The sequence below is a fragment of the Mytilus californianus genome, unplaced genomic scaffold (genome assembly GCF_021869535.1).
Source record: "Mytilus californianus isolate M0D057914Y unplaced genomic scaffold, xbMytCali1.0.p SCAF_5, whole genome shotgun sequence".
NCBI classification, from domain to species: Eukaryota; Metazoa; Mollusca; class Bivalvia; order Mytilida; family Mytilidae; genus Mytilus; species Mytilus californianus.
This window is the reverse complement of record NW_026262701.1, coordinates 72153535-72225623: the sequence shown is the minus strand read 5'-3', so window position 1 is coordinate 72225623 and position 72089 is coordinate 72153535. Positions and strand designations below refer to the sequence as shown.

At 32.8% G+C, this 72089-nt stretch overlaps 3 protein-coding genes and 1 long non-coding RNA gene across 9 annotated transcripts in view; all 4 read right to left on the bottom strand.

Moving 5' to 3' along the window:
• The window catches only part of LOC127703018 (uncharacterized), a 7459-nt gene extending 3897 nt beyond the window's left edge, over positions 1-3562 (bottom strand). The window contains exons 1-2 of one of the 2 annotated variants that reach the window (XM_052207397.1): positions 3453-3562; positions 1-32 (exon numbers count right to left, since the gene is read on the bottom strand). The exon at positions 1-32 is cut by the window's left edge and continues 1759 nt beyond it. The gene's annotated coding sequence lies outside the window, so the exon portion shown is untranslated. The remainder of the gene's footprint in view (positions 33-3452) is intronic. The other variant, XM_052207396.1, reaches the window with a different exon arrangement.
• A 2203-nt stretch (positions 3563-5765) lies between these two features.
• LOC127703017 (uncharacterized) lies at positions 5766-9033 on the bottom strand. 2 transcript variants are annotated; one of them, XM_052207394.1, is made up of 3 exons: positions 8954-9033; positions 8789-8865; positions 5766-7822 (listed from the first exon to the last, which is right to left on the bottom strand). In XM_052207394.1, the coding sequence occupies exon 3, from the start codon at positions 7786-7788 to the stop codon at positions 5989-5991; it is 1800 nt and encodes a 599-aa protein (XP_052063354.1). In that variant the 5' UTR covers positions 7789-7822; positions 8789-8865; positions 8954-9033; the 3' UTR covers positions 5766-5988. The 2 variants fall into 2 exon arrangements, with proteins under 2 accessions (XP_052063354.1, XP_052063355.1); XM_052207395.1 differs by lacking the exon at positions 8789-8865.
• Positions 9034-18678: 9645 nt separating this feature from the next.
• Positions 18679-40680, bottom strand: LOC127703016 (GA-binding protein alpha chain-like). 4 transcript variants are annotated; one of them, XM_052207389.1, is made up of 13 exons: positions 40614-40680; positions 37475-37566; positions 35444-35627; positions 32080-32254; positions 31681-31765; positions 30832-30903; positions 28796-28957; positions 28319-28531; positions 27270-27356; positions 26807-26890; positions 22819-23042; positions 22394-22538; positions 18679-22048 (listed from the first exon to the last, which is right to left on the bottom strand). In XM_052207389.1, the coding sequence occupies exons 2-13, from the start codon at positions 37551-37553 to the stop codon at positions 22023-22025; spliced, it is 1536 nt and encodes a 511-aa protein (XP_052063349.1). In that variant the 5' UTR covers positions 37554-37566; positions 40614-40680; the 3' UTR covers positions 18679-22022. The 4 variants fall into 4 exon arrangements, with proteins under 4 accessions (XP_052063349.1, XP_052063352.1, XP_052063350.1 ...); XM_052207392.1 differs by having other exon boundaries at positions 27288-27356; XM_052207390.1 differs by having other exon boundaries at positions 40487-40623.
• A 14319-nt stretch (positions 40681-54999) lies between these two features.
• On the bottom strand, positions 55000-57173 carry LOC127703015 (uncharacterized). The gene is made up of 2 exons (XR_007982638.1): positions 55810-57173; positions 55000-55136 (listed from the first exon to the last, which is right to left on the bottom strand). It is a non-coding gene; the product is annotated as an uncharacterized LOC127703015 (long non-coding RNA).
• Positions 57174-72089: the final 14916 nt, after the last annotated feature.

The following is a 72089-nucleotide window of genomic DNA, read 5'->3' as shown; positions in this document are numbered from 1 at the left end:
AAGACGTTGACATCTTTCGGGTACATCTAAGTCTGAAATAAAATAAAACTATAACTGCTATAATGCTGGTGCCAGTTTCGCGTAGAAAAAAAAGTATTAAACATAAAAAAGATATTCTGGTATACATATGTCAAGAAGTTTCTTTTTTTGTCTGATAACGATATATTTCATAGAATAGTAAACTGTACAACTGTATAAGAAGTTTAACCATTCAAGGTTCTGATCACAAGAGAAAACAAATATATAAAATTTGATTCAAAATAATTAAATTTTCATAATAAAAAGTAAGTTATTTATATACAAAGTGATCACAACCTAGAAATATTTTAAACTTCCAAGAGAAGATAGGCTTTGCAAACTATGTCATGTTCTTGAAAACGAGGAACGTTTCCTCTTGGAGTGTAATATAAATTAGAAATTAAGATAATAACTATTTAAAAGTTGGAAGATGAATTTATATAAGTGCTAGAGACAAATAAATATAAAATTATTGAATCCTGTATCAACAGAACATGTGAAAGTAGTCAGCTATATTTTATGCAATCGTTATTTATTTTAGAAGTGAGGACAGAAGCAGTTTAATTTTTCAATTTTATGTATTTATATATATATATATATGTTAGACTCAGATCGACGTCTAGTCTCTAATCGACGTCCGTTCCTCAAAACAACGTCCAAATCTGACGTCATTATGAGATTCCAAATCAACGGCCAATTATATGATCCTGTAATTGACGTCTTTTTGTCGTTCTCAAATCGACGTCCAATATTTGGCTTCTCTAATCGACGTCCTTCTTTTTACATTGTCATATTCCTGATTAGATAAAGGCATTTTCCGATTACAAATGGTTGGTTGAACCTCAAACTCAAAAAGTTGTTAAAAAGATCTTGCAGAGTCCAATTAATAATACTTTTCAACAATTGACTATAATTCTTTATTCTGTCTATTGTTTGAGACTGTATATTGCCCTTAGATGTCTTTTCTGTGATCTTTATATTGTGGTTGCTGTCTCATTATCTTATATCCACATGTCAACTATTTATATGCATATGAAAGGAATAAGACAACGTAGATCGAGTGGATTAACTTTTAGACCAATATATTAATATGCATGTACATGTTATATGATGTCGGTGATTGTCTTATTGTCATTAACTAATGCTTGTCCTTTTATGTTTATTTAGTTGATTATTATGGACGGGATGTTGGCTACTTTGATGTTCCTTCTTATTTACGTCAACGAAGTCATTATGATTTGTAAAGTGTATAAAGATATATGAAAACAATTAGTTTCTTTAAGCAGCTTTACATAAAGACTAAACGAAAAAGATCAAATAAAAAAGATCAAACTCAGAACAAATAACTAAATGATATATATGACATCGATGAGAGGAGACTCCAATCGATCGGACGTCGTTTTGGAAATACATGACGTCACATTGGACGTCAATTAGAGGGTATAAATATTGGACACTTATTTGAGAACGCAGCTTTAAATTGGACGTCGATTAGAGACCGGACGTCGATTTGAGTCTAACATATATATACATTTTTTATTGCACTTATGTGATTCATTTTCGCTTTATATTGCACTGTTATATATTTACCTGATTTCGTCACACACATTTCATTTGTATAATAAAACAACAATACATATTTTCATTATGATTTGAAAATATATGGAAACACATATACAACAATACATGAACAAAACATAGATCATGTACAAATATTTACGCTATCTCACTCATACCAATAAAAATTATCTTCAATTTAGCACGTGTATATGGTAAAAAAGAAAGAAAAAAAATCATTCACTTCTTTCCATAGGAAGTACGTGTATTTTGATTTCAAAATTTTATCTTTAACTTGGTTTTAACATTAAAGTTCTTCATCGCTAAATCGTGATGAATATAATGCATTTCACTCTATTTAAACTAATAGGTAAAAAAAAGATATAGGGACGCTGATTGATAACAATAAAACATTGAGTTATACTTCTTTGCATAAAGATTAAAGATTGATATTTTTTATCAATAATGACGTTGCCTTTTCTTAGTCAAGTAGTGACGTGTTTGTTTATTCATTTGGTTTTTGCCCGTCTTGGTTAAGTATATTTACAAAAAAAAAGTGGATGCAACATTTTTATCTCAAAGCTCCTTTAATAACGGTTGCTTAAGAAGTTATATACTGATGTCAATGAAAACATTGTAAGCCTGTGTATAAACAGACAGAAATAGGAGTGAAAATAGTCGGAATTTGATAAAATTCAAATCAAGTAGGACCAAGTACACTGACAAGATAGACATTTTCTGCTGTGCATAGATCAGCCGTCATAGTATTCCAAAAGTCATATGAGATAGCATGTTAAGGCAATGGTCGTGACAAAACCACGAATATCAATGTTAGATTAATAATAGATACATAAGTACGGATATAAATTAGTGCAATTGTAATATAGCTATTGCCGATGAACGTTTTCCTCATCACCTTGCTAGATCAGTTTTTTAATTGAGAGTATAAATGTGTAAGAGAAACTGATATAATGAAAATATCATATTAGCTGAGAGATATAAAAGCTATAGGACGTGGTAGAAATGTGTGACCGACTACTAAAAACGGAAAATTGACAAAAGGAAATTCGAATAAATGAAAATTATTACATTTTCCAAATCTTAAGTGTTGAGTCGTCTAGCAGCGACCAATTCAAGAAAGAATGGAATCAGTTCACTGGGACATATGAGATGTGAATAATTTCTGAAAAAATACTTCTGAGTAATAGTTCAGTGAAAGGACGCCATTAACATATTTGAAAGTGACAGTACAGGATTTTACTGGGTGTGTTTCATTTTGTCTATTGTATTGATTGTTATGCGTTTAGTTCACGCCTATTTCGGGAAAAGAGAAATATAATAACAAATCCAATAAATATTTTCTGCTAAGTTGGATGACCGGGATAAAGGACTGAAATTTCGACTGTAACTGGAAAATTGAGTGTACTTTGGATTGGAGCAGAAATTTTACCTTACAGCAGGTCCAAGAAGATTTCTTGCAAGACTTTTAAACGTGCAGAGAGCGTGACACTCTCTTAACACGTGGCACCAGATTCAAATTGAAACTGAAATCCTATTTTAGTTACGTCATTGAATATGAAAAACTAACTTCTTAACTTGGTTCTTCCTTCCAAGATTTTAACCAGGCCGGCTGACGTACGAGGTATATCATCAAAGCTACAAAACATTCACTTATCTGTACTTAGAACTATCAATTAATTAAGTTCATTCTATGAAAACAGTCTACAGAAAAATGCACTTGGAACTATCAATCAATCAAGTTCGTTCTAAATAACGACAGAAGGTCACATAAAACTTAATTGAAACCTGTTGATCTCGCGACGTTTGGTAAACACATATAATTTGTCTTTGAAAATATGCCTTTTTACTTTTCCTACCTTTTTGTGGCTTTTACGATTATTTTCTTTCAGTTTTGATACGACACGTATCCACTAAAAATATCAAAACCAGGCAATAGTTTTCCGATGATCAGATATCGTATTAGATAAAAGTTTAAATTTTAAGAATTATACTACCTGTTTTGTGTGGTGAGTATTCAAAATGGTTATTTAAATACACACGGAATAAGGATTTATATACATAGTGCATAGCATATATGTAGTATCTTTTGTAATCACTGTTTTTTTTATATTTGAATTTTGAACTTTTTATCCTTATACAGCTAGAAATCTGGACGCTAAAAAGTGATGGCATTGTAACATTACTTGTTTTCCGAACTAGTCAATTAGATTAAAGAACAGTTGCGGATAATTGCTCATTGCTAAGCGGTATATTACATTCATTCATGGGTATCTAGTTAAAAAAATATGTCCGATGACATCGCCTACCAACAAGACCGACATCTCTTAAAATAGAACATAGGGGTAAAATGCATGGTTTTTTTTCTTTTATCTAAAAGAACCGCTAAAGACAGAGAAAAACTGAGAGGGACAGACATAATGCAGAAAAACAAAGATAGAGATATTTATGAAATGTTTCCAAAAATAATTTTCGACATGAAAATACCAAAATTGTATAGAAAAAAAGAAAGACGTATATTCAAATTAAGAACTAGTTATTAAGCACTTAACAAACATCTGCTTTAAAAAGGCTCTTCTTAAACTAAACTATGTCAGCTTTGACAATATAAAGGATACAACAGGTACAGTTAAGTCTGCATCATATCTTGACGTTCATCTAGAAATTGACAATAAGGATCGGTTGAAAGATCACGACAAAAGAGATGATTTCAGCTTCCCAATTGAGAACTTTCCATTTCTATATATGTAGCAACGTTCCAGCAGCGCCTGCAGATGAAGTATATATTTCCCAGTTGGTACGATAATTCAGAGCTTGCATTTCTTATCATGATTTCCTTGATAGAGGATTGCAGCTGACAAGGAAGCTATTAAACCAAGAGTTCCAAGTGGTCAAGTTGAAATAATCCCTTCGAAAATTTTACCGAACGCCATCTCGAGTTGGTTGAACATTATGGAATATCTGTTTCACAGACGACTACAGATATGTTCCAATTATCGTAATAACAATCCAGCCCTCTTCACGAATGTGACCTACTGAATTAGATTAATCATCAGGTTAGTACTGACTGTACTTACATAAGCAATACGACGGATGTCAAAAGTGGAACAGGATTTGCTAACCCTTCCGGAGCACCTGAGAACACCCCCGGTTGTTTGATGGGGTTTGATTTGCTCAGTCTTTTATTTTCTTTGTTGTGTTTTGTAAACTGTCTTTCGACCGTTTTTCTTTTCTGGCCTCTTGAAGAAACATGAGAACATTTTTACTGAATTGCAAGAACTATGACACAAAAAGATCTGCTTTACTAGACAGCTTGAAAAAATACAAATACACAGTTTTCAGCTCAAACATATCCTTACAGGATATAATTCTTTACAAATCTATACATACGTAAAAGATCCGAATGTCTATAATGACGTAAACACTTATTATTAGTATTTGATTAGCAAATAAGCTAAAACTTGTTACTTTTTCTATGAGATCTATGAGATAAACCTATATTAGGAAGAACTCCTTGAGTTTTGTCCCACATAAAAAAATTGTTAATTATTCAAATGTTTGTCATAATTATTTTAGATTTCAATAGAAATAAAATGCAATATAAACAAGCTGCCTGCTGGTAGCACAAATTTGTATTACGCGACTGAAGTTTGACACAACATGCCTCACCGGCTACAAGACACCAATAGTAGGGTTCGACCCATAGGAATAAAGTAGTTTTTTGAAGTCACGATGATAATAATTGAGTACAGTTGATAATTGCATACCATATTGTGTATCTGGTTGTCCCATGGACAGTGAGGGAGATCGTGGTCAATAATCAGCACCACAGCAATTTTCACTGAACAAAAATGAATACAACAATTTATTAATTGTATACGTTCGACGCGCTTTTCTGAGTTTACTTTCATCAGGAACGCTAAAAGCCAAATATTTGAAAGCCGAGGATGTAAAAGTTTTGAAATATGGTAAGAGCTTTATTATCAAATGGAACCTTGAAAAAACAAAGGGCTACAACTGAAACTGGTCTCTTTGTATTTTCTTGGAATCTTAAATAAATTAGGTTTGCTAAACCCGATAATGATGATTGTGGACCATTCAACGTGCGTCAAAACCTAAACAATCAGTAAATTTAGCCGAAGAGTATTTTAAAGTTAAGTCAACAACCAAACTACCAACAATACATTTCTATTTCATATGAAACGGCGAAATATATATCTACCAAACAAATGCTGTATTATTTGATTCTTTGATTATTTTCTAGCATTCTAATTTATTTCGAATTGCAAATATAAATGTCATAGCTTTTACAGTTCATTTCCGTTGTAAGAGATAAATAGAATAAAACAAAGAATCGAAAATAGTATTTTCAAAAGAAGTGTTAAACATGTTACATTAGGTCTTGTGTTCGATATAAGTTTCATATCTATCATTGTAATTTATCACTCGAATATGTTCGTTGTCAAACCCGACCCACAAATTATCATACATATCAACAGCCAAACAGATTGGCTGATCATGATATAGGTCTATTTGTAAATTTTTTCCTCCTCTATCTATAAGGTGCTGACAGCGTTTTGTTCGATCTAATATTGTTATTGTCCCATCATTTAGAAATCCAGACACAATAAAAGAGTTCGTCTCGGTCTCCTTATTTGCCGTTTGATTTTTTGAGGGGTATCTCATTTTATACTTTCCATTCTTGTCTAAAAGTAAAATCCATGATGACAAGTTTTTCGGTGAACACGTTATGCATATGTCGCCATCGATCCGATTTTCGCAAATGTGAATAGGATTTCTTATTTCGATATCATCTGACGAAATTACAATATCTTTTGTCTTTTGCTTCTCTGTGGAATACCACTCAATCACAAATTTCTCACACGTAGGACTGAAGAATTTGCTTTCTGACATTGGGTCATCTCTAAGGCATATAACTATGTCAGAACCCTTTATTGAAGATGTGCATATTGCAGCTACATTGTTTGGATCGTCCATTCTTGAAGCTGTGCTTACTTTAGCTAAATTATTGGAATCGACGTAAATGTAGGAAATTAGTTTGTAATTTTTAGCTTTGCTAAATATTGAAGAAGACACTTGTAAATTTCTAAGTGTCTTTTTATTTTCCATCCCTATCAATAATCCATGTGCATTGCTTCTACATGCCGTTAACACATTTCCATCTAAGGATGATATTCGTAATGCGCACGTTGGTGACTCAGTATTTAAATTAAGATCACTTATACCGGAGCCTATTAACCATGCATTTCGGCATTCCTTCTTTGGAATAATGTGGAATACCTTTTGTTTGTGTTTGAATGAAATAATTACTTCGAACTTTTTACGTTTCGGTATTAAACCGTAAAAGTCGCTTCCTTTCTCCTCACTATATATCACTTTTCCATCAGCAACATTGGACGATGTTGTTTGGAATGAATCTGATCGTTGTATTTCTATATTTTTTCTTGATGAGTTTTCTATAGTTAAATCTTCTTTGTCGTTTTCTCTTTTCGATGGTAGTTTGTATACATCAGTATTGGAAAGTGTTTCGATAGGAGAAGGTAAATCATATTCTCCATAATCTAAGATCCCTAATATATGTCGAAGATTTTCCTTTATTTCATACTCTTTGTGAAAACAGTGCTTTGGAATTTCAATTTTTAGACTGGTTTCCACAAACTGGTTATCGTTCAGAAGTTCATTCAGTTTTGAATCGTAAATGGCAATATCAGTTGTCGATAAATTAGAACCCTTCTGTTCAATTTCGTCGACAGTTTCTTGTATGTTATCTTTTCTTTGAGTATGTTCCTGTGTAATCTTATCAAATGTATCATTTGCAGTTTTACATGCGTCTTCGAAGCTTTTAATCAATTCTACTTTGATTTCATTGAATATCTTTATAATGTTTTCTGTCTTTGAGCAAACAGATGCTATTTCTTTGTCTACTGAACTATTGAAAGATTGTTTAGCATTTTTTACTTGTTCTAATATTCTGTTGATTTTTGGTACTTCGATTTCTGAGGCGGTTTCAGTGGTTTCCTGTAAGGCTCGTTTCTGTCTTTGACCATATTCACTTATTTTGGTTTTGATGCAAATGGAATGGTCTCCTACTACACAATCATCACATATAAGTTCTTTACATTCCTCACAGAAGAATCGGACCTCCTCTGTCTCGTGCTTTTTACAAGTGGTCATTCCTTTAATTTTTCTTCTATTGTTCAAACTTAAACTAGAAAGAAAAAAAATATACTTACATATGAATTGGGGTCCATGTTTGAAAACACTTCCAGCGGACATCTTTCGCTCTTTATAACACTAATGGTACCAATTTTACTGCACAAGATGCACATGGCGACAATAATTGTCATTTCAGTGATGCTTAAGGCCAAAATGTTTGAAAATATTCAAAACCTTACCTGTTTTTGTGTTTTGTTTTTTGGCAAACAGTTGATTTTAAACAGTTTGTTCAAAACATTGTGGGAAAGCATTGGGTTATTGTTTCACTTAAATGTTGGCAACACTTTTGTATTTGATTATTTTCGGCGATTTTGACGAATAGTAATGTTATTACGCCATTCTAATATCACAATAGAACAATTATGGAAATTATTGTTATCTTAAATGTTTGCCGCTTCCAACAATGATAACAATTTGTTTTAGTTTATAGATATTATAAAACAGGTTAAAACATGGAAAATACTCATTTAAGATAGCATAGTTTATGCAGGGTGCATCCTTAAAACCTAACATAAATTATGCTATTTAATTATTTACATTTTTCATGATTTTACCTAGACTTTGACGATTTTAGTTTTTCTTTATACATATCTGTCTTTTGTTCCCCAACGATTATCAAAATGCCTGTTGCCTTTATGTGTCAATTATTTCCTGTGTCCATGACGTATATTCGATATTCCTTTTTTATTGAGATATATACAAACATGAATGTTAATAATGAATTAATTCTTTTTTCAGCTTTCATGTATTCATGCACTTTGCAACTGAACTCATTAAATTAATTTGAGCTAATTGCTGTCATTTTACTTCGAAATTACATAGAAGTTACTTTAGAAGTCTTTGATAAGTGAACGATTAATAACTTCACCATCTGTAAGATGTTTTTATGCGTGGATCTACTGTATGTATTGTCTTTTGTGTTTAACAGTTAAAGACGTTTAGAGAATCAGAGGCTTACCAGAACGGTCGCTAATATTTGGTAATATCCAGTATCTGAAGGACTTAAACTGATTCTTAAACATCTTATACTAGGGCCTAAAATGAAAACAAATTATAAAAGAGACATTTTCAGACAAATAATTATATATTCATCTTCAAATACATGAAAAACAATTACGATTACCTTTTTCAGACAACCGGATGTTTATAAAAGGAATGTCCTTAAGATATTTAAATTCAAGTGTTGACTGACTAGTGTTTTGTACAGGTGATTTTAAAACATCCTAAACATGACGTAACAAATGTAACCTTATTATTAACTATTTAATCTTATTCTTCACCTTCTTACATGTTTATTTGTTAGAGAAATGTGAAAAATTTGATGTACGGAAGGTGTTCTATGATCATGGTTAGGATTAATCACCAGTAGATGTTTAATTAACAAGAAACAAGACCTTCTATTGCGTATTAGATTTATTCTGTTCTAAACAAACATTATCTGACCTCTAACCTTTGTATCATATATATATATATATATATATATTGCATTCAGTTCAAAGTTCTAGCTAACATTATCACTACAGTTATTTGGAAAAGGAAGTCAATTATCAGTTTGCGCCCGTTCACTTTTTTAAAACAGATTTTTCGAGATATAATATGTATCTTATACATAAGTATTTTGAATAATTCATCATTAAGGTCATGAAGTCGGTTCTTTTTCATTCTTGTGCGAGATAAAATTCAAGTTTGGTGGGATTCGTGCTGCCCAGTCAATAATGCCCATGTTGTGTTTTTTTTTCTTTTGATCATTTTCGTTTTTTGTCATGGCCCCTTCTAGTTTGTCAGAATTTATCTAGACTCGGAGTTGAACTAATGTTATATTGAAGATTGAATGTTGACCTCTTCTTGTTTTCTTTTTTTGGGTGTATGTGTTGCTGTCTGTTGCTGTCTCTCGGACGTTTTGCGCACATCTATTTTTACTCTTTTCGTACATTTTGCCGCACTTTTGAGCAATCCAATATGACTTATTGAATGCTTAATCCTTATATTCATATACACCTAATGGGTTTTAACTATCTTTTCATTCGGTGGTTATTTTAGGAAACTTCATGTTTCATAAACGTAACATAACATATACGTTTTGGAGGCAAGTCATCAATATTAACGGAATGTTAGGATATCGTATTGTGACATTATTTCATTCAAAAAAGGTTCACTGTAATTTAAGATTTTTTTATGCATGCATACCAAATATACACAGAGCTGAAAAGTGCGTTAACAAACAACGTTGTTTGTGTTTTTAATTACACATCGACCTCGTACTTAAAAGGTAAAAATAAAATTGAGAACGGAAATGGGGAATGTGTCATAGAGACAACAATCGTGCTTAAAAGGATATATTTACCCTTCGTATTCATGCATAAAGGAAGTTATCATTTTAAACGATTTGAATTCAGCATTTTCTATAAACTAGCATAGGGTATTGGTCCATTTGTATAATTGTAAATAGTAAAAGTCGAAATAATTTTGGAAACGTAAAATTATTAAGTCACAGAAATTTTTCAGCCTGAAGTTGTTCAGGATTCACCTATCAAACAGAAAATCTAAAATTAATATAATATGTTTCGCGTTTGATATTTATGTTACATACAGGTGGAAAGCTATAGTATTTTTACTCCCGAATTCATCACAAAAATTGTGCTGAATTAACTAAGGCGACAGCAGTTTATCGATGTTCATTCCCGTAAATCGATTAAAAAGAGACAAATCAAGATAAAACTGATGGAATCGTATGAACTCAAAAAGGAGCGATATCGGGTGCATCGACAGGGTAGGCGTCTCCTTCTATGCATGCATCACCTGCATTAATTTGATTTGATTTTTTGTTGTTTTAACGCCACTTTTAAGCACCGCTTTTGGGCTATTCCGTGGCGGCCAGTTTTTATTGGTGGAGGAAGCCGGAGTGCCCGGATAAAACCACCGACCTTCGATAGGAAAACTGACAATCCTAGTCAATTAAGATTGGAGTCAAGTGCACCCGCACGAGCGGGGTTCGAACACACAACCTCAGTGTTGACTGGCTAGTGATTACAGTAGTAACTACTTAGACCACTCGGCCACCGAGGCCCCTGTATCGCCCGCATTGCGAATTCACACTCAGTCAATATGTCAAAAACAGCAATTTGAAACCATTGGTTAAATTGCATACCATACGACTTTTTTCACTGGTATCTAAAGATCTAAGACAGCGAAAACATGTCGCCATTGAATTGAGATACCGACATATCGTATCTGGTAACCAATTCATGATAGTGACCGTGAAACTTATGCAATTATAACTAGAGGCTCTAAAGAGCCTGTGTCGCTCACCTTGGTCTATGTGCATATTAAACAAAGGACACAGATGGATTCATGACAAAATTGTGTTTTGGTGATGGTGATGTGTTTGTAGATCTTACTTTACTGAACATTCTTGCTCCTTACTTTTATCTCTATCTATAATGAACTTGGCCCAGTAGTTACAGTGGAAAATATTTTGCAAAAATTTACAAAAATTTACAAAATTTATGAAAATTGTAAAAAATTGACTATAAAGGGCAATAACTCCTTAAGGGGTCAATTGACAATTTTGGTCATGATGACTTATTTGTAGATCTTACTTTGCTGTACATTATTGTTGTTTACAGTTTATCTCTATCTATAATAATATTCAAGATAATAACCAAAAGCTGCAAAATTTTCTTAAAATTACCAATTCAAGGGCAGCAACCCAACAACGTGTTGCCTGATTGGTCTGAAAATTTCAGGGCAGATAGATCTTGACCTAATGAACAATTTTATCCTTTTCAGATTTGCTCTCAATGCTTTGGTTTCAGAGATATTAGCCAAAAACTGCTTTTTACCCTATGTACTATTTTTTAGCCATGTCGGCCATCTTGGTTTGCGGGCGGGGTCATCGGACACTTTTTTTAAACTAGATACCCTAATGATGATTGTGGACAAGTTTGGTTAAATTTGTCTTAGTAGTTTCAGAGGAGAAGATTTTTGTAAAAGATTACAAAAATTTACGAAAAATGATTAAAAATTGACTATAAAGGGCAATAACTCCTTAAGGGATCAACTGACCATTTTGGTCAAGTTGACTTATTTGTAGATCTTACTTTGCTGAACATTATTGCTGTTTACAGTTTATCTCTATCTATAATAATATTCAAGATAATAACCAAAAACGGCAAAATTTCCTTAAAATTACCAATTCAGGGGCAGCAACCCAACAACGGGTTGTCCGATTCATCTGAAAATTTCAGGGCAGATAGATCTTGACCTGATAAACAATTTTACTCCATGTCAGATTTGCTCTAAATGCTTTGGTTTCAGAGATATAAGCCAAAATCTACATTTTACCCCTATGTTCTATTTTTAGCCATGGCGGCCATCTTGGTTGGTTGGCCGGGTCACCGGACACATTTTTTAAACTAGATACTTGAATGATGATTGTGTTTAAGTTTGGGTGCATTTGGCCCAGTAGTTTCAGAGGAGAAGTTTTTTGTAAAAGTTTACGGACGACGGACGACGGACGCAGGACGACGGACGACGGACGCAAAGTGATGAGAAAAGCTCACTTGACCTTTCAGGTCAGGTGAGCTAAAAAAGAAGATGTGGTATGATTGCAAATGAGACAACTCTTCACAAGAGACCAAATGACACAGAAATTAACAACTATAGGTCACCGTACGGCCTTCAACAATGAGCAAAGCCCATACCGCATAGTCAGCTATAAAAGGTCCCGAAATGATGTCGATTTCATTCGTTCTCCCTGACAACTCTGGTGGAGTAGTTTTGTGTAAGGAGCACACCCCTGTAAATGAAGTCTGCATAGTGTGACCTTCTATTTCATGACAGCAAGAGCGTGTCGTATTAACTAACATATTTAAACGCCATGCGGTGGAGCAGAGGTTATTGTACTGTTGAGAAATTGGAAATTGAGAAATGGTTAGTTGAAATCATCACGTTTGTCATAGATTCTAGTTTGGAGTCGTCCATCTCGTCTCAATATCGAGGAACAGATCAAGATATGAAGCAGACCTTCCACTTTTGTAATATCCTTAAATTCAAGTTCACTGGGATATATGAGATGTTAGCACGCATTGAATGGTGGGTTATTGAGTGACAGAATGTATAGTGAAATAAAAAAAAACTTTGCAAGATGCTTTTACCTTTTGACTTTGAAAAGATTTTACACAAATAAACACAAAAATGACAATGACAACATAGGGGCTTTTTCAATAGGCGGGATTATATATACTCAGACCATATATGAAAGAATGTTGTGCATTATTTGTTTATAATTACCAGTACAGTTAATTGAATTTTGCAAAGTTGCTTACAATTGGTGTCCACATATACCTTTTCCAAAGCCTTTTTAATGAATCTACAAATGATTTGCCGTGAATTCAAGCGGTCTGGAAAAAACCTTGATTGGTGCATCATTTAGCCCGATAATTGTCCATCATTTGGTTCTGTTGCTGTTGAATTTATAATTCTTAGAATAAGTGCCACGACGGTAAATCTTAAGAAAGCAATCAAACATTGGGATCTGAATTTTCTTGTCACATTAGTAGGAAAGGAATGCATGATTTGAACATCTTACAGGTTTAATTTTACCAATACTTATGTTGTTTAATTCATGGGGAAATGAAGGTTTGATGCATCTGTCAATTGTAATAAATGGTGAAAGACGTGTTTTAGTTGCATCGGAAGGGTATGTTTGAATTCATATGCTTTCAATTTGATGAATAAACATGCGCAGAAGTTGTTTCTTTTAAAAATCTCGTTTTAGACTATGAAATGTCTGTTTATTTGCCGATATTGATAAAAAAATTAACCCTGAAAATAACATTAACTACATTAATCAAATGGACTCCGAAGTTGGGTTTTAACCTTTCAACTGTGCCACTGATGAGTCTTGTGTGGACGAATCGCGCGTCTGTCGTATTAAATTTTAATCGTGGTTTCTTTGTTGTTTTTTATACACAATATCGATTTAAAATTGTTTTACAATGCCATTTCGTTGAAATTGCGGTTTATCTATGTTAGTGGTATAAGGGGTATCTATATGTTTATGGTAACCAGATTATCGGGATTAAATTATGAATAAATACACTGTTAACAATGTTTCCTATAAATATGTTATAAAGGTAATAGAAATAAGGAAAATTTAAATGTATGATTGTATACTGGGATGAAGAAAATGTCTAGCCTAAAACAATAATTTGGTTTTAATGCATAATATTTTGGTTTTAAGTTGTACAGATTTGTGTTATTCGTGATTGATCATGCATGTTTCGCTCAAATGTTTACTGTATATTTTCCCTTGTTTTACTGCCATTACAACCGTAGGAAGGAAAACAAAAACATGAAAAATAAACATAATACAACAACATTATAATGGCAAAACAAACTTATACTAGTTACACCCTAATATTCAAGGAATCCGTCAAAATATACCATATTTAAATTGTTGTCATTCTAATTGGAACCAGTTTTTCTATAAAGTTACGCGTTTTAATTTTTATTTCTCCAGCGTGTTATTTATGTTCGTAAAAATAACATATGAACAATTTACTTTTGAGGAATTAATTAAACCAATGCTACTCGCATATCGATAGCGATAGTATTTTGGTGATACTATTTCATATCTGACAGTATATATATTCTATGGATTTCATAATCTATTTTTATGCATCCATTAAATATAAAATATGTTATGCATACTCTGGTTGAAATCATCTGTTTGTCTTTAAATATATTAACGATTTTTACATATGTTTTGAATGAAATGTGAAACCCTTTGAAGATATTCCAACGAATGATTCTTTTGTATTCGTTGAAATTGATTTCTATCGATCGCAAGAATGAACCAATTGTACAAAACGACCGGAAGTTTTTAATAAACAAAATTCTTACTAATTTGAGTTTATTAATTTTACCTTAAATGTAAGTATAGTTTGTAAATATGGGTTTTTTTTTTTTTTTTTTATCTCCCATGACTTTAATAGTTTGTTAGGCTACATGCACGCTTAATTGGGGAAATGATTTCAGGTTGATTCACATTGATTAGACTGATGACTGATTTGTTTTTAGTTTCTATTAGAATATATTACAAGAATGGGACAAAACCCTAAAATTTGAGGTTGAAGGTCGATAACATAGTTTTCAAATTTAACATAATATCCTCTTATTGTGTACTTTAAACCAGAATAATAAGTGTGATGGGTATAAATTCTTTAAAAAAGAAACCACTAACTACATATCAGAAAACTAATATTGGAATGTGTGATCATTGGTGCTCTCAAAAAACTGCTATGGATAATAATGTTCATCTCTTTCAGATTTATTAAAAATGTGAAAAGAAAAAAAACATGGAAATAATACAAGTTGACGGAGTAAACGATAATTTGATTAGCCGGGTAATGGAATTTTATAGACGGAGGGCCAACAATTACAAAGACATGATTTCTATGCAGAGAATGCTTTCCGGTATAGTTGATTACATAATTGCTAAAAACGACCCATACGTTTTAGCTAATTCAGAAATTCTAGTCAGGGACACTGATCATAGTTATTTGTGTATTTATTGTGGTCGTGGGGACAGACAATTTATAGTGTACGAAACTTGTCCACATTATGGAAAAGTCGAAATAGTGGAAACAATTTATATGAAATTCATCGATGATATTATAAATGCTCCTGAAATAACGAAAGATATAATAGAAAACGCAGTCATGCGTTACTGCGGCGTTTCAGGAACCAAAGGAGGAAAGAAAAAAGAATCTCTTCGTAAGCATCTCAATGCTGCCAAGGAAACATTAGAAATTGCTCCTGATAAAAGTTGTTGGAAAAATGCAACGTTGAAAGTAACTGATGCTTATGTCAATACAGTCACATTTTTGAGTGGGACAGGAAAATATAAATTTTCTGTAAATGATGTAGATGGAGAAACTAATATAGTGTATGATGTGTCTAACGAAACTTTGGTACATACCAAGGACAAAGATAAAGCTTGTCCTTGGGTATGTCATATAATGTAATTAAAAAACAATTTAGGTCTTTAAAAATTGTTCTTATTTTTATAGACAAGAAGACATTGAAACCGAGGTTGTTAAATCCGACGTCGCGTGTAGGGAGAGTGACAAAGTCCCTGCACGTTAAAGAACCCTTGCAACAACTCCATGAGGAGTCCGTAGATGGCCTGGTACAAAGCAAACTGCCTGCCCCTATCCCCTTTTCAAACATCCTCATTTTCCAGTGGTAGCCCAAACTTCCAGTGCAGAACCTATCTTTTGTGTTAATCTTTAATTTGTTCCAGTCCTAAATATCCATGAGATATTTGCCACTTTACGTTAAGCAAGCAACAACCAATCATGCAATATTAGGCCAATGTCAGAAAGAAAAAAAAACTTAGAAACTTGGGGAGGACGAAGTTTACCAAAGTCCATTCAAGTCGACCAACTTTGCGAAAACTTTACCTATTGTATTAATTGTTAATTTGTTCTATTCCTGAACATGCACGAAATACTTGCCACTGAACGTTAATGGTGCAACAATCAATCGTACATTATTAGGTCAACTTCACAAACTATCAAATATATTTGTATGAAACTTAGAAACTGGGGAGGGGCCAGGATTTCAGAGTCCTTCGACAGTTTCTAGCCTAATACGTCAATTAAAAAGACATTTTTTCTGACATTTTTCTATTGTAACTAAATATGTTTGTGTTATTTTGAAACTTATAGTTTCGTCAATTTTCTTTTCTAAATTGTTTTTGTGCACACATTTTCTTTGGGTATTACAAGAGGTCGTGCGAATAGAAGTTAATATAAAAATCTATCTGGAGGTATATCAGCTGATGTTGGAGATTTAAAAAGGCATACCTCCAGTATAAATAAAGAACTCCAAGCTAATATAGTATTTTGCTTCATGTCGATGCCTTTTTAGATTGATTGTTATGTGTATCTTTGCTTTTTTTTGTAATTTCACATATCAAACTAGTTTCAACCTGCAATATGTAAATGTGCTTGTCCCATGCCAATGTGTATTGTTATAAAATCTTTTTTTTTTTAATTTGAGAATTTCATTTTGATGCAAGATCTGTGGTAGTTTGATTCCAGCTATTTAAAACTTTGCATAATGTATGGAAACTTGGGCATTGATAACCCACTGGTATTTTGTTTTTGTTTTTGCTGGGTTGCCGTCTCATTGACTTGACCCAATATCTCTTTACTGCACAACAAATATCATTGACTTGACTTGCAATTAGTGGTTCTCCTTATACTGACCCAATCATAACCTTTTAAAATGTAGAAAAGGCAATGTTTTAAGTCAATAGACCATTTTTGAGGTCTCAGGGTCAATGAAACTCCTGGAAAGAGATGTGCTCATGTTAATACAAGTATCATTGACTTTCCATTAGTGCTTTCCCTAAAACTGACCTAATCACAAACATTAACAGGCAAAACTATGCTCAAGTTTAAAAGTCAATAGACCATGTCTGTTTGTGACATTAATAAAAATCCTGTCCAACAATTTTCCAATTGTGAATTTAAGTTGTTAAATATTCATTATTTGTAAATTGTATTGTTTTTTGTTATATTGTTTATTGATACAAAAATAGACATTATTTGAGGAAGTGGATGGGCCAAAATAATCTCCATGGAAATGAGATGTGCCATTGATAAAACAATTGCATTACTAACATAATTTTCTTACCATTTGTGGTACCTCTTAAACTGAACTGTTAACTATCCTAAAGTTTCAAAGTCAATAGACCATGACTGAAGGAACAGGCAAAATAATCACCATGAAAATTAGATGTGCTAATGCTATACATACAACTGCACAGCAAGTATCATTTACTTACTATTAGGGGTTCCCTAGATGTCCAGATGCTGATCAAGGATTTTGAAAAAGAGGGGTCCCCCAAACTGAGCAACATTAGAAGAACATGTAATAAAATGCTCTGCTGGGCGCAGCTAGATACGACCGCAGAGGTCGAACCCTGAACAGTAGGGGCAAGTATTGACACAACATTCAAGCTTGATACAGCACTGAATTTGGATTGTGATTAAATATTTGACACAGCATAGGTTTCTGAAACAGAATGAATGTGGTCTAAGAACTTAAAAAATTTTTAATTTACCTATTCAAACCATATCATTATTATTTGCTTTTATATATAAATCAGAAATAACCAATTTAAAATGGAATATTTTAAAGAAAAAAAAATCCCTCCCCCAAATGTTTTGAACCACCTTATGATTCATTACCCCCAAAAATCAATCCCAGCCTTCCCTTTGTGGTATGGTACCTTGCAGTACAATTTCAGAGAGATCTATACACTTGAACACAAGTTATTGTCTGGAAACTAGAAAAATGCTTGTTTTTTGCCACTTTTTTACCCCTAATTCCTAAAATTCTGAGGCAATTACCCCCAAAATCAATCCCAGCATTCCCTTTGTGATATGGAACCTTGTGGTACAATGTTAGAGAAATACATACACTAACACACAAGTTATGTCTGGAAGTTACAAAAATGCTTATTTTTGGCCCCTAATTCCTTAACTGTTGGTACCATAACCCCCAAAATCAATCCCAACTTTCCTTTTATGGTATTGAACCTTATGGTAAAATTTCATAGAGATCCATTCACTTAAACTAAAGCTAGAGTGCAATAAACCAATGTGTCTTCCGACGACGACGACGATGCCAATGTCATACCAATATACGACCGCAAAATTTTTTTTTGCGGTCGTATAAATAGGTCTATGCATTGACCATATATGTAGCTCCATAAGGGGCCTACCCCCCTGCCCCCTTAAAGGCACCTCATGATTTCCAAACAACACAATGTATGTACAAGATTTTTTAATTTATAAAGGTTTTCACTATATACAAGTCAACAAGTGTATAAACAATGCATAATCAAATGTGGTCTTTGACATTATTTACAATAAGGTAATAAATGCACATTATAACTCAACATAAAATGTAACAAATTAATAAAAAGTCTTCTATATATAATGAATAACAGGACTAGGACATATCTACAAATTTTTCAGTTCACTATTTTTAATCAGAAATATGCTCTGTACAAGTTATTTTTCTTTATTACAGTGCTATATTCGGTTAAAAAAAAAACTTCTGATAGTAATAGATTAATGGCATTTTATGTTTGCCTTAAAAGAGACAAATATTTACATATTTAAGATTTTCAATGAAAAAATAAATCAAATGCATCCGAAGCACTTTTCTGGATTTACCTTTGTCTGGAACGCTAAAAGCTAAAAATTTGAAAGATATAATAGCTCATTCTGCTTCAATCAAAACAATTATAATTATAATAATTCAATTTGCTCTATTTCATATTTACATATATTATGGAAATTAGAAAAAAAGGTGGTATGAATGTCTATGTGAGAAATATAACAATTATGGATTTCTAACAATGAGCCTCAATGCCAACAAAGGCCTGAGTCCTCAAAACATAGATCTTGATGACATTACAACACAACTATGTTGCACTATATAGAAAGACCATGCCGAGGGTAAAATATGATTTCACTTGTGCAGTCAATATAATACACTGTATACATTAAATGTACTTTGGATGAAAAAACAAGCATACAATTGTTTGATGGCATATGAAAGAAAATAACATGCAATATTTAATGTAATGGCTTAGATTAATATCATTGGTTCTAATATTACTCTTGACAGGATCAGTTCTTCATTGAACAATACATTTCTTCACGATTTAACACTTGCTGCTTTCAAAGCAACTATGGATTTGTATTTCACTAAAGTCTACTTATATTCATGTTTTACCATTGCTAACAACAACCTCAGCACTTATTATTGTAGACAATGACAGATCCATCAAAATGAAGTTTTGGGTGGATCCATTTTTAAAGATTTTTTTTATTAGTCTATGAAATGGCAGTCTGTACCCCTCAAAATGTTTTGGCCCATTACTGCCATATTATTGAATACACAGTATTTGGTAATATCAATTTAAGGATGAAGGGGAAAAAAGGTTTTGTTAGGTTGAGTCCACTTTTGTTTTTTTATAATGGGTCAAGATCACTGTTTATTCAGTTATAACATCAACAAGATAACACATTTGCATAGATTCCACAAATAGTTGTTACTGAATCATATTTTCCAAATGTGCAAATTCTTTTTTTTCTTGTTATGTTTTTTGCAATTATTGAGAAAAAAATGTATATTCGGGGAATAAAACCACAACATTACAACTTGAAGAACATTACATTTTCTTTTACAAATATTGTTAAAATTGAGGTTCACACAAACTTAACTACATTTAACAAACAGAATGTTTTGATTTGAGATACTGACCTATGCATCAATGACATATTTACAAAATGATTGAAAAGTATGGAAATTTTGTTTAAAAAAAAGGAGATCTTGAACAATTCTGAGATTTTCATATTTCAAAACAGATAATAATACCCTGTTGAACTGAAGACTGACTTCTCTACTGTTCCAACAGTCTACCACAAATAGTATTTTTTTTCGATAACATGGAACAAATAATCTATTAATTTACATACATATACAATGATGTATACAACTTCTAGAAATGTGCACATATGAATATATTAAGGCAATGGTTGTTTCAATTATAAATATAGATACTGTACAAGCATTAAAAAAATACTCGAAAACAGGAATATCAATTCACAAATACTTACATCTTTGTACATTATTAAAAAATCAATGCCATCTTTTTCATTTTTTTTATCACCTTCAATTTTCCTTATACGTTAGAATTCTTCTTATAGATTACTACTAATAAAGGGGTGTTTAACGACCTTGACTACCCATGAGGGTATCACACCTTTTTTTTTTTTTAACCTTATTGCCTAAAGATCAAGATGTAAAAATTGTTCACCAAAGCCCCATTATTTCAATAATTAATAAAATTATTTAAAATATTGATACATTTAATTTATTTCACCATCTTCTCCAGATGTAAACAATCTCCAATATATATGGAACTTGAAGAATTCAAACATTGGTACTGTTTTCCTTTAAATCCAGTTCCAATTGACAGAATAACTAAAAATATTCATGTTTATATTTGAAAGCATAAACAACTATATACAAAATGCATCCATCAGTCAGAGGCATGTAAGTGCGTCTGGGAGGCAATTAGTGTTTCAGGAGGATAATTTTTGATATCTCATGGGAAAAATAACCAGATGTCTGCGATGATTAGTTTAAGCTAGTAAAATCTAAATGAATGGACACCTATCTAAATTAAATTTACAAAAGTCACTCATAAAAATAATAATTTAAAAGAGAAGCCTTGTTCTCAACATAACTTGTGTAGATAATTTTGAAAGTTACTTGTTTAAGTAATGCCCCTGACCGTCTATTGCTATTTTATTTTACAAACAAAATTGTTTTGCCAAAGACAAAATTCTCATCATTTCATTTCATTTCAATATTTACAATACATATATTAGTTCAGACCCTGAGCACTAACATTTTATTCCTGATTCAGGATATATGTACATATGACCAGCACAATGCATATAAAATCAAATATTTAAGCTGCACTTTAGATCACAAGACATAGCATTTTACTTGCATACATTTCCAGCAAATTAAAACCTTCAGACAGAATTTTTCCTCAAAATAAGTTAAGAATTTTATGTTCAAAAGTTAAAAATTCAATTGAATCTTTTTTCACAATATTTTAAAGTTCATTGAATCTGCAAGATATTATCAATACCGGAACCTCATTTCTTTTAAATGTTGTACAGAAAATGTCTTATTTTAAAAAGTAAATAATACCATAAGATAACAATTTTGTATTCAACATTTTGACATTTTCAATCTGGAAACAGCTTTTTCGCTAAAGGAATCAATTTCAAAAAGAAAAATATTCAACTAACATTTTTGAAAACAAATGTTGTTGGAACAAGAATCTAATAATAAAAGTTATAAAGCCCAAAATTAAACTTGCATACTAAAAATAGCTTTTTCAGTTGTAGTTGAGTTCCCAGACAGTTCTTTAATTTTTAAATAGTTAACAAGTTTCAACTAAAACAACCTGACAGGCAAGAAAATAATATTTCTGCACATATCTATACAAAATATTATAAATACTGTACAGACAAATGGTCCAACATTTGAACAGGAGGATAATCACAGAATCTGTTTTACTATCATGATGTTGTCATTGCTATTTGTACTGAAATGAAAAAATATATATATTTCCAATGAATTTGATATGTTAAATTAAAAATCATATAATAATATTGAAACAACCTATTAGTTTTTCTCATCTACAGCATGATACTTTCAAATTCTTTCATGAGTAAAATATCCTCATTTGTATTTTTGTATTGGTTGAAAAGAATGTATTCCATATGAACTTCTTAATTCATCATAGAGTGTAGCAAACGCTAACATACTAACATGTTATAAGAACAGGTATGAAAGCCCTTGTCTTAGCATATTTTATTAGTAATTGCTGAGTTATGTACATACACCTTTTATCCCTTTCATCTATACTTATATTTAATTTAAAACTTACATGTGCCTGGTCGCAAAGATTCTCTTACTCTCTGCAACTTCCTTTCGGCACAAAAAGTAACAAGTCTATTGAGTTCTCCTGCAGTATATCCTAACAGCATTTTCAGATCACACACAAACTTGTATACAAATCTTTTTCCATGTACCTGTCAAAATTCATTACGAAAATTTGAATTTTACAGTTTTAAATCATTCTAATAGAGACATATATATAGAAATAAATCTATTAAAATTAACATATTCAAATATCACTGAAAATGGGAGACAACTCTTATCGGATATTCCATGATGTGGGACAAAGTAAATAAATCTGACAGCCGATTTTCAGTTTTCCTGAAATTTGAGGATATAGCAAATTACAACAGCTGGCCACTTGATTTATTATTGCAGATATCAATAGTATTTGATCATCTAAAAATAACTGACCTTTGCAATCATATCCCCATCATAGTAATATCTAAGTGCTCTACTAAGTTTCTCATAGTTCATAGTTGGTTTATTTTTCCTCTGACCCCACAACTGGGCCACCATTTCTGGGTTATTCAATTTAAATTCTCCTTCATCACCGACCCATTGAATCACTTCCCTACAGTCTTTATCTGTCAGTAGTTCTAATAAAAACTGCCACAGCTGAATCTGTCCATTGTTTCCTACAAAATCAAAGAAATATTAAGTTGAATGTCCCAATAATCAGTCAGGAGACTTACTTAAATGAGTGATTTTTTAAATCACTGATTCAAGTAACATTATGTCCATAAAGGTTGGAAGTAAGAGTTGTCTTTCTTTAATAATCACCTATTTAAGTACTGTGGATTCATTTATTTTCGTTGGTACCAATTTTCGTGGATTAAGGAAAACTTGCATGTTCGTGGAGATTTAATTTCGTGGTTTTGCCGAGGTCAGCATTGAAGCCCTTAGAAAATTTGTTATTCGTTGAACATTTAATTTCGTGGTTAACCTGTATCCACGAAATCCACGAAAATTGGTATCCAACGAATAATAATGAATCCACAGTAGTACAAATTAATCACTAGACTAAGTGATTTAATTTTATTGTAGCTTTAAATATAGAATACTAATGATCCAGGGACTAATTATGTTGCTAAAATTATCAGAACCAACATCTGTGTTGATAGGATGACCGGGTCATGTCAGGTGATGACCTTGTACTAAATCTAGGATAATGACATAAAAATCACTTTTTAAGTATCATACCTCAATTTCCTTCCAAAAAAATAACTTCTTTAAGTATCATTATTTTAATAACCCCCACTAATTTCAACACCTCCGAACAGTGAAATTTTGATAGCGAACAGTAGAATTAAATTACATAATCTATAAGATGAAACCTTAAATTTTACAGGAAAAATACTCCCACTGCTGGGAAAAATCTGTTAAGAAAGTAACAGTTCATTATGGAAAGCCATTTTTATAGCATTTTTTCAACTAAAATAGAATTTGCAGCTAAATGATTTCATCAAAGGCACAAACCTTGCTGCTTAAAAGAAGCAAAAAGTTAATTTTTTCCAATTTTACTAATGAAAAGATATTATCTAAACCTATGTGTTTAAAATTTTGGTAAAACTACAAAATCACAATTTGTGACAAAACTTTGAATTTGCTACTTAAATAAGTGATTTAAAAATCACTTATTTCAATAAGTCCCCTGACTGATAATCACTTTAAACCTACAAATACAGAAATGCTATCAATATAAACAAGAATGTGTCCATAGTACACGGATGACCCACTTGCACTATCACTTATCTATGTTCAGTGGACCGTGAAATTGGGGTCAAAACTCTAATTTGGCATTAAAATTAGAAAGATCATATCATAGGAAACATGTGTACTAAGTTTCAAGTTGATTGGACTTCCAACTTCATCAAAAACTACCTTGACCAAAAACTTTAACCTGAAGCAGGACAGACGGACGGACCCACAGACCGAAAACATAATGCCCCTAAGTGAGGCATAAAAAATAAAAAGATGTGGTATGATTGCCAATTGCCAATGCCAACTCTCCGCCAAAGACAAAATGACATAAACATGTTTAACTCCACCAAATACTTTAAATGCCTGTCCCACACCATCAGCCTTTAATTTAAGTGTGTTGTTCTTTGCTGTCTGCCATAATCGGTTTTTGGCTGAATGGTATTTTCTTAAATCAGGTAATTTTCCTCTTTTGATTTGTTTCACATTTGTAACTCCAGGGCCTTTTATAGCTTACTATACAGTTATATGTTTTGCTCACTGTTGAAAGCTGTACCTGCAATTGCTTACAGCCTTGTCCTTTAGCCTTCTGGTGGATAGTTGTCTTAATAGAAATCATTCCACATCTCCTCATTTTTTTGGAAATACAGAAATGTTTTTATTCCAAATGTTTTGAGTTAAGACCAGGGGAAGCATTGTAAAAAAGAAACCGAATCAGAATATGCTGTGGTGCATTATGATGAACCATTTTCCAACAAGCTACATTGTTTTTTTTTACATCTGTCTTAAACTGCTAATAAATCATACTAAAGTTATCATAATATTATAATCATATTTTCATATACATATATGTTGTTGTCTTTTTACATTTTATCCTAACACAGAAATTAAGCAATTCAACTGTTTTCATTCTCAAATTTTTCTAATAAATTCCACTCTGAACTATATAGCAATAATCAAGAGATTACTTTTGTTAATTGGAAAAAAATAAACCTGTAGTTAAAAGTCAGAGGCAGCTGCCTCACAATACATTGAACACAAGCAGAAATAAAATGCTCCGCTGGGGCGCAGCTTGATACGACCGCAGAGGTCGAACCCTGAACAGTTGGGGCAAGTATGGACACAACATTCAAGCTTGATACAGCACTGAATTTGGATTGTAATTAAATATTTGACACAGCATAGGTTTCTGACACAGAATGAAAGAACTTAAAAAATTTTAATTTACCTATTCAAACCATATCATTATTATTTGCTTTCATATATAAATCAGAAATAACCAATTCAAAATGGAAAATTTTAAAGAAAAAAAAGGAAAAAAAAAATCCCCCCCCAAAATTTTTTGAACCCCCTTATGATTCATCACCCCCAAACTCAATCCCCGCTTTCCCTTTGTGGTATGGTACCTTGCAGTACAATTTCAGAGAGATCCATTCACTTGAACACAAGTTATTGTCTGGAAACAAGAAAAATGCTTATTTTTGGCCCCTTTATGGCCCCAAATTCCTAAACATTTATGGCAATTACCCCCAAACTCAAACCCAGCTTTCCCTTTGTGATATGGAACCTTTCAGTACAATTTCATAAAGATCCATACACTTACACACAAGTTATTGTCCTGAAACTAGAAAAATGCTTGTTTTTTTGCCCTTTTATGGCCCCTAATTACTATAATTTTGAGGGAATTACCCCCAAAATCAATCCCAGCCTTTCCTTTGTGGTATGGTACCTTGCAGTACAATTTCAGAGAGATCCATACACTTGAACACAAGTTTTTGTCTGGAAACTAGAAAAATGCTTATTTTTTGCCCCTTTTTTGCCCCAAATTCCTAAACGTTTAGGGCAATTACCCCCAAACTCAATTCCAGCTTTCCCTTTGTGATATGGAACCTTGTAGTACAATTTCGTAAAGATCCATACACTTACACACAAGTTATTGTCATGAAACTAGAAAAATGCTTGTTTTTTGCCCCTTTTTGGCCCCTAATTCCTAAAATTTGGAGGCAATTACCCCCAAAATCAATCCCAGCGTTCCCTTTGTGATATGGAACCTTGTGATACAATGTCAGAGAGATTCATACACTTACACACAAGTTATTGTCATGAAACTAGAAAAATGCTTGTTTTTTGCCCCTTTTTGGCCCCTAATTCCTAAAAATTGGAGGCAATTACCCCCAAAATCAATCCCAGCATTCCCTTTGTGATATGGAACCTTGTGGTACAATGTCAGAGAGATCCATACACTTACACACAAGTTATGTCTGGAAGTTACAAAAATGCTTATGTTTGGCCCCTTTTTGGCCCCTAATTCCTTAACTGTTGGTACCATAACCCCCAAAATCAATCCCAACCTTCCTTTTGTGGTATTGAACCTTATGGTAAAATTTCATTGAGATCCATTCACTTAAACTAAAGTTAGAGTGCGAAAACTAATGTGTCTTCGGACGACGACGCCAACGTCATACCAATATACGACCACAAAATTTTTTTTGCGGTCGTATAAAAATAATGACATCAAAAGTTCACAACATAGTTTGACAAGATGGACCAATGTTTACATCATATGGCACAATCAACAAAACGCTTTAGGAGTAGCGAAATATACATGTAATGGTCTCAAGCTGGGGATTGGCTAACCAAAAATGACACAGAACAGTTTGAAGGCCATGATAAGTGGAGCAAGACATATTTATTTCTTTACCTGTTCTGTTGCCATGAGACAATCTTTCATCACCAGTAATTCTTGGAGATCTTGGTCTGTGTTGTTTTAAATGTTTAAGTCTTCCTACAACATACAAAAAAGTGAATTGTAGTCATTATTCTCATTTACATTTTGACTTAATGAAGATTTGTCAGATTCTTTAAAAAAAAATTCAAGATAATCCATATAGTTGATCTAATGTTCTGAAGAATAAAACAGTGCTAATAAACTGTAACCCAGAAATATTAAACTCATGTAAAGCATTTTGCACAACAAATACTAAAAAACCCAAAATACTATCAAAAGTGCAAATAAAAGATCTTTAAAATGGCAATTTGGAATAAATTATCGTTTTATGTCCAGTCAAGCAGGGATCTAAAGATTTGTGCACAATAATGAAAGAAAACAATACACTATGTTTTTCATGAAAATGTCACATCAACTTTTTATTTCTATTTTTCACCTGTCAGATTCAACATACCATCCTGTTGTCCAGATGTTGACACTGTAATTGTTGTAATAGCATGTGGTGTTGGTGTCTGCATAACAGCTGGAACAACAACAAAAAATAATGTCAAAATATAATATGTAAATAGATTTGCAAAGTAGTTTCAATTATTTTCGAAAATATGTATACACCAGTCAGCATACGGTAATGTGAAAGTTACCAAACAACACAAAAAAAACCCCAAAAGACATGTAATGTTTCAGTTTTTCTGATGAATTTTAATCCAGAAAAGCGCTTCAGAAACACTAAATAAATAAAGTGTTATTTACATCTTCAGCATCTAAAATTGTTTTACGTTTGGTTTTAATACAGATTACAACTTTTTTTATTATTTTCTTTAAAAATTCCAACATAAACTGTTGACACAGAGATAACTAGAGTAATAACAATAAGAAGTTGTGAGAAATAAAAACAGAAATATAATGTTCACAGTGTAATTAAATAAAACTATTATTAAATACAACAAGCATTTTGAGAGTATTGCATGGCAATACATAGTCCCCTACTGGTTAAAAATGCATTGTACTGGAACAAAATGCTAACTTGAACAATAACTTGTCATGGTGTAAACTATATAAGAAATATCAAATCAATATTTTCAACTTGACAAGCATGACGAAAAAAAGTGAGGAAAACTGATTATTTGCATGAATTTTCTTAGTCTGAGGACCATAACTTTGCACAAAATCATCAGACCGGAACAAAATTCAAATTTGATATGTAGCTGGTTATGATAAAACTATATACCAAATATCAAATTAATATCTTCACGCACGAAGAAAAAAGTGTGGAAAACTGATTTGCCGGACTGACAGATGGACAGGAAGACGGACAGAGTGCAAACCTATAGTCCCCTTAGATTTTGTTGGTAGGGGACTAATAAAAAGCAATTGTTTTGTATACACATAGAGATGATGTCATTTTAAAAGCTGTTAAGAAGATGAATTACTGACAAAAAACTAAATTTACATTGTTCAAACATTTCCTTGTAATAATTTTCTTACCAACAAATTTACACTTCCTTAACAACTCAAGATGTGTCCAAAAAATATCTCCTCTGTCAAAAGGTATCAATTTCACAAATTCTGGATGTGTCATTTCACATAACTGCCTGCCATTTATATGAAAGCTTTCTGCAGTTACTCCATCCAAATGGAATTCCTTGATAGCCCAGTCTATCCAATGTCTGACATGTAATTCACTCCACTGATTAGGATCTGAATAGATAAATCAAATTATGTCACAGAGGCAATGCAATAACCTTAAAAGCAGGCTATAATCTAAAACATTTCAATATACTTTGAATAAATCATTTAATAAAATATTAATAGTATTGTATTTAATAAAGTATTTATATCATTGTAACATTTGTAAACAGAATTTGAAAATAAAAAGCACTAAACATATTCTAAGAAAGACAACTCTTGAAAGGTTCAAATCATAAAAATTACTGTTATGGAAATAGTTAATAAATGTTTTACCAAATGGAATCTTTAATCTTTCCTGCTCCCGTCTAAAATTCTGGTCAACAATCCACCGTGTAACATTTTCTGACTCCTCTGGTAAGGGAATGACGACTTTCGTCTGTTGCTTCTTGTGTGGTGTTATTGTTTGTACTGGAGGTGGTGGCGGTGGTGGTGGTTCTGTGTAAACAAATTGTTGTTTTAAAAATTGCCTCCATAAGCATCAGTGTTCTCCATTTTTCACTTAGGTAAGGTGGGTGTTTTAAAAAAATCACTTGCAACCGGGTGTTTTTTTTTGTTTTAACATTTCCAAACCGGTTTTTTTTACTGTTGGAGGGGGTCACAAAATGAAGGACTAGTATGGTATTCACATTTAATAAAATTGAACTGTTCTTCTGCTATCACTGCTAGCCATTTATTTGACAAATTAGTTTTGTGGATCTCGGATAGCAGATATGGCTTTTGTAGGACTCCCTCCACCTGCATACATGGCATATGCATAGCTTATAGATCCAAGTTTCTGTCCTGTTCCTCGCTTTAGTGCTGTATTTTTGGAACACAGAGCAGTAATATCCTCCTTCTGTGATGATTAACCATTTAAAGTTCTGTTCATATTTATCAAATGAGGGGTAACCTCTCAATGTAATGACTATCTCTTTTATGAGGGGTACATTTAACAAGATACAAATGAGCACATATTTATTTTATTAACAGAAAATTTTCCCAAAGAACTATACATCTATTTGGTATTATATGGTCAAACCATGTCCAAGAATTTTGTAATATTCCTGGACTTATATCTTCTTTATCATTAAAAATAATGGGACCTTCTTTTAGAAAAGTTGGTCCGAATACAACGATTTTCCCCCTTTTAAGTTAAAAAATCTAAGTTTTTCTCTTTTCTTTTTTTCAACAGAATTAACATAACCTCTTGCCAGAGAGACAGTCCCTCATTTAAGGGATATCCCTCATTTGGGGGATTGTTCCCAACCTGTTTATCTTCGCGATCACTTGTGTGCCTTTTACGTTGATTTGATACCTTTTTTGTTTCCATTTCAACAATTTCAATACAACTATCCGTTTTAGTTGACTTATTTGGCCTAGAATTTTCCTTACCACCATCGTTATCTGCCTTTCTCTCCCCCCGATCAATAAAAGAAAACATTGAAATTTGACTATCCGCCATTTTTGTCAATGAAAACAATCAGCGAGGCGCGATTAGTATTTAATTTTTTACTGTGCGGAACCAAAATAAATCCGGAATTTGAAAAAAAAGCTGACCACCTCCTAAAATGGAAAGGTGGTCGGCTTTGAAAAGAAGGTGGTCGGCACACCCGGCTTAAATGCCGAATGGAAAACACTGAGCATTCTACTTGAAACTTCCAATTTCTATGTAATAATCTGGTAAGTTTTAATATTTTTCTTAAAACATTATATCTTTTTTTTACATATGGGTCTGTATTTTTTCATAAATCATTGTAAATATCAAACTGTTTAAGAAATAATTTTAAAAATACTTTTTATCATTAAAAGAAAACCAACAACATTGATGCAGAAATACTGTCATGATTTCAAAATTTCATAATTAAATAGACTAAAAATGTTCCCACAATGCAAACATTCAATGTAATTGAACAGCTGTTTTAAATTAGTCAAACCTCACTGATTTTTGTTGAAAAACTAAACATTTTAATGTAAGAGCATTCTTTTTTTAAATAAATGGACCCTCATATCTCATCTCTTTTTTTTTAAATGTTTTTTCTTATTTGGATAATAAGGTTTAATGGCAGATCTTTGATTGTGTTACATTTTTCACAAATTTTATAAATATGGGACAATTGTATTGACATCTGCCTATAGTTGAACACTGCATGTTGCCTCTTTATTATTTAGATGTCTTTTGGTCAATTTACTATTGGATTGCTCTCTCATTATATATAATTAACATATACCACACATCTCCATTTATTTATATTCTCATCTATTAGTATTTTGTATTCACAGCTTCATAAAAAGACTTATGTGTAACCCTGTATTTATACAACAATCCTTACCTTCTACAATCTGTGGCTCTACTTCATCAGCTGGTTTCAGTATGTCAACAATGTTTATTTTGGGTTTTACACCTGCAAAGTCAAATTACTTTTGATTATTATTTATTCTATAAATGAAGCATGGCATAATCCCCTCCTAATTTTGAGGGATCATATAATCCTCCAAAAATTTTCATCTGTAAAGAAAACTAGAAAAAGTGAGGCACATTTGATCAAAAGAACTTACAGTAACATTCTTAATGCTCTCTGTAATTGTCATTACAATTACAAATTTATTTAGATAATTAAAATATTGAAACAATAATCAATTTGTTGGTAGAAATAATCATGGTCAAAACCATCAACTAGAAAATCATAGTCAACAAAAAGTTATTTCCTTTACTAACATGTGGATCACAGCAACCTTATATATTGCATTGGTGTGCATGTAAAAAACTAGATAATTTTATATGTCAAGCTAATAATCTGACAAACACTTCTGCATTTTATGCCTTAATCTCCATCGCCTAGATATAGCCTTTTGTGCTGATGCAGCGTAAAGCAATCACCTTAATCTCCATCTGTATCTTTGGTAGGTAGAAAAATCTATGGCCTTTATAAAATAATCTATGAGTGGTTGGTTATCAATATTCTATTTTATTCCATTGGTTGCCGGTCTTCACCTAATATTAAATTCTGTAGGTGGTCCATTCTAGACTAATAACAATGCAATTACATATCATTTTTTTCTTCTACTGGTAAGAAATGCATAATCAAATAGCCTGTTAGAACAAAAACTAAACTGGAAATCAATGGTCTTGTTTTATATGATTTCTTATCAACAGTTTAACAACATAATGTAGACCTTACCTGGCTGTGATTTAATTTCTAAATTAATTTGTACCATGCCTTCTCCTTGTACACACTGGTCTACTAAACTTTTGGTTGTATCAAGCTGAAAATTAAGAATCATGTATGAGTTAACTATTTGAACCTTTATACCTTTAAAGAAAACAATGACACTTTAAGCATATAAACTATTGGGTTATTCCAGTATAACTGAATACTTTAATGTGATTTAGTTGAAAATCTCTTCATTCCTGACTTTCTATTGTGCAGAGTAATGCATGTATACACTTGCATGACACAAATTTATCATTGGCAATTTTTTGTTTATTTGCCCTGCAACCCAATGAAATTTTTCTATTACTTCACATACTGGTATTTACTGTTTAACGTTTAATTCTCAGTAGAAACACCACTCCTTACCTGTATGGCATCTTGGAGATAGAATTGATGGTCAGAAAGCGAACACTGTAATCTCATTTCAAGGAGAGTTTTGAGAGTAGCAAGAGGTTCAGCGATGTCCATATGTTGTATAATCAGGTTCTGGTATTGTGGAGCTGTTCCTTGATGTTGTATAACCTCTTCTTCATAAACAACTCTGAAAAGTCACAATTCTGATAAAGATATATGATATACGCATATTTCTCTAATTCTTAGCCGATTTATACTTTCTTCTGCCAGTTGATTGTTTTTTTCTTTTAGAAAGTACACATGTTTTTGCAGATCGCTGAAGCTAATATTTAAAATGCTTACATTTGTACCCAAGCTTCACCTTATGACCTTTTTTATTTGAAAATTCTACTGTTTGAGAGGAGAGATATCGTATCACACTCAATGCAGTGTCATATATAATTAGAATCTATTTATGTAATTATCCTAGTAAGCATAATTCAGAACCATCCTGCACTGCACCACTTACCACATATCAAACATTTGTACTAAATTGCATTCTCTTATGAAAATATCATATTGCCACCAATTGATCTTTGATTAATAATTGTAAGTTCATGAGGCCAAACTAAAAGAAACTTTTCTATCATGTAGCAAAAATGTCTTTGAGAGTTCATGTCTAGATCTAGAAAAGCCCACAAACCAGTAACTGCATTAAATCTGAGCATTTGTTCAGTTCTTACCCTAACTGTTCAAGTGAAAAAGAAAAAAAATAAATGTGGATAGTGTCCACATGTGGACACAGATGATGCCCCCTCTTGCATATCATATAGTTATAAAGGGACATAACTAGTACAAATGTTTGATATGTGGTAAGTGGTGCAGTGCAGGATGGTTCTGATTTAGGCTTGCTAGGATAATTACATAAATAGATTCTAATTATATATGACCCTTTATAACTATATGATATCCCGTTTGAATGGTTTTACACTAGTAATTTTTGGGGCCCTTTATAGCTTACTGTTCAGTGTGAGCCAAGGCTCCGTGTTGAAGACCGTACTGTGACCTTTAATGGTTTACTTTTATAAATTTTGACTTGGATGGAGAGTTGTCTCATTGGCCAGGCCTCTACAATAACTTTTTTTCCAACTTGCCCAATAGGACAAGTACATACCAAAACTTACTTGTCCGAATGGAATTATAACTTGTCCAAAAATAAACCTTTATATTAACCTTTTTTTGCATTTTAGGTTGATTCAATGAACAAAATGAATTAAAACAATAGAACAGAATTTGATTTATATCTCTTGATATCCTTTTTCAAAAATATGAATCCAGAAAAACTGAATCTAGTCAAGTCTAGTCACAGGACTTCAGTTCTATTTTTCATCAATGCCAAAGTCTCATCAGACTCTGCACATCAGGCACAGTCTGTTAGGCCTGTCAGTCTACACTCATTTGGTTTGTATCCTGGTCTTTTGGGTTGATAAAATATTGATTATTATGATTAATGCCTTACTACAATCAGTTTTGTTTTTAATATATTAAAATGTTTATTCAAACACAATCAAATATTGTTTTGTCTAAATATGATCAAATATGATTTTATAAATTTTATGATCAAAAAATTTATCATATATTTATTATAAAGCAACAGAATAAGTAGGAAAACGAGGTACTGGTTTGTCTTGGTCCCGAAATGTCTCCAACCGTGCCGAACTGTCTATTAAACATGGAGCCGATTCGTTTCCGTGACGGTGCCCAACTGTCTTGTTACCTTATCTACAAAGCCACATTCGGTAAGACGGGTTTCCGAGAATAGTATGCGTTTTATCTGTTATAAAGTATCTGACAAAGAACCAGTTTTAAATTATCGGTCGCAAGTAAACATGTCAAACAAATATCTTCTTTTCTTGTTTTTTTTTTATTACTTTGATCAATGTTGATCATCAAAGTTGGATTTAATTTATTTTCAAACAGAAGGATTTTTACTTGTCCCATCGGACAAACTTGATATGACTTTTACTTGTCCGACCCTTTTTTCCTCTGGTACCGAACAATTGGACAAGCGTTATTGTCGAGCCCTGTTGGCACTCATACCACATCTTCTTATATCTACATAACTGAAGAACAGTAAAAGTGACGCTACCCAAATTTGAACTTGATCCGAGTTTTGTGGTAATAAGCATTGTGTGTAAGTCTCATAACATTCGGTTGAGGCTAACTTAAGTAGAGAACAGAAACTGAAAATTCAGCAATTTTTCTATATGTAAACACACATAACTCTAGAATGGTTGTGTATAAGTTTTATAACATTTGGTTGAGACAAACTAAAGTTAGAGAACGGAAACGAAAAATTCAGCAATTTTTATGTTTATAAATGGACATAACTCAAGAATGGTAAAAGTGTCACCACCAAATTTCGTACTTAATCTGTATTATGTAGTAATAAGCATTGTGTATAAGTTTCATAACATTTGGTTGAGGCAAACTAAAGTTAGAAGACAGAAACAAAAAATTTGTACTTGATCTTAGTTTTGTGGTAATGAATATTGTGTATAGGTTTCATAATGTTTGGTTGGGGCAAACTTAAGTTACAGAATGGAACCTAAAAATTTGCAATCTTTAGATTTATAAAGGGGCATAACTCAAAAATGGTTATTAAAGTGACACTACCCAAATTCAACTTGATCTGTGTTTTATCAGTGGAAGTCAAAATTAAACATTGCATTGTATAAAGCATTTATGGTAGTTGATTCAACAATAATCATGGACAAAGGAAGATAACTCCAATTTTAAAAATTACTTGATATTTAGAAGAAAATAAAAATTTTGCAATTTTTCAATTTATAAAGGAGCATAACTCTCGAACGGTTAAAGTGACAGCACCAAAATTCAAACTTGATCTGTGTTTTGTGGTAATAAGCATTGTGTATAAGTTTCATAACATTTGGTTAAGGCAAACTTAAGTTAGAGAACGGAAAATAAAAATTCAGCAATTTTTCCATTTGTAAAGGGGTATAACTCTAGAACGTTTAAAGTGACGCCACCAAAATTCAAACTTGATCTGTGTTTTGTGGAAATAAGCATTGTGTATAAGTTCATAACATTTGGTTGAGGCAAACTCAAGTTAGAGAACGGATACCAATTTTGGGACGTACAGACGGACAAGGGTAAAACTTAATGCCCCCACCGCTATGGCGGGGGCATAAAAAAGTACAAGGTAGATTTTTATGTATATATCTTGTTCCTTTAATACCAGCATCTGACAAACAGTAGTTACTTGAGAAGGCTCAGCAGAAGGCAACCTACATGATGTAAGTTGCTCACAATTTAAATGTTAATGCTGGTATCTTTCACAACTGTAACAGAATTACATGTAAAACAAGAAGTTTACCCATCAGTTGTAATAATTTCTGCCTGTGGCTGTTCCTCTTGATGTATTGTTTCTTCCAGTTGTAATTCTTCTTGCCCAACCTGAACTTCAACAATATTTCCATCATTTTCGTCTAAGTGTAGCTGTTTGGTGACAGGTTCTTCTTCAATTGCATTCTCATCATCTTCATGTGGTCTTTTCATTGCTGAAAAAGGTCATTGTATAAAACCGATGTATATGTTGTTGGAAGGTTTTAGATTATATTTATTTAAAACTTTGTTAGAAGCTCAATTTGTAAATTCTCCTTAGCTTTAATTAGCAACAAGTGTGTTTTAACAGATCCTTTTAAATCATGAATAGTATATGTGACTCATTCGTGTAAAAGTGCAAATATCACATGCATATTTTTAGAATCACAAGTGGTTTCAGTGATAGGAGCATGTTTGCAGATCTTGTATTCCTGATCATTTTTGCAGATCTTGTATTTCTGATCATTTTTGCAGATCTTGTATTCCTGATCATTTTTGCTGTTTACAGTTAACACAAGGTTAATACTTATCTAGACTATTATAGATTTTTCAAAGATAATAGGCAAACTCGAAAAATAGTCAAAGAGGGTCATTAAAGGGCAATTACTCCTGTAAGTGGTCAACTTATAATTGTAGTGAATACAATGGAGGTATACAAAGATCTTGCATTTCTGAGCATTTTTCTTGTTTTCAAGATATTACACAATTACACAATATAAATGCATTTTACCCTTATGTTCTATCATAAGCCATGATGGCCATGTTGGTTTATTGGGGGGGGGGGGGGGGGGGGGAGGGCTGAACAAAAAAACAAACTTCATACTATATATACCCTAAGGACCGTTCAGTTAAAGTTTGGTTGAAATTGGTACAGTGGTTTTAGAGGAAAGATTATTGTAAACGTGTACCAGTCGTGGACAATGGACACCAAATGATAGCAAAAGCTCAGGGCAAGGTGAGCTAAAAATAAACTGCTTTGCGGAGCGCAGCTGGATACGCCTGCAGAGGTCCAACCCTGAACAGTTGGGGCAAAAATGGACACAATATTCAAGCTTGATACAGGTCTGAATTTGGATTGTAACTAAATATTTGACAAATTATAGGTTTCTGAATAATTGTAGTCAAAGAACTTGAAATTGGTTATATGAATTGAATTTATATTCAATTAAAGATTTCTTGCTGTTGTGCAATACACTGTGCTGTTGCGCAATACTTGGTAAATCTGTTCTCAGACTATAAACAAATAAAGTTCAATTATTTCTCAATGTCATATTAGAAATTTATGAAAATCAAAAGGCAGCTTACATCAACAGATATAAACAATTCACCAAAGTTTCAGGAGAATTGCTGACAGTATTTTTGAGTTATTGTCCGAAAACTGGAAAATCCCCCCTTTTATAATGAATAAAACCCCATAACTCAGAAATGTAAAATGTAAAATTTTATAAAATTCTAAAGGGAGCTTACATCAATAGATATAAACAATTCACCAAAGTTTCACAAGAACTGCTGAAAGCATTTTTGAGTTTTTGTCTGAAAACTGGAAAATCCCCCTTTTTTTATGAACAAAACCCTGCAACTCGGAAATGTAAAATCTAAAATTTATAAAAATTGAAAGGGAGCTCATGTCAATAGATATAAACAATTCACCTCAATTTTTTGCAAGTTGGTGAAAGCATTCTTGAGTTATTGTCTGAAAACTGGAAAATCCCACTTTTTTTAATGAATAAAATCCCATAACCATTGATACATTGTAACTCGGAAACGTAAAATCTAAAATTTATAAAAAGCGAAAGGGAGCTCACGTCAATAGATATAAACAATTCACCAAAGTTTTATGCAAATTGGTTAAAGCGTTTTTGAGTTAATGTCCGACATGTTGACGACAGACGGACAGACGGACAATGCTATACCATAATACATTGTACGTCCTGTAAACGGGCGTATAAAAATAGGCGGGAGATACCAAGGGGACACTCATAGAAGTTTTTTTTGTTGTACTGCAACATGGTAATTAACTTACACATTGATATATAACCATCATCTGTCATGGTGACAGTAATAGTATTATTGCCATTTTCTCCATCTCCATTCTCTTCCATCGTAAACTAACTCCTAAAATTAAAAAAAAGAACTATATATATATATTGTAATCTCTTATTGACTTCTAAAAAATTAATATGAACCATAAACATGATAAACTAAGAGTTCCCATTGGATTCCAATATAAAATATATCAGTATCTTCCCTGCTCCCAATGGTTATTTTGTTTGATTCAAAAGCATTCTTTTAACACGGTCATGGCAGTTTATTTGGGAGCCCTTTTTTTCTGCAACCAGATATGGTTCTCTCTAAGACTCTGTCCATATTTCAATGTCAATATGGTACACTCAGTATTGAATATATTATACTGCATGGGTCATTCATGTCATTGTTGTACATATAGGCCTTGTGGTGACCTATACATTAAGTTGATTAAATCCACGTCATTTGGACTCTGTTACATGTAGATAGTTGTCTCATTGACAATCATGCCACATCTCCATATTTTATATATGGTACTCACTGATTTCAATTAAAATTAACAAGTTTACAAAATGTACATGATGTAGGTACTAACAACATTTGAACAAAAGTAGGAATAAAAAATGAACTTGCAATGACTACAAAGGAATTGAAAACAGGAGAGTTCACTAAGAAAGAACGTTTTAAACAAAAATGTCTTTCATGTTTTTTTAATTACATTTAACAACACAGAACAAGAATACACCACAAAGCTGTTCTGAGGCATTTAAACAGCTGCCATGAATTAATAAATGGTGAAACATGCATGTCATGTGTATTACAAGAATCTTTCTCAGTCAACACACAAGGTTTCACTCCCTTTGCATGCTTTATTGGGTGCTTTTATTGGGGGAGATCTCCTCTTGGTGGTTTTGAAAGTTAAACCTAAGTAAACTGGAATTTAACAGCATGAGCAGTAAGATAAACTACATATGTACAAAATGTATGATGACATTTTGTTTCAAATGTGACAATAAACATATTTGCACTTTTGGGTATAATAGCTTCAAATTACTCTAGATCTACACCGAGCTCCAAATAAACTTACTGCAACAATAACTAATTTTGACATTAACACAGGCTTCTCAAAATTTTGCTGGAACTTCAGACTGGTGAGGCTATTATTCTGTTGGGTAGAAAAATATTGGCAACTTGCCAGTTCTTATGTCCAGTTAACAAAAAATGTATGATTCAAAATTTTGCTACCAATATCATATTAAAATTTAAATGTTTAGATATGGTTTTTCTTATCCCATTATTGCATTTACATCTTAAATATTGTACATGCTTACCAGTGATATTGTTTGCCTCAAATTACAGCCGAAATTCGGCTTTTTCCCCTAGAGAAAATTCCCAATTACTAATAAATATGGCTTAAAATTCCTCCCAAAAAGTTTTACATTTTCCCCAAACAGTGATGGCATTATATTGGTAGTAATGATTGTAAATATCGTATTCATGTTATTATTTTGATATTAGAAAGCACTTTTGAGATCCGGTTTTCTGATCAGAATCATCATGGTGTTTGTAACACATGTGGTTTTCAATGCATTAAGTACCATCATTGCTTCTGTTTCTTTCCCCTCTTAGAAAAGTACCTTTCAGGTTGAAAATGTCTGACAACCAAAATATACATGAAAAAACAGTGCAAAAAAGACTGCAAAGGTCGGCAAAAAATCGGAAATGTGTTTAGAATAAAATATACAAATTTCAATAAAAAATATGCATTTTTCCCAATAAAATACGGTAGAGGTAGTTTTGAAAAAAAAACAACAATATCACTGCTTACTTTTTTTTAATCAATTCAAGATTTATTATATAGAACACTGTGAAATTTTTCAAAACTTATCGACTTTGAGTATATTTTACTAAACATGCCCTTTATCATTTTGTTAATCATGTTAATACCGGATACGTAACTTAAATCACTACTAGTTTCAGGGAAAACCCGTAATTTGCTGGATTTTCCCAATAACAGATTTTCTTCAAAATTTTTGTAGTCTGTGGTTTTTGGCAAGTCTGATGAAGCATTGTCTTCTGTTAGAACAAATGTCTGATTTCTTTGATAAATTTCTGGAAGCCTGCAAACATTTTATATTGTAATGCAAAATTTTGTGGGAACTTGTGCGACTTCAACATGTTTAACTAATGGCAGATACATTTGTACATTTTCATGCAAGTAAAAATACAACAATGTATATCTACAAGGATGCTTCTACTATCAGACTTTATAATCTAGGGCTGCTTAGCGGCCCTAAAATCGGATGGCGGCTCCAAAAAAATTTATACAAACATAAATTCCCAATTCAGGAAAAAATTTAAAATTCCATATTTCCGGAAATTATTTGTTTCCGTCGCCTATTTAGGCAACTATAATTTTTCATAGTTCAGTAGTCGAAGCGTTTTAAAATCTTGATAAGAATGCTGTTATGGTAGCATTTTATTAACAACGAACATTCATGAAATAGAATGTCGACACCTTATGGAACTGTTTCAAAAGTGAAGATGATCCAATTAATATTATAATACAATGGTTCAATGCTTAAATTTCCTGTTTCTTAGAGTTACACCTAGGCAGTTCCTTCATAAAATTAAAATCTATATAATTAACAGATTGCACCATAAATTTCACCTGTATCAACTTCAGGATCTTCATAAATCAAGAATAACATCAGGTCGTATTTGAATAAAACTGTATATCAAGAGTCAATCCAACATTTTTAGATGTTGCACATGTGCCCTTTCGAAACCTACGCCGTTTGATGTTAAACATGGCGGACATCTTGAACAACATGATTTTAAATCTTTGGAAACGCAGTCGTTCTCAGATAAATTCATAAACTTTTTAAAATTCAAATCGGAAGAGGAAATGATTGTCTGCTACAGCGCAAACCATTAATTTAATCAAAACTTCCGGAAAGCCAGACCACGCTCAACATCCTGTTTGGTCAAGCATTGCTTTTACAGTTACCTTTTCTTTGACACGCTGTAAAACTGTAATCCTAAAACAAAATATTATAAATGTTGAGATAGAGTTGATGACTGGACTTCAGAATTTACTTTATAAAACATTTTAAGGAAGTCAAAAGTTGTTTTACCCAAAGTTTTTGACCGGAAATTTCACTCAAACGGAAATGGCAGACAAAGACAAGTCTTCCTCTTGTTCACGTGATCAAATTTTTGAATACGTAATCAAATGTCATACAATATTTCGGAATACTGTAAAACATTATGAAACGAAACAACAAGATATTTTTAAAGGGGCATTAGCTACGAGCTGTAAAAAATATTAAAATATGATTCGCTTTTAACAGCCAGTTTGGTTCAATTTGGTCAAAATAAGCTAATAAAAATCGATGATGAATTAATCACTTGCGAGTGAATAATTCGACCTCATTGAATCCGTATTCATGTGACCTTCAATTTAACCCCTTAGCTGGAGATGGGTTACGCATGAATTAGGCGAGCTCAGTTATTAAAAGGAAAAGAATGTCAAGACAACATTGAAAGTGAAACAAGGGTAAACCATTTGATTGACTGATTCGATCCACAAAAAAATCATTCTTTTACAGGTAAAAACGATGATTAATATATATTTACCTTATAATATGAAATCAAACTGACCTAGAAAAATCCAATTGCACGAGTTCGCTATCTATTTATATCTATATTTATGTTTATATCGGGTTATATGACCGTCGGCAGTCTTCGGAGGTCACCTCGATAGTAATTTAGATGTCGTCTAGACTAAAATACACACGAAATGTTGATACATATTATCGAGCCCATGCATTGTAAATCAAGTTGTTTATTTTAGACTTTTTATCATTTGGATATATGTTTTAGTATGTTATAAATCAAATATGAGAATTTGAGTCAAATCGGTGAACATGAATTTGACAGCTAATGCCCCTTTTAAAGATAAATTTTATTTCAAAGTCTGGATTGTAAAACATAATATGCAGTAGCGGCTTCAGGGGGGATAGGGCATACGCCTCACTTTGATTGGAAAATATATAATTTTTTAGCATACTGAAATCGTCCGAAATTTTCTTTCGATGATTCAAGTTTTCTTGATTTTTTCACTTTTATGGAATTACGCACCTTTCAAAAATCCTGGATCCGCCCTTGACAGGGTGCAGCATATCGAACAGATATTTTTTCTCTCCAAAAGTAGTTCTTCTTCTTCCGGTAAGCGGCCACCGTCAACTGGTTGACTATTCTGGCACATTTTTTGGAGTGAGCGCATGAATTATTAGTTGTTTTGATTAATAGGATTTCCAATAAATTTACTTATCTCAGTAAAAATTTACTTGCTGTTTGGTTTAATAGTGACAAGATCATTTCGACTTGAAGGAGCTAGGCCGTTTATGAATTGAAAAGACTCAAACGTCATCGTTCTTTATGCGTATAATTTCAAGGAATGGCATCTGAGTTACACCCAACAATGTATTATATTTTGAACAAGAATGTGTCCATAGTACACGGATGCCCCACTCGCACTATCATTTTCTATGTTCAGTGGACCGTGAAATTGGGGTCAAAACTCTAATTTGGCATTAAAATTAGAAAGATCATATCATAGGAAACATGACTTTTTGTGTACTAAGTTTCAAGTTGATTGGACTTTAATTTCATCAAAAACTACCTTGACCAAAAACTTTAACCTGAAGCGGGACAGACGGACGAACGGACGGACGAACGAACGGACGCACAGACCAGAAAACATAATGCCCCTACTACTATCGTAGGTGAGGCATAAAAATAATCGTGTATACAAATCGCAGAGCTCTCTCTGGAATATTTGACTACCTTATCTTCATTGAATTCACTACAAAAATGCCATGTAAGCGGACAAAACTTTAATTAATTAAAATTTGAAGGTAAAAAGTGTGAAAAATAGTTAATTTATTTAGTTGTGAGGGATTAAGAGATTTAGCCAAAAAAGCTAAGCAATTAAGCTCTTCTTTACTGAAATATTAAAAGTCACATGTGGCAGTTTTGGGGGCAATTTTCCTGTAATCTCTTTGATTCCCTCATTAAGCTAACACTGACATATAATGCAGAAATATCATACATGTTTACGATATCCTTCTTATTATAAAGCAAAACAGTAGGTTAAAATCCTAAAATAAAGATATTATAAATAATTTCGAACTCCAACATGACTCATTTTAAACTTGAAAGGTTCATGTTGGTTTCAGTAAATATATTCTAGGTACCAAAAATACATCGTCTAATTTAGAGGTTAAAGCTGAACTTGGTAGGCAGCCAATAGAAAAATATATAAAAACGCAAGCCATCGTTTAATTGGCTAGATTAGATACTGAAAACATAAAATCATTACTTGAAGAAAGTTATACATGTAAACACCTTATTTCACAAGGAATTTATACACTGTCCACTTTAATCTAGATATTACACAAGAAATGAATATTGATATACCAAAAAATATTTTGCTGTCCGAAAATATGAAAGAAGTCAAGATACATACATTGCAATAATGTGTAAGAATAAATAAGTATTCTATAAACAAGAAATTATTGAGTGATGAATCTGAAAATACATCACACGGTATAGCAGTTTGAACCAAAATTTCAGGATGCTGTCATGCTGGTTAGTTTTCGATAAATTATAAGGCAACAGTAGTTAATCGATGTACAAATCTCATAAATCGATTGGGGCAAATCAAGCTATAAGCAAAACTGAACGAATTGCAAGAACTCCAAAAAAATGCGAGACTGGGTGCATCGACAGGATAAGCGTCTCCTGCTATGCATACATAAGGGAGATACCATTTGATTTTTATTGGAGGGCTAGGATGAAATTTGAAAAAAGGCAGAACAGGAGTTTTGAGTAAAAAAAAAAAGACAGGATCAGCAACTTGGCAAAAAAAAAGGCAGGATGACAATTTATGTAAAATAAAGTCAGGATAAACTAATAAAAAAAGGCAGGACCGAATACAGTGAAAAATAAAAATGCAGGACAGAGATTATAACTAAAAAAAAATGCAGGACAACATTTTTCCTCCTAGTCTCCCCCCTAAAAATCAAATGGTAGTTCCCTAAGCAGGAAGTTGACAAGTGATGAATTTGAAAACGCATCACACAATATAGCATGCTCACATGAAGCTTCAATAAAATTGAGAATGGAATGACTACCAAATTTCAGAGAGCTCTGATATGAATATGACACACATTTTATCGGATGGACGGATGGACTGACGTTAACCAGTTTACCATCCGTCCTTTTGGAGAGGGGGCATACAAGATCATACTGTTAGAACCAGCAATCATAACTTACTTATAGAAAAGAGTAGATATCTCAATTTACCTCGGAATATCTGATAAACCAAACGATTATATTGCATCTACAAACGACAATTCGAATACAAATCAAGCAACGCAAACGCAGCTTACGAATTATGAACATAAACTGCACAAGCTTAATAAGCAACACCAAACATATAGAACTCCAAAATCTTATAGAAACACACAACCCAACTAAAATCCTAAGAATGTGAATCACATCATCTTGGATCACAAATTGCTAGTAGTGAGGTGTTTCCTAAAAACTACAGTAACCAGACCGTACAGGAAAGATCGGAGGCTAGGCGTGGGTGGAGTGTTCATAGCCACTATGAGTGACATAATTACCACATAAACATGAGATACATGAATTTTGGAGAGAAAAATATTTGAATTGAAATAAATTAAAAGAACTGGTTAAAAGCACATGAGCCTTGTAATTCTTTCTAAAATGGCTTGTTAATGAAGATAAAAGTAACGAAATTTACTTTTAAACCAAACGGTATCATATTGTATATTTGTTCATTTTCTGACAACGTCTGAATCTTCTGTGAATTTTACTCAGTTTCCTTTTGTTTAAAGCAATTCAATATCTGTTGAGATACGATATGTAGTTTGCAAACTGTCAGATCGGAATTATTGTCCTTAAATGATGAATTTTACCTTTTTTTCTTTTATAATTATCATCTTGAAAACTATAATAGAAACTTTAGATAGCAAAAACGATCAGCAAAACAATATCTACAAATAATTTAAATGGACGAAATAGTCAGACGACTTCTTATTAGGGTTACTGCTCTTTAATGACGATTTTTACCAATTTTTAGTGTTTTGCCTGTTATCTTGAAAACCATAATAGATGAATATATGCACAAATGATCAGCAAGACAAGATCTATAAATATGTCAACATGGTCGAAATCATTAGTCAACTTGACATTGGACTTCTTGCTCTTTAATAATGACGATATTTACCATTTTTTGGCGTTTTTGCTAATTATCTTGTAAACTTTAAAAGATTGATACAAACTTTAAATAACAAAAATGTTCTGCAAGCCACGATCTTCTTTCAAGTCAAATTTTGCCGTTATACCTTTTATAGGAGTGATTGCCCCCAAATTTTTACCAACTTTTGTGTTTTGGGCAAAAGCTAAAGACGATAGAGGGAAACTAAACAGAAAAAAAATATCAACAAGATCAACAAAACAGAGATTTTTGTCATGAATTCTGTTCTAGTCTAGAATATGCACATAGACCTAGGTGTGCGACATAGGCTCTAAATCTAGTTTATTATCTCTAAAGTCTTGGATATTTTGTCGATTGATTGTTTTACCCTCATCTCCTTTTAAACATATTCTACAGTAACTGGTTTGGATTTTTTTCTCTCTAAAACCAATGACCATTAGGATTCCAAATCAACACAATGAATAAATGAAACATAAAAAATAAACAAATTAGACTCAACAGTATGTTGCTATTGATGAGTTTAAATGACAGAAATGGTATCTCTTTCCTCGATTTCACAATCAGTATCGGGGGTGGTGTTTGGGAGGGGGGGGCTTCGTCCCCTCGAACTTCCTACCAGGTGGCCGTCTAGTCGTATGTCACGATGACATGCAAACACATCGCCTTGAGGTGATGCATGTTCATAGGTTTTCGGTGAGTTTGCTATTATTGTGTCATGGATTCGAAAATATTCTGGAGTAGAAATTTCCATGAATGCAACATAAATAAAATTATTTTTACGGCGACTTTTCTTTTAAAAGTTTTAGTACTTGCTTAAAAAAGCTTTGAAAAGTTGTCACGCAGTTGACATACATATTTCTACCAAATTGATCGGCTCTGAGTAGTCAAAACGTACAACGAACAGAACAAGAATTTGCAATGAACGATACGAAACAAACAAAGTATAAAGACAACGAACCATAACGAACTTCGGACTTTATTCTTTAAACATCTATGAATGAAATATGACAACAGGTTTCTCATTAGTTGTGACTATTTCAAATGGACATGTGTATGCATTACTGTAAACATATGCCGTTAGTTTTCTCGTTTGAGTTGTTTTACACTTGTCATTTCGGGGCCTTTTTTTTTGCTGACTATGCGATATGGGGTTTGCTATTGTTGAAGGCCATACGGTGAACTATAATGGTTGTTATAACTTCTATGTCATTTGGCCTCTGGTGGAGAGTTGTCCAATTTGCAATCATACCACATCTTCTTATTTTTATATCGCGAAACAAAGACTCTGTGCAACACAAACTTAATTAAACTACACATGTATAAATAAAAGCATGTTACTTTCGGAATCAAACTGTACGATGTTTATACCTGCGATATAGAACCATTAAAACATGTAACAAAAGACTGTTCTCAATATGTCTTTGTAATTTCAAAATTACGTATTTGCTTATTTGAAACAACAATATACAAGACATTCAAACATAGCTTAAGGTGACTCATTTTTTTGCTCGTATACGTTCTTTCTTGTATGTATGCACCGTTAAAGATTCACACAGCATACATTATCCAGTCATGATACTTCTGTGCCCACAGAACCTAGCCAATTGATTAAATATTAAATATTAATATGTTATCGTCTTAAATATGGCTGCAATGTTTGACACTCTACGTGAGTAAGCAACTACAAGTTTTTTTTTTAGTAGTTGCAGTGCGATGGAAATCTGTATGATTTATTTTCATGCTATATTGTGTTCATCCGAGTAAACAGTACGTCAGTACTTTGATTTGTAATGTCAACATATTATGTCCCATTTAGAAATAAGACTGGTTTATTGTATAAAAACCCCTGAACTGCAAAATTTATTAATATAATTATAATTATAGGCATCCCAAATTTTTTTAGAACCAATAAAATTTGTTCAGCAAAATCTGTTATCCATTGAGTTGAAATGAACCCAGAAGTAAGATAAACATACGTTGGTTGTACTATAAAAATGACAATATAACAGGATATAGAAAAAGACTTAACTGTATCCCGGAACATTGTTGAATTTCGTAGAAAAAGAAACACAAAATGATCATAAAATTTTAAAGATGTCAAAATTTTCGATTGTTGCTGTCAGTCCGTTCTTAGTGTAGCGAACATGATTGTAATTGTTGTTATCGTTTCATATATCAACTTTTTAATGACTGAAATAATACTGTCGCACATCAGTCCTAAATGATTTAATGAGTGTCTAGGACGTAAAAGACAACTCGAACTGTGTGTCGGACTGGAGAGAAGTTCGACCTTCAATAAGTCAACTCGGACCGTCTATAATGCCCACCCAGACAAAGTATGAACGGAGAGTTTTGACGCCCGTTTTAACTATATGAATGGTTAAACGAATGTCTACGACGAAAAAGACAACTCAGGCCGTCTATGCTGGAAAGTCGGACCGTCTATATAGACAATTCAAGATTGTACTCATATGACTATTTAGAGGTTGACATTTTGTGTAGACATGCATCTGTTTATTGTTGAAGATTGTATGACGCTCCCTGGAGTTTTATTATAAATTAATAAAGATAAGCAGAAATTTGGATTCATATTAAACAAATTATTTTGATATTAATTTTTTGCAAATTTAGCAACATGTAAACATGATAAATGACACTTTCATGTAAAATATAACATTCACTGTAATCATTTATAATCATTTAAATAGTTCCAAACCTCTTTTAATACTTGTCTGGGTTGTCATTATAGACGTCGGGCACTAGATACCCGAGGGAATATTATTTTTCAAAGCTAAGCGTAAATATCGGAATCCGATATACTTGAACAATAAGTTTTTGTTTCTTACCTTTCTTACATTGGGGGGGGGGGGGGGGGGGGGATCTTTCATGTGACAACCCTATGATGGAATATATCAAGTTCAAATAATTCTTTTAACTGTTTTATCTTTATGAGACTTCTTTCTTGTGATTTTTTTGGTGTTGCTGCGGACAGAATATATTATTTCTTCCTGATATAAAAAAAAACTGTTTGACTAATCTTTTTTTTATCAGAAGATGGAGTATGCTGGAACATAATAGGTTAGATGAATTATTCCCAGGAGGAGGCAACTGAATGCATGCCTCTTTCGTCTCTATGTAAGTTACGGTCACAATTTAAATCGGTAACTCAGAAGCCCAAATAAAATTAACTGAAAACTAATAAATACTAATGAAAAAAAAACTCTGTCTTTTCTTTTTCAAGGCCTTTAATTTTTCGCCTAAAAATTCACACATAAACAAAAGCTGGCGTAATTTATGATACGCGAAGCACTCTTCAATATCTTTTAGAAATGTTAATCTTGTGATTTGGATCATAGGGACTTGACTACAGGTCAGATATATATCCCGTTAATCAGGGGCGGGTCCAGGTAAGGGCGTAATGGGCGTACGCCCCCCCCCTTTCAAAAAAAAAAAAAAAAAAAAAACTATCGTTATCTGCTTATATTGTATTGAATATGGCATTTTATCATATTCATTAATTAAACACATACTCTGATTTCTTTTATACTGATTCTCCCATCCGATGGGTGACTTGGACACCTTTTTTAAACAACCAAAGCGGTAAGTAAATCTATACATGAAATGGTTGTTTTGTGTGACACTTCCCCAATGGCCATTCTACATCTACCCGGGGATACTCGCTATATATATGATACCGGGTATGTTCCGATAAACGGGTTTGCATTTTCAGCTAAATTGTCTGAAATGGGGTTATGTTTTTTTTCGCCTTGCATTGGAAGGGGTCAGATTTGACTATCTAGAACGGGGTATTATAAATACAATGTTACACTATTGTTTCAGATAAGGGTGAATGTTTGGTACCATTAAAACGTTTAAACCCGCTGCAACTGTTTGCACCTGTCCTAAGTCAGGAATCTGATGTTTAGTAGTTGTCGTTTGTTGATGTGGTTCATAAGTGTTTCTTATATAAATTAGACCGTTGGTTTTCCCGTTTGAATGGTTTAACACTAGTAATTTTTGGGGCCCTTTATAGCTTGCTGTTAGGTGTGAGCCAAGGCTCCGTGTTGAAGACCGTACTTTGACCTATAATGGTTTACTTTTATAAACTGTGACTTGGATGGAGAGTTGTCTCATTGGCACTCATACCACATCTTTTTATATCTACTAAATTGAAAACAACGTTCAAACCTATGATTGCGTTGGATAAAAACCGCAATTTTTATACGTGTGCACGCAAAACAAATTTCTTGGTAAAGGGGTCTAAATACAGCACAAACAACATTTTCCAAAAGACCAAAACAGTGAAAAGGTATATTTTAAAAAAACAGGTATATATATATATATCAATAGTTCAGAAAAAACTATCGTTAAAGATTTATTTTCCATTTTTCATGCCCATTTCATATAACCTTTTAACTGAATTTATAACTTCTTCCAAAGATTTGATATCCACATGTTAATCAATACATAATTTGAATGATCCGAAGGCAGACTATTTTCACCAATTTGTCTATCATGGAGTCTGTTATAATACTTCATAATTTGATGCTAAATTGTTGAACTCCAGGAGCTTCTGACCTTCCCCATGAACCCTATACCAGGGCAACCGGAATTACGCCTCCTGTTCATAAAATCCTGGCCTAGGACTATTGAAATGTAAAGTAACGCCCTATACCCTAGAATTTGGAATTTCTCGTTATTGGTCTACTGCTGTTAAGATCCATCCAATCATTTTAATATACCATAGACAATTAGTGGAGAGAATTTGGCATAAAAAATATCAAACCCTGACACTTTAACTATAAAATATACATGCTCCAAGTCAAAGAACCGTTATATTAGTGCATTTCACAATTATTTTATGTTTTTTAGCCCAAAAAAGGTAAAAAAAAATTTGTATTCTACGCCCCCTCTTTCAAATATCCTGGAAACGCCCCTGATTAATCGTCCACGTGCATTTAAAAATCGTATGCCCCTACGGTGTTGGATAGTAGCTAGGGGCATACGGTTTTTTTTAATGCCCGTAGACGATTAACCGGCAATATATCTGACCCAAAGGAGCTCGACTCGATGTATAGTGTGGATACCAATTTTCGTGGATTGAGGAAAATTAAAGTTTCATGATTTTAACAAAATTTGCATACAAACCTATGGTAAATGTGTACTTCATTGAACATTTACATTCTTTGTTTACCTATACCCACGAAATCTACGAAAATTGATAATTAATCCAAAGTAGTTGTAAGAATTCTCAGTAGGAAAAAATAGTTTTTGTGTAAATAATACCTGAATCAAGTAAGAAAAGTTTAACAGCATCATTTGACATAGGTTTTACTATTTCAGAGCTTAAAGGGGGGATGAAGACCACACTTCCATAGTTCTATAAATATAACATTTGCAAAATCCTTGTACATGTCCAATGATATTTTAGTAATAACAAGCCAGCTCTATGTAAGTTTTTATTGTTTTGTTTGCTTTTTTGGTTGGGGGGAGGGATTTACATCTTTTCTAGTATAATTTGTGTATACTGAGGGGGTGGACAGCTTTTGGGTGAGGTGGGAGGAAAGGGGGCGGGAGGTGGGAGACAAAAAATAGGTGGGAGAGAAAAAAAGATTCTAAAAGTGGGAGGTGGGAGATAGGGGCGGGAGGTGGGAGAAGGGTACTCCCTGTCCACCCCTTTATACTGGAACTTTGTATGAACTCTGCTCTGCTTGTGGGGCCAGCTTGTGAAAACGGGTGATTTGTAAACGAGACAAAGCGTCCGAAATATGGTTTTTTTAACCTGGAATATTTTTTGCACTAAAATTGAAATCATATTTACCTGCACACCAAGTCAGCTGTCTCATCATTTTCATAATTTCTAGAATTTTTTGTCTCCCCTTTTTCAAAATAGCTACAGTGGCCTGGTAAATCCAAGGGCCAGGTAGAATAAGAGAATTTACCCTGAAAATAACCCACAAATCCTATTGTTGACGCAGAGTCTGTAAATAATTCCATATCAAAGCTATTGGTAAATTCTTTTTCATGAAACATAGCAATGCCGTTCCATTTTGACAAAATAAAACGTAACTAAAGGTCTAAGTCTGTTCTGTATACACGAAATCAGACAAATCTTTGACAGTAGTTGACAAATTATTCAAACAAGAAACAAAAGACCCTCCAGGTAAAATAACCCTGGAAGCAAAATTTAAATGTTCCAATAACTGTAAAAGTTTTCCATGCAAGAAATAAAATGTTAGGCATTTTACTTTCACTAGACCTCTAAACTTTAAAATATTTGGCAGTCTGTAAAGGAGAAGGTCCGGTAAGGGCTAGTTTTGGCATAATATTCGAAGTTCATCTAATGAAAGATTTTTGACATTTTTTAAACACGTAAGTGTCTACTTCAGTCGATTCAATTAGTGTATGTAAAAGATTTGGACTGATTTGGTCATTAAAGACTCTCAAATGGAGGCTTAAATATGAAAAATCTATCAAATATACCATAAAACGTCACTTTTCAGATGGTTTTTGTCTAAAATGAAAGTGTCCGCATACGTGTTCAGTCTCAACCTTTATATATGTTATGTATTATCATCAATTACAACATATATTTAAATATTAAGACTGCACACAAATGCGGCCACTTCCATTTTAGACAAAAACCGCCTTAAAATTAGCACAAATGCTTAAATTGTGAAGATTTCAGTAATATTGCATGAATTTATGATGCTATTACCTGATGCATGTGCATTGTATTGTCAAAATCAGCCCATATTTATGGAACAGAAGTATTCTTCTTTCCAATATATAGCTAAAAGTTTACATTTTAACAAATTTTATAAAAATGCTATATTTGAGGACCAAAAAGGGGTCTTACCGGGCCTACTGCAAAGTTTAGTCTTAAAGTTAGTTCTTATAAAAACTGTTGAATGTAAACGATATGGACCTACAAAGTCTTATATTATAGGACTAGTCTTACTTTTAAAGTGTTTGATCTCCCCGTTTTTGTAAATATTTTTTCTATACAGTTGGATAACTAGTGAGTCATTCAAGAACAAAAGAAAAGAAACTCTTCTTGTTGTTAAATTACCGGTAAAAAAACGTTTTTTGTTTGTTTGTTATTTTACCATTCTGAAGTAATTATGAAACATTTTGTTTTTATTAAACTATCTGTTAATCTGTTATTAAGATTAAGAATAGGAATAATAATATTTTTTATTTTCCTAATCATAGGGCGCATTGGAAGCATATCAATCAAGTTACAGATACAGACAATATAATATAGTTATGATTATTAATACATATAACAGACAATAATTGTTCAATAATGAAAGGGGGATAGTCAGTTCATACAGTATACAAAGGACGATAACTCCTGGTTATTGACACTCCTAGTCAATTAAGATTGGAGTCGAGCGCACCTTCCATGCACGTGCGGGATTGGAACTCACAACTTCAGTTAACATGCTATTATTACAGTACTGAGTAGTTCAATAACTTCCTCCACCGAAGCCCCTACTAGTATTTTGATACATATTCCCTAAATCCATTAATTTTCAACAAGTAAGTTTTGGAACACACTGATGCAGGAGCTAAAATAACATTAAGGTTCATGTGGACCCTTCGTCTAAAATGGCTGCATTTTCACCCCAAAATTTACTCTGAGTACAGACAAACCTGTGCATCTGGAAAAGTTTTAAGGCATAGCATGCCCTAGATAAATAAAATTCAAATATATTTTATGTTTTAGAAAATTAAAAACTTAACCGGATTTTGCAGTGCACTTTTTTTCATTCCTCCAGAAGGTGCAAAATAAACAAAGTTGGAAAAGAGGTTTGAGAACTTCCCCACAGGTAATAATTGAAGTGAACTGTTTTGATTGACATGGACAATAGATACCTGACAATAATTAGTGATTTAAACTGTGTACCTGAGTGGACCATATCAAGTGAAACTCAACTGTTTGTTAATTTTATCATCTTCTGCAGGGACGAAAAAAAGTGCACTGCTAAATCCAGTTAAGTTTTAAATTTTCTAAAACATACAATGCATTAGAAGTTTATTTATCTAGGGCATGCTATGCCTTAAAACTTTTCCAGATGCGCAGGTTTGTCTGTACTCAGAGTAAATTTTGAGGTGAAAATGCAGCCATTTTAGCCAAAGGGTCCACATGAACCTTAAGAGACAATCAATTTACAAGTAAAAATGAAAACAGGTACAGTCTTCTTAGTTAATTCAAATGAAATGTACAGGTACTAATAAACCTCTTAGAATTTCCCTTGGTGACATCACAAAATATTAAATGTCAGGTTGCATGGTGTCATTCCATTTTGTTTGTATTTTTAAACTTCTATGTAAATATAATATTGGTATGATCTGGTATAATAACACAGCCAGTAGAAACAAGTTGTTGAGATTTTTAGGAAGTTGCTCATTATTATCCTCATATAGCAATCTTGTATTCATTTTACCCTATCTTCTATAACTGAGGGTGTGGATGGGGGTTTACAAAATAGAGAATAATGGACAAACACATAAAGAATAGAGAAAAATGGACCAAAAAAAATAAGGAATAGAGAATAGAGAAAAATGACCTAAGAAATAAAAAGAAAATACAGAAATAAAGAACCCTCATAAGGATATATATGCATTTTTTTATATTTGAAGGAAAATTACTATTTTTGTTGATATTTGTGTTAATCATTACAAAGTTTTCTTGTGAAGTTATAATCAATAGCATCATTGCTGAGAACTTGGTCTACATTGATTAAATCTATTTCATATTTTTTTACCAGTTTGTCCACTGTTTTGGGGGTCAGTATTATTCAGTAACAGTGGCTAAACAGTGGCATAGCCAGTAGAAAATAAATTTTAAGCAGGGGGCTGGGTGGGTGGCAGCCCCTAGAAGCTGAATGATAGTGGTAAAATTTTCATGGAAAAATCATATTGCTTAAATAATTTGTAAGCACAAAAATATCAACAGGATAAAAGTTTACAGCCTTCAAAAAGTAGGATTTTTTTAGGCCATTAATTATCTTTGCATTCAGTTCTCATTTGAACTAGGGTCTTAAAGGGAAAAATGTTGCCATTTTATGAATATTTGCGCCATGACAGCTATCATGATGAAATACAAAATTTATTTTTTGTCACTGTAAATTGATAACCAATTTTGGGTATGATACCCATAAATGGGGATTGTAACCATTAATGAGGATCTTCCTAAACCTGTCAAAGATCATTTTCTGCTGTTTCCATCATGACCTCAAAATCCTGTACAGTAGATTGACATTTAATTTGAAAGTTTCATATTGTATATGTTTTATTTTATAACTGAGCTAACCAAAAATTCTGTGGTTATACTCATGTAAAAGCTTTGACCAATATCATACAATATTATTTCAAAAGAGTAATGCAGGGTCTTGTGCCTAATGTTTTTATGTGTTACTGTTCTTAGATTAGAACTTTGCCCATCAGGGCAATTCTTTATTATCTGAACAAAATTCTGTTACATAATTTGATGAAATACCTTTATCAGGTCAAAATATTTTTCTACACAGCCAGTCACTCAAGCATGAAGTGAGTAGATGTGAGTGAACAGATTTATTACCTGTATGACCATGTGACTTGCAGGTTAAAATTTGCTCCAAATTTAGTGTGATCTTTCCTTGGACAAAGACATGCATTTTTCTTTAGTAGATAGATATAAGAAGATGTGGTATGAGTGCCAATGAGACAACTCTCCATCCAAGTAAAAATTTATAAAAGTAAACCATTATAGGTCACAGTTCGGTCTTCAACACGGAGCCTTGGCTCACACCGAACAGTAAGCTATAAAGGGCCCCAAAAATTACTAGTGTAAAACCATTCAAACGGGAAAACCAACGGTCTGATCTACCCTTATGGAAAAATAAGGCTTCTTGCAAATATTTGCGGCAATGTTGCTGCAAATATTTGCGGCAATATTGCTGCAAATATTCATTTTTCGTATGCAAATTAGTTTTCTTGCAAACAGTTGCTGCAATATTGCCGCAACAATTTGCGGCAATATTGCAGCAAATGTTTGCGGGAAAATCAGTAGCTATGATTGTTGCAGCAATATTGCGGCAAATTCATTAGCTGCAATGTTGCAGCAATATTGCAGGAAAATTAATTTCTTGCAATATTGCCGCAATATTGCAGCAAATCTTTCAACAATTTCAGTTGAAAAATTAGGAATTAAAAACTAAGCATTTAAAAAAGTATGATTTAATAATAAAACAAAATTTTCTCTGTCCTCTATAGGTTGTTGTGTTACATATCTGTGTATCCTTTAGTTCTGTTTCTCTGTACTCACTGTCCTTAAAGTTGAATTTTCTGATTTCAAATACTGCAAAATAAAAGTTGAAGAATTTAGCATACATTAAAAGAATAACTAAACATTATAAAGAAATAAAGATATAAGTTACTACTATATATTGTAAATTCTGGACTTGTAAAATGAAAATAAGTCTTTATAAAGAGATGATTACAGACCAATTTTTCCAGCATTTGTTTCACTTAAAGGGTAAATGTCTAAAAGTTATCAAGTCTATCCAGAAATTGCATATTACTATACATTTAACCTTATGCCAGTACTAGGTTGTTATTGCTTTTTTGAATATTTGTTTTTCATTGAACTATAACATAATTGGTCTTGTCTATTCTTTAAAATTTTTGTGATTAGTTGTGTATATATAAAAGCTAAATATTGTTGCCATTTGTTGAAAGACCTCTTATTGGCAGTCAAATCACAGATCTCTAATTTAATACCAAACTGCTTTTATTAGAAGATTTCTTGTTTCAATTTAAGTAATGTACTTTCTAAAACATATAGTCTTAAATAGATTTAAAAAAATATCTCCTGTCTTACACAATTTTAATAATATTCATGTGCATAAATCTATTGTCTTATACTTTTGTCAACTCTATTAAGTTAAGAAAACTCTTTGAATATCACTATTTTGAACTGTAAGAGCAAGCACTTATTCAAAATGGTGGACATTCAACTCCATTGTACTTACCAAAAGATGTTATCCAAATTATGTGTAAACACCAATCTTCCTAAATCCAAGAGTCATGTCAACTGAAGGCTATCATATGCACTATCCAGTGTCAATAGAATTGATTGGAACTTTTGGATCTAAATCCATTGTAAAATTCATATTACTTTGTTCATGATAGAAGACATCTTTGTTTGTTGTATGCATGTTCATGTCCAGTTCAAATTTTGAATATGTTGATCAAGGTTGCTTAGGGTATTGTGACAGTGTGATCCCTTTGAAATTTGCCCCTAATTATAAATATCAATTGCCTAAATCTTGAATATTTGTTATATATTATAATAAAAAAATAATTATATATATATTTTTTTTTTTATCTTTGATGTTATAAGTTATAATGGAAATATATACAAAGAAGAAATGCTCTACCCTTAATTTGGCCTCAAACTCTGTGTACATTAATTTATGGTACTTCCTGTCTTTACCACTACACAGAGATAAATTGAAACCAGATGGCACATTACATTTCTATCACCAGCTCATATTACTAATTGAGATGAGAAAGATAATTTGTGTATACATAGTTTTAAAATAATGATACTAGAAATTAAACAAAATGCAACCTGCAGGTGAGGCTAAATTCATTTGATGGAAAATATTAGAATTAAAAATATTGTTCATAGAAAAATGTCACAAAAAAGTGACAAAAAGGCATAATAATACATGTAGAACAAAAATTAATATGACTCAATTATTTAGATTAAACTTGTTGAAATAAATACCAAAGTATTCTTGAAATTCTTTCCTTACAAAATATCATATAAATGTGATGTACAGTTTAGGAATTCTAAAAATATAAGCATTGTTATTTGAAGATTTATTTAAAATAAATTATTCAAATATCCAGATATTTCTGAGTAAAATAAAGTATGACGACAACAAATTTAGATAGTTAGAAGTATCCATAACCAAATGTTCAAAGAAACAATATGTTGTGTATTATTTGAACCTTAAATCTTAAAACAAATAATCATATGTAATATTTTAAAATGCTTGAAATATTGGTGCAAACTATCTGATTGTCTGACATTATTAAAGAAACTTTTCTTGCAAAGTTGTTGCAAAAAGTCATTCCTTAAATAATAAAAGAAAAGGTTCCTGCAACTTTCTAGCAAACAAATTCTTTCTTGCAACATTGCAGCAAACTTGCTGCAATTTTCTTGCAAACAAATTTTGTTGCAGTAACATTGCGAGAATGTTGCAGGTAGCTGTGACAACCTGCAACTTTCTTGCAAACACTTCTTGCAAACAAATTTGTTTGCTGCAATATTGCCGCTATATTGTTGCAATATTGCAGCAAACTTTTCATTTCTGTAAGGGTATATAAAAAACAAGAAACAAGAAACACTTATGAACCACATCAACAAACGACAACTACTGAAAATCAGATTCCTGACTTAGGACAGGTGCAAACAAATGCAGCGGGTTTAAACATTTTAATGGTACCAAACCTTCACCCTTTCTCTGAAACAATAGTGTAACATCACAACATAGAAAGACACACTATAAAATATCGACTGAAATAGCTTAACTCAATCAAAGGACATATTAACACCATTGAACATACACTGAACAAATAAATTTGACATTATGATACAATGTAAATACAAAATAACTAAACTAAGGGAAGAATAATAAAAGTAACATGTTATATCGGTATGAAATGTTAAACAATTAAAGAAAAACAATATGCTCGAACAAAAATATCAGCCATTTTAATTGCAATTTAGAACTATTTTGGTACATGAAATATGTAAAAAGATTATGAGGAGTTTAAAGGTATTATTTACTATAAATATGTTTTGCTTTGATCTATTTTGGATTTTAAATTTCTAGTTCCAAAATATTACTTTTGAAGAAATGAATGATTTACAAATTTTCCAAACAGAATGGAAAAGAGTTCTGTATGACACCCCCACGGAATAAACTGATATGTTATTTTGTTCATTAATATGATGGGAGTGCCATATGAAAATCTTTCCAGAATATGATGAATTTTTAATTTTTTTTCAAGTCAATTGATTTTTATACGACCACCAAAAATTTGGCGGTCGTATATTGGTATGACGTTGGCGTTGTCGTCATTGTCCGAAGACACATTGGTTTTCACACAATAACCTTAGTTTAAGTGAATTTTACCATAAGGTTCAATACCACAAAAGGAAGGTTGGAGTTGATTTTGGGCGTTATGGTACCTGGGGGTTATGGTTTCAACAGTTATGGAATTAGGGGCCAAAAATAAGCATTTTTGTAACTTCCAGATAATAACTTGTGTGTTAGTGTATGGATCTCTATGACATTGTACCACAATGTTCAATTTCACAAAGGGAATGCTGGGATTGATTTTGGGAGTAATTGCCTCAAAATTTTAGGAATTAGGGGCCAAAAAAGGGGCAAAAAACAAGCATTTTTCTAGTTTCATGACAATAACTTGTAAGTGTATGGATCTTTCTTAAATTGGACTGCAAGGTTCCATATCACAAAGGGAAAGCTGGAATTGAGTTTGGGGGTAATTGCCCAAAAACGTTGAGGAAAAGGGGGCCAAAAATAAGCATTTTTCTAGTTTCCAGACAATAACTTGTGTTCACGTGTATGGATCTCTCTGAAATTGTACTGCAAGGTACCATACCACAAAGGGAAGGCTGGGATCAATTTTGGGGGTAATTGCCTCAAAATTTTAGGAATTAACGGGCAAAAAACAAGCATTTTTTCTAGTTTCAGGACAATAACTTGTGTGTAAGTGTATGGATCTTTATGAAATTGTACTACAAATTCCATATCACAAAGGGAAAGCTTGGTTTGAGTTTGGGGGTAATTGCCCTAAACGTTTAGGAATTTGGGGCCAAAAAGGTGCCAAAAAACAAGCATTTTTCTAGTTTCCAGACAATAACTTGTGTTCAAGTGTATGGATCTCTCTGAAATTGTACTGCAAGGTACCATACCACAAAGGGAAGGCTGGGATTGAGTTTGGGGGCGATGAATTATAAAGGGGTTCAAAAATTTGGGGAGGGGATTTTTTTTTTCCTGTTTTTTTTCCCACTTTTTTCCTTTTTTTTTCTTTAAAATTTTCCATTTTAAGTTGGTTATTTCTGATTTATATATAAAAGCAAATAATAATGATATGGTTTGATTTCATCAAAAATTGAAATATTGGGATTCTTTGATATGCTGAATCTAACCGTGTATTTAGATTCTTAATTTTTGGTCCCGTTTTCAAATTGGTCTACATTAAAGTCCAAAGGGTACTATAATTAAACTTATTTTGATTTTAACAAAAATTGAATTCTTGGGGTTCTTTGATATGCTGAATCTAAACATGTATTTAGATTTTTGATTATGGGCCCAGTTTTCAAGTTGGTCCAAATCGGGGTCCAAAATTACACTTTGTTTGATTTCAACAAAAATTGAATATATGGGGTTCTTTGATATGCTGAATCTAACCGTGTATTTAGATTTTTGGATTTTGGCCTCATTAAATTTATCCACATTGAGTTCGGAGGGTCCAAAATTAAACTTTGTTTGATTTCATTAAAAATTGAATTATGGGGGTTCTTTGATATGCTGAGAGTTTTGGTCCCAATAGGAATGTGGGACCAAAGGGCCCAAATAAGCATTTTTCTAGTTTTCAAACAATAACTTGTGGAATGGTGTATGGATCTCTCTGAAATTATACCACAAGTTTCCATACCACAAAGGGATGGTAAGAATTGGCTTTGGGGGGTTATGGCTCAAACCATTAAGGAATAAGGGGCAAAAAAGGGAGAAAAACAAGGGTTTCCAGGTTAATGCACAATTACTTAAGTACAAAACATAATTTAAAAGCAGTGTAAGGTTGGTAATTCAAACTCATTTGAATATCTCACCTACACTGCTTTTAAATTATGTATATTAGAAATTTGCCAAAAACTTTATTGTTAATAAATCCCATTGGAAATTTGCCCAATAACTTTAGTATAATAAACTACATTGGAAAGTAAGAATTGGCTTTGGGGGTTTATGGCTCAAACCTTTAAGGAATGAGGGGCAAAAAAGGGGGACAAACAAGGGTTTCCAGGTTAATAGACAATTAAGTACAAAACATAATTTAAAAGCAGTGTAAGGTTGGTAATTCAAACTCATTTGAATATCTCACCTACACTGCTTTTAAATTATGTATATTTGAAATTTGCCAATAACTTTATTGTTAATAAATTCCATTGGAAATTTGCCAATAACTTTAGTATAATAAACTTCATTGGAAATTTGCCAATATAAAATGTTGCTGATGAAGGTTTTTTGTTTATTTTTAGCCATGACTATGATGTCATTTTCTATTTTAATAGCCTTATGATGTATTTAAATTTTTTAATACTTTTATGATGTATTTAAATGGGCTTTTATGGTTGCAAATTTATTGGGGTTGTAATTCAAACTCGTTTGAATATCTCAGCTACACTGGTTTTAAATTATGTATATTGGAAATTTGCCAATAACTTTAGTATTGTTAAATTCCATTGGAAATTTGCCAATAACTTTAGTATGGTAAACTCCATTGGAAATTTGCCAATATAAAACGTTGCTGATGAAGGTTTTTTGTTTATTTTTGGCCATGACTATGATGTCGTTTTCTATTTTAATACCTTTATGATGTATTTAAATAGGCTTTTATGGTTACAAAGGAATTTTATTTTTAGATATTACTGTAAAATGTTGCTGATTAAGGTTTTTTGTTTATTTTTAGCCATGACTATGATGTCATTTTCTATTTTAATACCTTTATGATGTATTTAAATGGGCTGTTATGGTTGCAAAGGAATTTTACTACAAAGGAAAGACTGCAGTTGAGTTTGATGGTTAATGCTAAAAGGGGGATTCAAAAAGTTTGGGGGGAAGGGGGGGTTTCCAATTTTTTTTTTAAAAGGGTTCATATTTTTTTTTCAAAAATTTTCAAAATTTCAAATTTTTGAAAAGTTTCAAGAAGAAATCTTCAATGGCACAGTATTGCGCATTAGATTTGTAAGATTTTTGACCACATTTATTTTGTGTCAGAAACCTATATAATGTCAAAAATTTGATCACAATCCAAATTCAGATACCGGTAGTATCAATCTTGAATATTGTGTCCAAATTTGCCCAAACTGTTCAGGGTTGGACCACTGCGGTCGTATCAGGCTGCGCTCAGCAAAGCATTTTATTGAGATTGAGATTTATTGAAGATGCATGTACAACAAATGTCTGTGTATGTCTAGAAGTTTTACAAAAGTAACAGAAATCAACCTGTAACAAAGGAACTTATAGATTTGCATCCAAATAATATCTACAACATATTGAGGAAAGGAGGTACGTCACATTCATGCATGTATCTGTCTGAGGGACTAGAATAGTTTTACCAATTGAATTTGGTTAAGTTTTTGTACCGGTTGGGATCAACCTACTGCAGGTCTGCCAAGTCGCATCCCAAGAGAAAATAAATCTGGGATCCCACTGGAATTCTGGCTGGAATTCCGATAATTGGAATCCCACCTGATTCCACTGGGATAAAATTTCGGGATTCCCACAAAAGAAGCGGGATTCCCATGTAAATCCCGGTGGAAATATACTGGGATCCCACTGGGATATTGTGGGATTTTGATTGGAATATACAGGGATTCCGGAAAAAATTGGGACCCTGAAATAAATCCCAGTGGAAATATACTGGGATATTGTGGGATTTCGAATGGAATATACTGGGATTCCTGGAAAAAAAGGGGGGATCCCAAAATAAATCCCAGCAGGATATACTTGAATTCCATGCAAGTACTTGACTCCACTGGGATTCCTGGTTTGTTTATTTATTACCCTTGCATAAGATGCAAAAGGATACATGATGTAAAGTTCTCCTCCTTTCTGTAAATAAATTTGCTGTCTCTGTACTTCCAACTAGTATTGCTGAGTAAAGGTAACTGGAATCTGCATACAATCTGTTTACTATCAAAATTTGCAGCTCCATTTAATCAAATCATTAAATCCCCTAAAAGTATCAAAAAAAATCCACAAAGAATCAATTGTTCAAGATGTTTTGAAGCAATAAATTCAATAGAAATATTATTGCATGTTTATACAGTAGATTGGAAGCCATTTGGAATCAAATTAATTACCCTCCCCCTTTTTTATCCCCTGAAGATAAACAACTAGCGACTTATTATTTTCACCAAATAACCATTCACACAACTCAATTAAATTTTTACATATCTACCAGTTATGCCTGTTATGTGACAACAAGATTATTCATTGTTTTTACTATATATATATAAAAATATTAATTTTCGCGAACCATTTAGGTCACGGAAATTCCATTTTTTGCCATCAGTAAGGAGAGTTGTACAAATAATGTGAATACACAGAACCCCGATCCAATTCATCTTTTGCTAAAAATATTTATCATTTTCTGTTTTATATCTCCTAACATCATTTCATTTTTCTCTAATTTCGATTAAAATATGCCAAAACCTGCAGTAAAAATAGATGTATGCCCCAAATAAACATTCCCCGATTGGTTGAACTACTATGGCGTCGATGTAAAGCAATGCAAGCCTCGATGTAAAGCAACGCAAGCCTCGATGTAAAGCACACGCTTCCCAAGAGTAAGGAGAGTTGTACAAATAATGTGAATTCACAGACCCCCGATCCAATTTATCTTTTGCTAAAAGTGTTCATCATTTTCTGTTTTGTATCTACCAACAACATTCCATTTTTCTATAATCCCGATTTAAACATGTCGAAATCTGCAGTAAAAATAGATGTATGCCCCAAGTAAACATTCCCCGATTGGTTGAATAACTGTGGCCTCGATCAAGCACACGCAAAAATTTCCGTTGATATGTTGAACTTCGACCCCGGGATTCAGCCGAGGTAACCTTCAGCCGATTCACATAGAGATTTTCTTGCGCTCAAATGTAATTCTAAGTGAAGTATACTGGTAAAGTAAAATTATATTCTTTTACAGAAATATTTACACATTTTATCATTAATGTATTGTCATGCTTCTGCATATTTACGCTGAGCTTTAGTTAAATATAATTCTATACAAATTTTGTTACGTCAAGCATTAAGAGTAAGAATATATTTCGCGCCAAAACAAGAAAATAATCTGTGTCACAAAATAAGTTTATCAGCATCTTTCTGAAATTTTCCAACAGAAAATAGCGTTAATTATAGAGAAACTTTGGTGAGTATTACTTATTAATGTTAAGGTTCTCCAGAGGTGGTTCTCTACATCTTCTTGGCGGTCAATTTAATCCCATTTATCAATTATCCCCGATGGCGACGACACCCAGTCGATTTGTGTCATGAGCGAAAATCTTATCTATTTGATGAAATAACTTCTTCATTAACTGTACATGCAATTCTTTTGTAGTTTTTGATAACCGTGCACATTCCCATTGCATGTCCGTGTAAGTGCAGTAATATTGTGTAATGAATAATGGCGGAGGATAAAAATTTGTGACGGTCAGTGCGTGATCACGTGACATTATTATTTGTAAACAAACGGGCTCCCCATGTAACACGTGTCGGAACTATCCATACAAGGTGCAATCAATATTATATTTCACTATTTGATGATATTTCTGTGTCTGTTTGTAGGTTTTGCAGATCAGATGTCATAGTGTAGTTTCATAGACAAAAAAGTACCATGATTGTTCCTGTTCAGTAGTTGTGAATTTTTTTTTATAGAATTAGAAGGTAAGTCTACATTAGTCATTATTTAATGAATATAAAAAGACTCAATTTCTCTGTTTAATTTTTCCCCAATTTTTGAAACATGCATAATTTAAAGAGCATTTGCTTCCCTTGAACCCTCTCCCCCCCCCCTCCCCTACAAATTGCCCAAAACTCATACTCATAGTCCGAGATTACTCTGATGTCCAACATCTGTTTTTGCGATTCCGGCATTTTAACTCTCTATTTTCAAATTAAACTCACTCAGCCATTCAGCTTATTTGCATCATAAATGAACGAGGTGTTAGATTATGTTTTCCTATTGAATAAGGGTCATTTTCATAAATCAGCTCTCATAATGCATTGTAAATTACTTTTTCTGTTGGTCATGTCACAATCTTTTAAAGTTAAAAGTAAAAATGCCAGTATTGATGTGTCAACTGTCCAAATATGAGAAAATAGCGGGTGGCAGGTCTATTAAACTTACTTAAATGAAGAGAAAAATGAACTAATTGAGGCTCGATAAGGGTCATTTGCATAAATCAGTTCCCATAATGTTGGTCATGTGACATTCTTATAAAGTGAAAGTTAAAATGAGGGTGGAAATGGGGGTAGCTTCATGACGAATAACGGTAATAAATCTTGCCAAATGACGTTAACGGTAATTTTTGGTGCATGACGATAAAAAAATCGACAGATTTTGATGAATCACGTTAATTTTTTCCCAAAAATAACGGTAATGATAATTATTTGAGACCTCTGACGAAACACGATAAGGATATGTTGACGAATCACGGTAAAATGTTAACATATTTGACGCTAACGGTAGCCGTATTGACCGTTTGACGCGCCTGACAGTTAAGGGCATTCATGTACCCTCTAAAATGCCAGTATTGATGGGTCATTGTGAAAACTGTCCAAATATGAGAAGATAACGGGTGGCAGGTTGATCAAACTTACTTAAATGAAGAGAAAAAAATGAATAAATTGAGGCTTGATTTATATGGATCCAGTCGCCTCCAGAAGCAACGAAGCAGCACATCCACTTTGGACGGGCAAATATCATCTATCTGATGTGGGACCAGCTGAAGTCCCACTGCCCTAGCTGGTGACGCAAAACAGTAGTTGGGAGGTTAGAGTAATCTCCGACTACAAAACTCTATTCCAATGACAAAAATGCCCTAATCTTAAATTGAAACTAATGGAAAAGTAATCTGTAAATTATAATTTTGACAATGACCACAATTTGTTTTAGTTCAATGTACATGTAATAAAATGCAGGATAATACATGAACTTATACTGCTTCAAGGTTATACAGGTTTGTCAATGTAAAAATAAAATAATTTGTTTGCTAACTTAGGGAGCTACCATTTGATTTTAGGGGGTGGGGGTCTAGGATGAAATTTGAAAAAAAAGGCAGGATGAGACAATATGAAAAAAAAGGCAGGATGACAAATTATGTAAAAACAAGTCGGGATAAACTAATAGAAAAAAAGGCAGGACAGATTACATCTCGAACTGAAAAAAAAAATGCAGGACAAAATTTTTCATCCTAGCCCCCCCCTTTTCCCCCCATAAAAATGGAAAGGAAGCTCCCTTATAGTGTTTCCTTCAGAGGGTGTTTGCCCATTAACTCCAAAAATGCTTTGTTCACTAAATCTTCAACCCTTTCACCAATTTGCATGAAACTGTTGTGAATTGATTATTTTATAAATTTTAGGTTTCCCGTTTCAGAGTTATATGGGATTGTATTCATGTATTGATGTGAGCTCCCTTTAGATTGCTTTGGAATTTTTTAGAATTTACATTATCCAGTTACAATGTAAGGGGTTTTATTCATTCAAAAAGGGGGATTTCCATGTTTTCGGACATTAACTTGAAAATGCTTTAAGCAGTTGTCATTTGTCATGAAACTTTGGTTAATTGTTTATATATATCTATTGATGCAAGCTCCCTTTCAATTTAATAAATTGTGGAATTTTATTCATAAAAAAGGATAGCTTTCCCAGTTTGCAGATCAAATTCAAAAGTTTGTACATGCACTTCTCTGGCATGTTTCAGTAAATGTGTAAATTATAACTGACATAACTAACTTTGACAATGACCACATATTTTTAAGTTCAATGTACATGAAATATACAAGGTAAGGGAGCTACCATTTGATTTTTATGGGGGGTCTAGGATGAAAAATTTTGTCCTGCATTTTTTTTTTAGTTGTAATCTCTGTCCTGCCTTTTCATTTTTATACGCCCGTTTACGGGACGTATTATTAACTCTATCCGGTCCTGCCTTTTTTAGCTCACCTGGCCCGAAGGGCCAAGTGAGCTTTTCTCATCACTTGGCGTCCGTCGTCCGTCGTCGGCGTTAACTTTTTACATTTTGAACTTCTTCTAGAGAACCACTGAATGGAATGAAACCAAACATGGCATGAATGTTCCTTATGAGGTGCTGACCAAGTGTTGTTACTTTGTAGCCGATCCATCATCCAAGATGGCCGCCAGCGGGGGACTTAGTTTAACATAGGACCCTATGGGAAATGCATACAAATGACTTCTTTTAGTGAACCACTGAATGGAATAAAACCAAACATGGCATGAATGTTCCTTATGAGGTGCTGACCAAGTGTTGTTACTTTGTAGCCGATCCATCATCCAAGATGGCCGCCAGCGGGGGACTTAGTTTAACATAGGACCATATGGGAAATGCATACAAATGACTTCTTTTAGAGAACCACTGAATGGAATAAAACCAAACATGGCATGAATGTTCCTTATGAGGTGCTGACCATGTGTTGTTACTTTGTAGCCGATCCATCATCCAAGATGGCCGCCATCGGGGAACTTAGTTTAACATAGGACCCTATGGGAAATACATACAAATGTCTTCTTTTAGAGAACCACTGAATGGAATGAAACCAAACATGGCATGAATGTTCCTTATGAGGTTCTGACCAAGTGTTGTTACTTTGTAGCCGATCCATCATCCAAGATGGCCGCCAGCGGGGGACTTAGTTTAACATAGGACCCTATGGGAAATACATACAAATGTCTTCTTTTAGTGAACCACTGAATGGAATGAAACCAAACATGGCATGAATCTTCCTTATGAGATGCTGACCAAGTGTTGTTACTTTGTAGCCGATCCATCATCCAAGATGGCCCCCAGCGGGGGACTTAGTTTTACATAGGACCCTTTGGGAAATACATAAAAATGTCTTCTTTTAGAGAACCAATAAATGGAATGGAACCAAACATGGCATGAATGTTCCTTATGAGGTGTTGACCAAGTGTTGTTACTTTGCAGCCGATCCATCATCCAAGATGGCCGACAGCGGGGGACTTAGTTTAACATAGGACCCTATGGGAAATACATACAATTGTCTTCTTTTAGAGAACCACTGAATGGAATTGAACCAAACATGGCATGAATGTTCCTTATGAGTTGCTGACCAAGTGTTGTTACTTTGCAGTCGATCCATCATCCAAGATGGCCGCTAGGGGGGGGGGGGCTTAGTTTAACATAGGACCCTATTGGAAATACATACAAATGTCTTCTTTTAGAGTACCACTGAATGGAATGAAACCAAACATGGCATGAATGTTCCTTATGAAGTGCTGACCAAGTGTTGCTACTTTGTTGCCGATTTACTGTTCAAGATGGCCACCAGGATATTTTATTAAATAACAGGACCAATATTAATCAAAATTTGGCCTCAATCATTATTTGGGTATCTGTTATGATTTTTATCTATCTTTACATGATTTCTAAAACCAAAGTAGAGTCAGGTGAGCGACACAGGCTCTTGAGAGCCTCTAGTTTTTTTTAAAGTTTATCCTGACTTTTTTTTACCTAAATTGTCATCCTGACTTTTTTTTTTTGCAAGTGTCTCATCCTGCCTTTTTTTTTACTCAAAACTCCTGTCCTGCCTATTTTTTTCAAATTTCATCCTAGCCCCCCTCATAAAAATCAAATGGTAGCTCCCTAATGCATGTAGACTCGATGCTGCTGCAAGGTTATACAGGGTTGTCAATGAAAAAAAAAAATTTGTTTGCTAACTTGGTGTTTCCTTCAGAAGGTTTTGGTGTGGTATGACACCCTGTCATTTTTATACGCCCGTCTACGGGACATACCATGGTACACTGTTGTCCGTCTGTCTGTCCGTCGTCAACATGTCGGACATTAACTCAAAACCGCTTTAACCAATTTGCATAAAACTTTGGTGAATTGTTTATATCTATTGAAATGAGCTCCCTTTCGTTTTTTTATAAATTTTAGATTTTACTTTTCTGAGTTATGGGGTTTTATTCATTAAAATAAGGGGGATTTTCCAGTTTTCGGACAATAAAAGCTTTCACCAACTTGCAAGAAATTGTGGTGAATTGTTTATATCTATTGACATGAGTTCCCTTTTGATTTTTATATATTTTAGATTTTACATTTCTCAGTTTCAGGGTTTTATTCATGAAAAAAGGGGGGATTTTCCAGTTTCGGACAAAAATCAAAAATGCTTTCAGCAGTTTGTATGAAACTTTGGTGAATTGTTTATATCTATATTGATGTAAGCTCAGTTTAGAATTTTATAAATTTTACCATTTACATTTCTGAGTGTTGGGGTTTTATTCATTAAAAAAGGGGTGATTTTCCAGTTTTCGGACAATAGCTCAAAAATGCTGTTAGCAATTCTCATGAAACTTAAGTGAATTGTTTATATCTATTGATGCAAGCTCCCTTTACATTTTTATAAATTTCTAATATGACTGGGAATTAATTGAACTTTATTTGTTTATAGTCTGACGACAGATTTACTAAGTATTGCACAACAGCACAGTGTATTGCACAACAGTAAGAAATCTTTAATTTCATCACGTTCTAATGAAGTAACAAGCTTATTTTGCCGAAAGAATGATTTGATCTAAGCTTGAGTAACAAGTACCAGAAGTGATAAAAAAATTGTCTTTATGAAAATAACATGCAACCAACTTTAAAATCAATGCTTTAACCTCCTAAAGAAAATAAATCGTTTATGTCTTTGAATTTCTTTACTTTCAAATGAAAAATTGCTGTTTCATCGACTTGGTAAATGTTGAATATTGCCGATGACAAAAGCGACTGAATTTGAGTATCGTAAACAACAGGGCCGCTAGATTTCGCTTTTGAAGGTCGGTCAAAGCGAAGTGGCGACCGGGAAAGCGACTTTGTCGCCCCAGTAGCATGGTAATGTGAGCCCTGCACAATGCTTATTACTTTAAAACACAGTCCTGTAATATTTTTTATTCTACTATGAATATTGCCTGCTTATTTCAGGAACTATTCTTACAAAACAATCCTCTATTTATCCTAGGTGTTGCACTCAGTATTGTTGATTATATTTATATGTATATGTAGTAAAGTGAATGCAACCCCCTTTTTGAAGGTAAGTAAATATAACAATTAACAAACTTTATCACTTTTCAGTAGTTTAGAATGGTTTAAAAAAGATCTAATAGATGTTACATGCATTATGACTTCCTCTCAAAAAGTTTGCATGTGTTTTAAAGTGGTTATTTAGCAATGTAATTTTTTCCCTCAGTATTAACATTAATTTGGAAGTAAGTTAAAGGATTTCAGTTAACCAAAATTATTTCACGCCTAATTTATATAAACAAATCCCGCGTCGATATATAACATGTACAACAATCAAACATCAACCCACGCCAAACTGGATGTAATTGAAAGACATCTAGAGGTCAATATACAGTCTCGAACAAAAGACAAAATAAGGAATAATGTAGCGAATTTTTGAGAATTATTATTATTGCATGTATATTTGCAATATTTAAAATGCATAGTTTAAAATCTTTTGAGTTTTAGGTTCCGCCTACCATTTTAGAAAACTGGGATTTCATTGCAGCTAGTCTATTAGATAACATTTTATAGTTTTGAATGTTTCTTCATCAGTTAACTAAAATTAGGTGGAGGTATGTTCTTATTTCTGACAGAGTGGTACTCAACCTATATCAAAGTGTGCATGAAGCGATTGATAGTTGCTAGATACTAAATGATTTTACCACAAATTTGTTAAAGTTTTAACCGGTGTATATACTTAAAATATGTTAATAAAGTTCATGTCTTTTTCAGGACTTCTGATCCAACCATGTAGTATGGCATGTTTGTGAGATATGGTTTTGGCCAGTAGGATGTTCATGAAGGACCTGTAGTACAAAGTATATCACTGGATTGAGCTCATTGTCTAAGTGTATTATTAAAGTGCTTTGCTTTGAGCTCAGTTCATTGTTATGCAATTCATTCTTTGTATAATAAAGATTTGACAGACAACTCTCATGTACAAGGAATTGTCAAAGTAGTATCCATTCTATGTACAATGTAAGTAATAGTGAGATAAAAGCATTTTATTTAGATTTGAACCAAACATTTTTTGTCCATTAGCCAAACTAAAAAAAAAAAGCACAAATTCACCAAACAATGCTACTGGCGCTACTAGCAATATGATGCTAGGTTCTTTTGTTACACTTTATTTTTTTACATTTGTACTGCCTACTGGCAACTCAGTCCTGAGTGTAAATGGTCATTCAGTATGTTAAGAAAAAGACCAAAATTTATAAGGCCTAATAGATTTCTAAAATATATTTCATTGTACATGTTCAACATTTATCATTCATTTGTTTATTTCTTAATTTGTGTGAATTAACAGTAAATGTTAATTACTACACTTTCATACCATAACAAAACTGCCTTACTATATTGGTATCACTCATATTTGTTTCCATATAACAAAAAAAACTGAAAAGAGAATACTTTTGCAATAGCTTTTTCATATTGAATACTAAAACTTTTTAGAAATTTAGACATATTAAGTAGATGTCCATAATATATAATATCCACTTGACATTTTATCATATGACTTCTGTAGTTAGTTATGAGTCTTTGAAGCATGATACTGGTCAAAACTTTTTTTTGCTTTGACCAGCTTTGGAGGAAATATTTTCAAAGAATTAATAAAAAATAACACAGAAATTCACTTTCTAGCTCATCTAGCCCCAATCATCATGTCAGGCATTGTCATTACTAAAAACCATTAAATGTCTTCTAAACTGAGAAACAATTTCCACATTTAACCGAAATCTTTTACTTATGATACTGACAATCCCCCACAAAGTAATATAAATAGAACCATACAAATAGTAAGCAAATACGTGTTCTCAGATACCATCTCCCATATAAAAAAAATCACATTAAGAAAAAAATGAACCTATTATGTGTTCCTCTCCTAGCTACAAAATGTATCCAAAATCAAAGATGTGGAACATATATATTCTATCTTAATCATTTGGTAATTAATGCAATTAGTATCTCTTCCATGCCCGATTTGAACATAAAAAACTAAATATTACATAAACAACACCCCTAATGCTCATGTTGGTTGTCATTGTGCAACACAGTTATTACATAGAAAACATAAAACATAGAACTCCTTTTGTCATATAAAACACTGTCAAACATCCAATCATACTATCCACACTGATCTGTGTCCACACTTGTATGTTAAAAATAAATATATTTTCAGTTTATGCTTTCAGACTTTCTGATGGTGATTTGCTCAAATAAAAACCATAAAAAAATCATAGTTCTTCAATGAATTATTTTTTATAATCATTATATACACATATACACATGTTAACTTTAATTACAAAAAGGCGAGACATATCTCTGTGATAACAGTTTATAACAATTTTTCGTAAATCTCCTCTGAAACTGCTGAGACAAATTTAACCAAACATTTAGACATCATGATGATAAGGATATCTAGTTTTGAAAATGTTTCCGATGACCCTGCCTGCCAACTAACATGGCTAAAAATAAAACATAGGAGTAAAATACAGTTTTTGGCTTATATCTCTGAAACTAAAGCGATAGTATAATGGTTGCATTATTTCATGCATCAATTGTAAACAAAAATATCAGGTGAGCGACACAGGCTCCTTGGAGCCTCCAGTTATGTAGTTTTGACAATGTTTAAAATGTGTTTCCCTCAGTTTTGGTTTGTGACCAGGATTTGTTTCAGTTAAATCGATTTATGACTATTGAACAGCGATATACTACTGTTGCCTTTATTTAAGAATGTATATTTCTTTTTCAGATAAACTGTGGCTGCATAAAATGATTGTGCAGAGCTCCAGATAAGCTGCGTATTTGCGTGATCACGCAATAAAAATAATTAAAAACCCAATGCAATTGCCCATTGCAGGGTTCAATAACCCAATTAATTCAAAGGAAAACCCAATTAAATGCCAAAAACATGGGTTCTTAACGCTTTTATTCGCTATCGTTTGCGTTATTTACCCTTACTTGATTACAGTCGTCGCGTAAATCTATTTTTATAATATTTATAATTGGAAATGTCCTTTCGTTCTAAAAATAGAGCCCTGCATCAAGTAGCTGTAATGGGTCCCTGTTGGAATTTTCCGTTGCTCAAAAGGTACACGTGTTTATGAAAACATTTCGATCTTCTCGGCGTTTATCCAATTAGCGTGTGACATGCTTAGCCTGGGGTCCTGGCTCACTG

What these genes read in the sequence shown, in the direction of transcription:
- LOC127703017 (XM_052207394.1), bottom strand. Translation starts at nt 7,788, where the DNA reads ATGACCACTTGTAAAAAGCACGAGACAGAGGAGGTCCGATTCTTCTGT.
- LOC127703016 (XM_052207389.1), bottom strand. Translation starts at nt 37,553, where the DNA reads ATGGAAGAGAATGGAGATGGAGAAAATGGCAATAATACTATTACTGTC. An exon ending in TGGTATGTTGAATCTGACAG is followed by an intron (nt 26,891 to 27,269) that starts GTGAAAAATAGA and finishes TGTATGTTGTAG; the next exon opens with GAAGACTTAAACATTTAAAA. An exon ending in ATCTTTGCGACCAGGCACAT is followed by an intron (nt 22,049 to 22,393) that starts GTAAGTTTTAAA and finishes TTTTCATTTCAG; the next exon opens with TACAAATAGCAATGACAACA.